The following is a 72089-nucleotide window of genomic DNA, read 5'->3' as shown; positions in this document are numbered from 1 at the left end:
AATGTTGTTTATCTACAGAGGCTGTGGTTTGAACTTTACTGTAATAACTAAACAGATTTCCTATCTCTACCAAGTACCAAGCTATGTTAGAGCAAGCTCAATAAGCTTTGTCTGATAGACAAGCCATAAACACAAAGCCGATGAGGATGAGGTCTTGACAGCCGATGAAGCTGAAAGAATATTCTCTGACGCCCACCTTTGACCAGGGTTGACTGCGGGCAGTCAGCTTCTAGAAGACTCTGCGGGAGCCCGATCCGATGCAGAACCAACTACATCAAATAAGGAAAAGCGTGGAGATTTATTTTTAGTAGATTTTAAAATTATTTTAATAGTTTGTGCCATAATCAACTAGGACTTTAGCTCTCCTGGCTATAAATATAAGCCTTAGAGCCTTATAACAAACAATGATCAATCAATACAAGCTTTCGACGCACGCCGTCAAAATCTTAGGAGGAGTAAAGTAGAATCGAACGAGTTTCTTCTTGCATGCAGGACTGCATCGGCTTTGATCTCAGGCGAGCTTATAAGTACCTTCAGCCTGTCATTACGATCCCTATCAGAACTTTCTAAGTTAAAGTCTAATATTCTGACATTTGGTCGTGTGGCTAGTTATCGAGTTAACTTAGATTACAAGTAGAACTTTCTAGGCTTTGTCCAATATTCTATTTGTTATCGACGTTGCTCAAGTTATCGTGTTTGCTTATATCTAATTAAGTTGTCTTTTATGGGCTTCCCTAGTCGGTGTAAGTGCTCACACCTATCGAACAACTTAGATCTGATCAGGTTGTCTTTATCGGCTTCTTTAGTCTCTTTTAAGCGTTCACCAGTTATCTGATTGTATCGACTGGTTAAATCTTGCAAGCTTTACATGTTTATATATGCTAGGTCCGATAGATCTCTACCCCTACCCCTCGTATTGCTACCCAATGGATCCTTAACGTCATAACGCTGCGATGGATAGCCGATGCACCGGCTAGATCTTATCCATCTTTCCTGGTAGCGCGATGGTGTCATTGAGCCGATGGTGATGCATCCGAGGCCTTGTTACCACAAATTAGTCTATTTAATTAATGGGTTGAAGTTAATACCCTCTCTCAGTCATCATGCGTTGGTTATCCAATTGACTTCTCATGGCATTAATTAGATCTATTAACTTAATCAGTTTGTAAGTGGTAGGCAGGAGGTTCTTACTAGTCATATTCTAGGCTTCTAGATTAACAGAAGCCGTTTTGTCTTGGTGATCCAATCTACTTCTCATGGCATTAATTAGATCTGTCGGTTTATTTTGCCATGCATATGGTTAGTAAGAACTACTCTTTATGGCTGTTGTTTTATATTAATTCTATCTTAGTCCGTCGGCTCATATAGCCGATGGCATATGCCATTATTGCTATTATTTATTTACACAACATGATTACATTGAATATCTATTTTTGGTGTTTATTCAAAGAATACCTACCCATGAGTTTGAAAGGTTTCACTGACCGGCTTAGGAATTTAACCTTTACCTTGTTAATTTTCAGGTCAAATTGACTAGCATGCCTTGTATCTTTGCGAGCCGATTTGGAGCCTGTATTGGAGTTAAACAGATCTTCCAAGTCCTTCGTGTTGTTCAACGCAGAAGCCTGAAGCCTAGATTCTGCGCCAACACCTACAAATCATCTATTCAATAAGCTTGTCTCATCGCACATTTCAATATTAATTTTTAAATTTGAATGGAACCCACCTCGTCGCTATCAACGTCATTACCCATCCATAGGTGGTGGTGGTGGGATGGGAGCATGTGGTGGTGGCGCGCCCCATAGTTTTAGGAGGCGTTTGGTTCCCTTTGCTTATTTTTAGCATGTGTCACATCAAATATTTAGATACTAATTAGGAGTATTAAACATAGACTATTTACAAAACCCATTACATAAGTGGAGGCTAAACGGCGAGACGAATCTATTAAGCCTAATTAAGTCTAATTAATCCATCATTAGTAAATATTTACTGTAGCAACATATTGTCAAATCATGGACTAATTAGGCTTAATAGATTCGTCTCGCCGTTTAGCCTCCACTTATGTAATGAGTTTTGTAAATAGTCTATATTTAATACTTCTAATTAGTATCTAAACATTCGATGTGACGAGTGCTAAAAATAAGCAGGAGAAATCAAACCACGCCTTAGGGAGCTGTGCTAGCGCTTGACGCTCTTTGCTGCAACAAGCTCGTTCTCTCTCCTAATTTCTCTCTCCGCCACATCTGTATTTGCTAACGTGTCTTGGCGATTCAACTGTTGATGTGCCCTTATTGGGCTTGCTCCTAGAGCAACTCCAACAGGACTCTCTAAGTTAAAATTTGATGAGTTAATAAGAAAATCGTGATCCCATAAAGTTACTATCCGGCTCTCCATCCCATTCGACTTGCTAAATTTTCCCTCACACTTGCCAAACTTGACAAGCCAATTTACCTCGCCAAAGTGTGGATCCCACGTGTACTAATTGCCAAAATGGAAAGTGCAAAATGGAGAGGCTGTTGGAGTAGATGGACAGTGTATATTTTTTGAAAGGAAATTAGTTGTCAAGATTTGGAGAGTTGGAAATGGATAGTCTGTTCGAATGAACAACTCAATATGGAGAGAAATATTTTTGCCAACTTAGATAGAGAGTCAAATGGAAACAAAAATGGGTAGTGTGTTGGAGAGAAAGATAGGAAATTAGTATATTTGGGCAGTACCAGCCACTAGAGCAGCCAATAGAGCGGCCAACCGGAGAGTTACGCGAAGCTTCCGTGGTTGCCGGTGACGCGTTGGTGGGGCTGCCTGAGTTCTCGGCGTCTGGCGTGGTGGTGACCCACGGCTGCGAAGCTGATGCATCCAGCATGGTAGTAGGCTTCCCGTCTTCCCCTGTTCCTATTGTATCAGTTAGGCTAATTCTGCTATTAATGGGGAAATATGCCCAGTCTATTTAAGTAAAGGAGGATTAGATTGAAATTCTTACAACATGATACAAATTTGAATTGAGTCATAAAAACTCTACTAGCCAAACAGACCTGGACTCATTTAAAGATAATACTGCATTTTTTATGTGAAGCAAATTTTGTGCAGCCAAAGGAGCAAATATTTGAACCGGAAGATTTTTATAATTAACAATTACTTCGAAGAGTTTAGATAGAACAACATAAAACCTAAATGATTATATTATTTAAGAGGTAGGGATAATTATTTTTCTTGAATTCAAAGTTGTTTTTTGGAAGAACATACCAATTGGTGCCAATTATACTTAGATCAGTCTTTAGTGCATAGTTTCATGGTATAGTTACCAAGACTGAGAACTTGGTAACTATGCACGCTAGTTTTCATGGTGATGAAATTCCTCTCACATATGATGAAACTCCCTCTCATGTCTCCTTATAATGATCTTGCCATATCAGCAAAATTGATGACGTGACCTGTTATTTAATGGTCATGAAACTCTCGTGAAACCTCCACTGAGACTGGCCTTAAAACCACGTAGGATCTATCAAATCGAAAAAGACATTGAACTTCTAGCTTTCATTTTCTTCCCCTATCCTTCTAGAAGCGTTGATCGAAAATCCTATCACATACTTAGACTCTGATTGGCACATGGTTTATCTTATCAGGGCTAAAGGCATATAGTAGATGTGATAAAAGCACAGGTGGAAAACGCGGCATTAGTCCCGGTCAAAGCTTCGAAAAATTCATCCGGGATTAAATTTTCGAGATGAAAGGGTGTTCTTTAGTCCTGTTTGGTTTTACCAACCGGGAACTAAAAATTTCCAAAAAAAAGAGGCCGGCGCTTGCCTGCCGCCCGCGCCGCCACTCGCACGCCATTGCTCTCCAGGAGAAAGGCCTGCGTGCGGAGGAGATTGGAATTAGAAGAGAGAAAGGCTTGCTCGAGGAGAAGGAGAGAAGATAGGAATTAGAAGAGAAAGGCTACGCTAGGAGAAGATAAGGGGACGGCATGTCGGTGTTTAAACTTGGTAACCTACCAAGAGGAGTACCAGTTTTGGTTGGTGGGTGTTGCCGAAATTAGGAACTCGATGGTGTACGTAGGCACGTGATTTAGACAGGTTCGGACCGCTAGATCACGTAATACCCTACGTCCTGTGTGTTGTTTGCTCATATTCAATTGAACTTGTTTGGAGGAGGTCCCTACCCGTCCTTATATATCGGAGGAGCAGTGTTACAGGTTGGTTGCTTTACAAGAGTGCTAGTCGGATTCGACTATAGAGTCCTACTCTAACTACTACGAGTAGTTTTTGAGTCCTCAGCTAGTTTCTATCCTCCACATGGACTACACCATCCTGCACTGTAGTCCCAATGTCTGACACGTCTCGGTGTACATCCCTGTGTATGGATCTATCCAAACCTTATGGGAGGCCCATAGATCCATGTACGACAAGCCCCTGAGTACGTTTTAGTCAAATGCAGCAGTCCCGAGTACCTTTACAAGCTTCACCCGACTAGTTTTTGGTGCTTTTCTGAGTACTTCGTCGAAGTTGAGCCTTCAAGTAACTCAAGTACTACCATGCAGCTAGAATGTGCTCAAGCACATCTGACGCTGTATTGAATATTTGTCCTTGAATTTATATATGGAAGTGCGATGAAAATCACACTCCATATGGAGTAGCCCTCGAGCCTTAGGTTGAATCGAAGAATCAGGCTGAGGGTCAATATGCATTTGCGTTGTCTTCACCTTAAACTGCAGCGAAAAAACTTTTTAGCCGACGGGCATGTGGCACACAGCCCCCGAGCTATTACCCGACTAATTTTAGGAGGTATAAGGGTCAACCACCAGTCATCGTGACCATCGCCAACAGTAACCTTATCTCTTGCGGTGACTTCAGAAACTAACGGCCAGATGCGAAATTAATGGCCAGAGGTGAAAGCATCGGGGCCATTTCCTCCATTTCCTCTACTTTTGTTATAAATAGATGAGGGAAGTTACCCCCATTTACTCTGCCATTGCCATCTACTATTTGCACTTGAAAAAACCCTACTGCCCAGAGCCGCCGCAATCCGATTTGAGAGTGCCGACACCACCTCCCTTCATGAGCCCCTGAGCGTATGTGCAAGAAGACGCTCGTGACAATCAAGATGGGAAGAAAAGCATCTGCTTCTAGGGGCGCTAAGGGTTCTAGTAAGAAATCTAGAAAAGGGAAGGAGCCACAACTGCCTCCACCCAAGTTTGGGTGGACGAACTAGACCGTGCCACCAACAGTGATTCCCTAGTTCCCCTTCCATTTCATATGCTTCCCCTCCCTATGCGTGAGAAGGTCGTCTTCTTCTTAGCAAAATGCCCGGGGGCTATCTTACCCCCCACGGGTTGAGTTTTTTTTATTTTTGTGGTCTTAGCCCCCACGGGTCGAGTTTTTTTTTATTTTTGTGGTTAGTAGTGTCTAGTAATCCTTGAAGGTACTCTACAATTGGCTCCTGCATGTATTGCTAGAAATGCCACATTTGACTTTGTGTTGACTATAGAGTAAGTGCCAAATTAACAACCTCCAGTGATCCCTAAAGGTTCTATATATATGATTGAACTGTACATAATATTACAACCTCCAGTGATCCCTAAAGGCAGCTTCTTTAGAGTACATAATATTACATGACACTACTCGTCATCGCTATCTACCTCAACAGGGGCAGCTTCTTCTTCACTCCAGTACTCCATCAGTGTGTCATCCTCTTCCACATCTCCCTCTTCACCTCCACTATTAGTATTTGATTGATTTTCCTTAGTAAGCATTGCAACCTCAGCAGCATCAACAACAAGGCCATCTTCATCATCTCGTTTTAAAGGTATGTCAGGTAAAATCTCAGATACCTCTTGTCTTCTGCCATTGTCCACAACACATGTCAATTCTTGATAGGGTGCAGCAGTGGATACAACACCATCTATTTTAGACACATTGTACAAATGACGATGCTTAAACGTTTGGACAACCCGCCAATTCATTCTGTGCTTATTCGGCAAATAAAAAACCTGTGTCGCTTGAGTTGTCAGAATAAAGCAATCCTTCTTGTACCACAAGCTGCTAATATTGATACTTTTGAAGAACCCACCATCCTTTACTGCAGTGTGCTTACCATCCAATTTGTACCAGTCACATCTAAAAACAACAATCGATCGTTTTGTATCATCATCCTTGTTAGTGTACTGTAACTCAATAATCTCTTTCAATGTACCATAATAATCAATAATCTCATTTTTGTAAGCGCCTGTATAGGTCAAACTAGAGTTTTGTGTCTTCTTATTTTTGTCACGCTCGACGGTGTTGTACCTAACACCATTGACAACACATGTGGAGTATGATCTTACTCTCATGTCAGGGCCACAGGCTAAGGCAAATAAATCATCATCTACCTCCTCAGATGCATTCAACTTCCACATCTACAAAGAGAATATCTTAGCGCCTAATAGTAAAACACATCATGACAGAAAACTAGTATAAGATTAAAAGAGTAAGATAATTCCTGAACCAATGCACAAAACCATGTAGAGTCCTTCTATCAAGATCCGCAGCAGCCACCCCTGATGCTGTTAAATCATCTTGAAACATTCTACAACTCAAAAAAATTCAGTAAGTTGGTGGCCTGAAAATAAAAAAAGAACAAATGAAATATACACAGATAGAGAATTCAGAACATATTTTACGTATTCCTCGACCTGATCACAATTATGGAGAACATACCAAACCAACTGAACTATTTCCTCAGAGTAGTAAAGATCACATGCACCAATAAGATTAACACCATGCCCGAAAACATCAACAATATAGGGTGATTGATCTGAAAATCCAACATTTCTTGGGAGTTGATTAAACCTTGTCTCTACATCTTCCATATATCTAGAGCAAAATGTGAGGGCTTCATCTGCCACATATGCCTCTGCAATTGAGCCTTCTGCACATGCCTTGTTCCTAACAGACTTCTTCAAAGTATACAAGCACCATTCAATTGGGTACATCCAACCAAATTGCACAAGTCCCCGAAGGATGGCCTCATCAGGTAAATGGACAGCAAGGTGAACCATTACATCAAAAAAAGCAGGGGGGAAGATTTTCTCAAGCTTACACAATGTGATAGGTAATTCTGTCTTCATTTGAGCCAACAAATCTTTATTCAGTCTTTGGCTGCACAATTCCTTGAAAAATTTGTCAAACTTAGGAATTGTTTGATAGATATCATCGTCCAACAACCCTCTCAGCCCAGCAGGCATAACCCTTTACAACAAATTGTGGCGGTCATGAGTTTTCAGGCCTTGCCACTTGACTGCATCACCAGTTAAGCATCTCTGTATATTTGAAGCATACCCGTCTGGAAACTTGGCCTCCTTCAAGAAATTAAGAAATTCATTCTTCTATGACTTACAATGTATATCGAGCTTTAGGCATGTAATATGAATCTCCACTCTACTGTAATTGCAACTCCTTTCTAATTTTCAGACAACAAGATCTAACCTTGCATTAACTGTGTCTTTTGACTTCCCTTTTATGTCGAGAATGGTACCAAGGAGTCTTTCACACACATTTTTTTTCCAATGTGCATGACATCAAGATTGTGTCTAAGCTTCAGAGATGGCCAATATGTTTAGTCCCACAAACAAACCCTTCTACCCCAAATTGGCACATGATTCCCCGAACGCTTCCTTTTTTTGTCCAACTCTAACATCTTTAACCTTTTCTAATTCTTCTAGCAGCTCTTCTCTTGTGAAAGTACCTGGCTTTGCACTAGTATCATGGAGAGAGACAAAATCACTAGCCTTGTGCAAACGATGACTTCTCGAAAGGAAACGACAGTGCCCAATATAACATAGCTTGCTCCTTATGGCATAGGACAGAGAAATTTTGTCACAATGGAGACAAGCAAAGTAACCACTTGTGGTACGCCCTGATAGAGTACTCAATGCTGGATAGTCATGAATGCACCACAACACTGTAGCACGAAGCTTAAAATCTTTCCCGGTGATAGCATCAAGAGTATCCACACCAGGCCATAGCTCAAGTAAATCTTCTACAAGAGGCTGCAAGAAAACATCAAAGGCCTTCCTTGGTGAATGAGGACTGGGAATCAACAAAGCCATCATGAAATTAGATTCTTGCATGCATAACCAAGGTGGTAAGTTATATGGAATCACAAAAACAGGCCACATGCTATAAGATGAACTCATGTTGCTAAAAGGATTGAAACCATCTGTGGCAAGTCCAAGTCTTAGGTTTCGTGCATCTTCAGCAAAATCAGGCTAGCACTTGTCAAAATCTTCACATGCCTTTCCATCTGCAGGATGGGTCATGTCCTTTTCATTGTATTTCCTCTTCAACTTATGCCACTGTGCTTCCTCAGATGATTTCTTGGAAACAAACAACCTTTGTAGCCTAGGGATCAACGGAAAATGCCGCAATACTTTTGAAAGAACCTTCTTCTTCTCAGGATCTTTCCATCTTGATGCATCACAAACTGGACAATTATCCAATGATGCATATGTCTTTCTAAATAGCATACAAATGTTTGGGCAAACGTGAATTGATATATAACCAAGTCCTAATTCACGGAGCATTTTCTTTGCTTCATCATATGATTTTGGGATAGTATTGAACTGTGGGAAAGCTTCAGACAAGATCTTCAAAAGTGCAAAAAATGCTGAGTTAGTGATCCTATAGTATGACTTCACATGGAGCAACTTGATTACAAATGTGAACCTTGAAAAATTAGTGCAACTAGAATATAGCTCACGCTTAGCCTCTTCAATCAAATGTTTGAAATGTGATGCAGTGTCATTGGATGGGTTTCCATCTTCATGTCCACCATCATTTACATGTTTACAGCTGACGAGGTCATTTAACATCCCTTCAAGTCCACCATCATTAGTGTACTTAGATACCAAAGAATTAGCATTTCCATCCTGATGTACTGGTCCCTCCAAAACATGAACATCACTGGCCTCTCCATGGTTTATCCACCTTGTATATGTACTGGACATGCCATTGAGCAGTAGGTGCCTCTTCACGTCATTTTGCTGCAGGTATTGATGGTTCATACACTGACTACATGGGCACAAAATTTGTTCAGCCTCACTATACCTCTCTCTGATGAAATTCATGAAAGACTTGACACCGGAAATATATTTAGGCGTAAACAGCACACCATGCGCCCAACGTCTTTCCATCTAGATAAAAAATTGCAGAAAATGCATCTCAGCTCCGTTATGACCACTACATCGACTAACAAACTACAAAACTGAATTAAATTGCATATCAAAATTCATACCAATCGAAATGAGGTGGGGTGAGGGCTGCAGCTGCTTGCTGGATGAGATCTCTGGTGGTTAGCAATGGAGCCCGTGGAGGGGAAGCCTTGACGGAGGTGTGCAGTCCACAGATCGGCGTCCCCTTAGTGTCCCCTCGCCGAGCCCTACACCTCTGCCATCGCCACCCCCTATGCCGCCTCCACCTCTAACGCCATCGCCAACACCTCCTACGACGATGCTAGCGCCTCCTATGCACCTAGCCAATGCCTCCTACTAGCCGTAGCCTATGACGCTGCCATGGACTCTGATGCCACCGTGGACGCTGCAAATCGAATGGCCGGCGCAGACAACTCTGCTGTGCATCTCCAGAACCGCCTACGCCACAGCCAATGCCTCTACCAGCCAATGCGTACGCCACTGCCATGACCTCCTACGCCGCCAGCCCGCCGCGGACGCCGCTAATCGAATGGCTGCCGCCGTGGACAACTCTGCTGTGCAGACAGGGGCGGCCTGCTGTGCGGTAATAGGGGTGGCCGGCATGGATAAGTCTGGTGCCTGGACAAGTCAAATGCCTCCTTAATCTCAATGGAATATAATTTGGTACAAATACGAAACCAAATAGACCAAATTCGAAAACAAATCAGCAACTCAGTGGTAAGTTTCATCCTATGGAGTTGAGAGGTCCAAGGTTCGATTCCCCGGATAGCAACAGTTTATTTTTGCACATTTTAACCTCGCCGACAGGACTGACAGGTGGCTCCCACTTTTCCTATTTACAAGGGAATATTTATTCATGGCCATGTAGGATCGACCTGGACGTCCACATCAGCGCCTTGTTGGATTCTTCATCCGTGACCAAAACAACTTATCCGTCGTAGATTGTTGCCATAATGGTCTATGACGTCCAACAATGATGAAAACTAAACTAGCCATCACAGATGTATCGCCTCCTAATCAAGCATAAGCATATCATCAAGCATCACGTCATCATCTTCTTTTCTATGGGTTCAGTCCATGTTTTTCCAATAACATGATGATCTGCTAAATGCATGTAGATCAACACCTAGTTACATTCGGTTTGTACAAGTGGAATGCATATTGCTCAGTTTTCAGCTTTTCGCTTCTCATAATCTGGTAAATCTTTATTTTACCTCTTGGTTGTACTTGTGGATATACTCCCTCCATCTAAAAATAAGTTATTTTAACTTTGTACTAAGATAATTTTTTTTAAGTTTGACCAATTTTATAGAAAAATATTAATATTCATGACACTAAATAGATATATTATGAAAATAAATTTTGTGATGACTCTACTAATGCATATTTGATATCATAAATATTAATATTTTTATATAAACTTGGTTAAATTTAAAATAGAATGGTTTATTTTTTAGGATGGAGGGAATAAGCATAATCGGGTGCTGTTGTGTTGAAGTTAGTAACCCTAACTGTCGGTGTTTTAGACCAGCAACCCACCTAAGGGGTACCCTAGGTGGTCTTTTATGCGGCAAGGATCGTCGAGAATCAAGGAATCAATGGTGACACAAGGAACACGATTTAGACAGGTTCGGGCCGCTAGATCGTGTAATACCCTACATCCTGTGTGTTGGTTTGTATTGATCTTGGATGAACTAGAGTTGTTCTGTTTGAGGGGGGTCCCTGCCCGCCCTTATATACACGGGAGGGCAGGGTTACAAGTCTGAGTCCTAGTCGAGTACTATTACAGAGTTCTACTCGGTATGGCCCGAGTAGTTTTCCATACACACACTTGACTATTCCGAGTGGGATACGACTATCCCTTGTCCTGGTTACATCCGAGTACGTCCCTTAGTGGGCCATCCAAGGTCTACTCGTGGGCCTCGGGTGCATGCCCGACAAGCCCCCGAGTACTTTGTAGTCGTGCACCACAGTCTCGAGTACTGTGGGCACTATGTGAGGAGTCATAGAGGTTTGAAGTGTCCGAAGTACTCGAATACTGTCGCGTGGCTGGAAGGTACTCTTTTTGTTCCTTTGAGCAGCTTCTTGTCCTGAGAGTTTTTATATGGTAGTGCGATGTCAATCGCACTCCATATGGAGTAGCCCCCGAGCCTTAGGTTGAGTCGGAGAGTCAAGCTTAGGGTCAATCTTGTCTTTTGACTGTTGTACCCGCAGCCCCCGAGCACTTAGGTGATTTCTGTCGTTGAAGTGGTCAGCAACCCGTTGAAAAGAGTAGCCATTGGGTGTTTAAGGCAATTAATCTGCTTAAAATCCGTCCGTTGCATAACTGACGGTTGGAATCTGGAGGTGGCGGAAATAAAACTGGAGGGCCCCCTTTCGGTTAGGTTTATGCCCTACTGTAATCAGATCTGTTTTTCTTCCTCCCCTGTGCATCTGCTCCACATTTGCGTCGTCGCATTTGCCAAGTGCTGCCGCCACCATTGCCACTCCTTGAGAGAGATCCGAGGGTGAGTGCATTTTGCGGAGGTTGAAACCGGCGGATACGCACCAAGAAGATGGGCAAGAAACCCGAGAAGATCCAGGGCAAAGCTCCAGCGACGGGCAAGGTGAAGTCCAAGAAAGGGAAGGAACTGGTGCTGCCGGCGCCGAAGGTGGGGCCGACGAACCAGACTGCGCCGCCGCCGCCTGGAGCAACGTGACAACATTCAGTGATGAAGAAGGAAGCCGTGCAAGCGCTAGTCGATGCCAAGATTCTGCAGACGAAGGAGGTACTCGAGTGGCGTCCAACTTTTGTGAATGCCTGGCAATTTGAAGAACACCCTGGTGAGACGGTGATGCTTGCATACTTCGTGGAGAGAGGGTTGGCAGTTCCCACCTCCAACTTCTTCAGAGGTATCCTCGAGTACTACAAGCTCCAACTTGTTCATTTGAACCCCAATGGTGTATTGCACATGTCCATTTTCGTACACCTCTACGAAGTTTACTTGGGAGTTCCTCCAAGCCTTGAGTTGTTTAGGAAGTTGTTCCGCTGTAAACCTTAGCAAAGTGCACATAGGATAGAAGTCTTCGGAGGCGCTGGGTTCCAACTCAGGAACTTGGGCACATATATTGAGTACAACTTGACTGACTCTCATGGGGAGTGGTAGAAAAGGTGGTTCTACATTGGGAACCATGATCCTCGGTTGCATGTGGTTACTGGCCACGCACCGAAGCATGTAGAGAACTGGGTGAGCGAACCCGAAGGTACCCCGGAGCTTGACCACTTGATGCAGCAGATTACCGAGTTGAAGGCACTTGGTCTTACTGGGATTAATGTGGCCGCCAGTTTTCTGAAGAGAAGAGTCCAGCCGCTTCAGAAACGTGCTCACTCAGGGAGTGAGTACACAGGTCTTAATGATCCGTCGCGTATGTCCGATGAGGATATCTCCGATGATGATGTAGAGGCACTGCAGGCCAAGTTCTTCAGGAACTACTAGGGAGTACCAGTGATCCCTGCAGCTCTTCGGCAGTATGATGCCTGGTATGAGCCAGAAGTGGTATGTTCTGGCGCTTGACTTGTACTTCTTGACTTGTGTGATATTTGTTGTTAATATCGACTTGTTTTTTTTAGTCTCGAGTTCTTGCCGGCTACTTGGCGCAGTTGGAAGAAGAAGAGGAAACTGTTGTTGAGGAGTTAGAGGACGAGCCCTCCGCTCCTGTGAAGAAACGCAGAGTAGTCCGCAAAATGTTTGCGGCTAAGTCTGCTTCAACTCCTGAGAAGTCTCGGGGTGCCAAGGTATGTAGTCGTGTACTCACTTGTAGCTGATGAATTTTAACTTGCAATCTTTTGTGACTACTTTGTCTTGTTCAAAAGGCTGTTGATACGGCACTTGGTGATGACGAGGCTGCTTCTGGAGAAGTAGTCGTGACCGACCCGGGCGTCGGTATTGCATCTGTTGATGAGGTACCAGAGAGAGTGCCGTCACGGATGCTGGAGTAGCTCCCGAGCTGACCGCATAAGCTTCGTCGGCTACCACACTGCCAGTTACTGACCAGGCAGTCCTGGGGTTGCCCGCCGGAGTAGCGGGTGTTGAGAAGGAGGTGTTGCCAGTAGTCGCTACTGGTTCCTTGTTGTCCAGTGTAATCGCCAGTGGTAAGCTTTCTGTCCCGACTAGTTTCGTTTGTCTGAGTTGTATTGTAGTCTTGACTTCTGTTTCCCAAGTCTTGGTGAGAAGACAGCGCCAGCAGCTGTTCCTGCGGTGCCGAGTACTCGACCACCTATTGCCGAGAAGAAACGTGTACGATTTCCACCACGCTCAACTCGGTGAGCTTGTTTGTCCCTGGTGTATGTCTTTAAGTTTTCTTGAATGGCGTATAATGATGTGTTTTGATGCAGGGATGCGGAGGAAACTATCCCTGTAGAGACAGGGGTAGAGTCGGATCCCCTGACTACTTTATCTGCTCCCTTAGAAGATTTGATTGTTGATGAAATACCCGAAGTTGACACTGGTCGCCTTGGAGCTACCATGTCTATGCTTCAAGAAGTGATTCGTTCGGTGGAGGCTCCCTCCACTGCTTCGGGTTCTGGTAATGCTCCTTTGTCGACATCCACGGTGGAGTTTTGCTGTAGTGGAAGTAGAAAAATCCAAAGAATCAATTGCTCCAGGTATATACCAGTAGGCTTGGTATTGTAGTCATAGTAGTCAGGTGACTGATGATGATCTCGTTTGTTCTTTTTAGGCGTTGCTTTGCGTGCAACTCCTCAGCTTGCGAAGAGTACCCAAAGTCCAATACTCATCCTTCCATCTGAGGCAGAGTTCCAGAGAGCTATTGATGTGTTTCGTAGCTTCCAGGTGAATTTCTTTTGCTTTGTCACATCAAGTAGTTGTAAGGCTTTTAACTGATCACATTGCTTTGCACACTCGGACCCTTCAGGAACAAAGTCATCAACTGGAGCAGGAATGTGCCCGACTTACAGAAGCTTTGAGGGTTCACGAGGTTGCAGTGAAGTCTTTTGCTATGGAACGATCAGATCATGAAGTCCTGCAACAAAAACTGGAGAGCCGCCACAAGTCTTTGAACAAAAAGTATCAAGGTGAGTACTTTGCATATTCCGAGTATGTCCAATTGTAGTCGGCTGTGTTTGAACTTGGCTATTTTGCAGAGCTCAAAAGGCAAGAGGCCGCTGCGAGGAGCCAAGTCCTCGACTGGAGAAATGCACACGATCGAGTGGGAGATGAAGCCAAACGTCTTCGAGCCGCGCTGGCAGAAGCACAGGCTGCTTGCGAGCATCAGCAAGATAGGAAGATCCAAAATGGAGTGATGCTTGCTATGGCCATGGTGGCATGCAGAGATCATACCCAGACCATGGGAAGACTCCGAGGCGAACTCCAAGAGTTAACTGAGGTAGCTCAAGATTTGGTGAACGCCATAGCCCGCGTGGAAGAGGGCGCAGGACCTCAATCGCTAGTCGAGCGATTGAAGGCTGCCCTGGGTAAAGTTGCAGGTCTCTGCAAAGCTGTTTGCAAACAGGTCCTTGCTGTTGTGAAGTCATACTACCCGAGGGCGGACTTGGCGGCAGCTAGTGACGGCGTGGCTCGCAACTGCACAGAAGAAGCATATGCACATTACCTCGAGGAGGCGGAGCCCATTGAGTCAAAGATGTCTAAGTTTGTCTCTCCGGAGGAGCCTTGAACTTTATGTACTATTATAGTTATTTTCGAGTACTTTGGATGATACCTTGATAAAGGAATGCTGGTTCTTTCTTTACTTGAAGTAGTTGCCTTGATGTGATTGAGGAGTAGTTTACTTCATCTCGCCCGTCCCAAGGTCCCGGGGTCGGCTAAACCTGACCCCTTGAGGGAAAATCTCCGCCTCGCTCGACCTTGAGTCCCAGGGTCGGGTGCGCCCAACCCCTGGGCAGAGCTTCGTATCGCCCGATCCCTGAGCAGAGGGTCGAACCCTTCCAAGCCCCTGAGACAATGATTTGAGCGCAGACCATGCTTGGCTAGGGTAGTTGAGTTTCGAGTAGTCGCGATGCTATCGAGTACTCTGCTTTTTGAGGGTGCACGGGTGTACTGTACTTTTTTGTCCCTTGTAGCGTGAATGCTTTCACATGGGCAGAGTCAGAGATCGTCAGACTCACGGGCACATAGTAACTCCTGGGTGGGTGGTAGTTGTAGCGCTTGACTATAAATAGATCCCCTAGAGGTCGACCCGAATCAAGTTTCTGAGTAGCCATGGATTGCCTTCGGTTGTTGTTGTTTGAGTGTAGAGAGCCGTCAAAGAATGCACCGGTGCTAGAAGATTTCTCGTAGATTGAGACCACCTTCCCTCCATAGACTCCTGCGCTCGTAGGGATAGCCGCGATGCTAGAAGAATCATCGTAGGAGGTTTCATCGCGTGCCTCATCTTGCAGCTCGTGATCCAGTGGAGTACGCGCTAGAACTCGCGGGTGATGGGTGATGAGTGTCGCGGTCTTTACCCCGCTCTCTTAGAGGTGGAGGTGTGGCCGTAGGGTGGGTTGGCTCGGCAAGGCTAGCAAAAGAGCAGCCTTGGTTCCCTCTAGGCGCGACGCGCGGGATTCATCGTTGCCGCTGTCAAGGCAGTGGTGATGCAGGAGTTCCTGGCATTGCCTTGGGTAGAGGACCTAGATATGGCTGCGTTTTGCGCAGCTTCCTTGCGTGTAGGCCCTTCCCATTGTAGTCGACAGACCTGAGTGGCGTTGTGATATTGTAAAAGCCTGAGGCTTAAATGCAGCCCACAAGTAGGTAGTTGCTTGTAGTCTTTTTGTATTTCGAGTACTATTACACGTATGTAACTTGCTAATGTATCTTCAGTCTTGAGTAAAGAGTTACTTTACCACTAAAACTTTGTATCAGGGCAATGATGCCTGTTGAGATGGTAGTCAAGAGTAGTGTATCTTGAAGTCGGTAGTCGAGCTATTAGCTCAAGTAATCAACATGAGTTTTTGCCTTGAAATGATTACTCGGGTACTGCTATGGGTAGTAGCGACAAAGGTGTTCTATATTCCAAGAGTTTGGTACTTGTTCTCCTGAGAGCTCTTGCAGTCTGGAAGATCCGGGTCCCGTAACTTTTGATATGATGTAAGGACCTTCCCATGGTGAATTGAGTTTGGGCAACCCTGTTGTGTCTTGGATTTGCTTGAGGACCATATCGCCCAAGTTGAAAGATCGTTCCTTGACATTACAGTCGTGGTAACGCCTTAAACCGTTAAGGTATCTGTCATATTGCACTAGTGTTGCGCATCTTGCTTCTTCTAGACTGTCTATATCTGTTCGCCTTGTTTCTTCTGCTAGCTCGTCGTCGTATTGTTCGATAGAGGGTGATTGCCACATGATGTCAGCATGTAGTATGGCTTCTGAGCCATACACAAGAAAATAGGGTGAGAACCCAGTAGTCTTGCATGGTTGGGTACGTAGTCCCCATAGAGCATTGGGTAACTCTCTCTGCCATTTGGCGCCTTTGGTGTTGCCGACATCATGTAGTCTTTTCTTGAGGGCGTCGAGTATCATGCCATTGGCACACTTGACTTGTCCATTGGCCCGCGGGTGAGCGACCGAGACGTAGCGAACGTCGATTCAGATATTCTTGCAGTATTCCCAGAAGTCGTGATTGTTGAAGTTTGACCCTAGGTCTGTTATGTTGGGAAAACCATATCGGTGTACAATGTCATCCAAGAAGTCGAGGACTCGGTCTGCCCTGGGCCAAGTGACTGGTTTGACCTCGATCCACTTGGTGAATTTGTCGATTGCCACGAGTACTCGGTTGAATCCTCCTAGCGCAGTTGGTAATGGCCCTATCATGTCGAGCCCCCAGCAGGCGAACGGCCATGTTGGAGGTATAGTGACTAACTTGTAGGCCGGTACATGTTGATGTTTGGTAAAGAATTGGCAACCTTTGCACTTTTGGACTAGTTGTTTAGCATCGGCCAGAGCCATTGGCCAGTAGAAGCCTGCTCTGAAAGCCTTGCCAACTATTGTCCATGAAGAGGCGTGGTTCCCACAAATTCCCTTGTGGATTTCTTCTAAGATTTCTTGGCTGTCTTCACGGGTAACACACTTCATGAGTACCCCGGATGATGCACTTTTCCTGTAGAGTTTGTCCCCGACTAGAACGTAATTTTTTACTTGATGGGAGATTTGTTCAGCCTGATTTTTGTCAGATGGTAGTTTGTGATCTTTGATGTAGTCAATGAGGGGTGTGCGCCAGTTGACCTCTATCATCATGACTTCTCGAGTGACGTCAGTAGTCTAGACCACTGGCGGTGTAACTTGTTCAGGTATGGACGGCTTGTGCAGTTCGTGTACGAAAATTCCTGCTGGAACCTCTACACGAGTTGAGCCCATTTTTGATAAGACGTCGGCGGCTACGTTGTTGTCGTGGACGATCTGATGAAACTCCAAGCCTGAGAACTTGTATTCCAGTTTGCAGACTTCTTTGCAGTAAGCGTCCATATTGTCCTTGTTTCGATCCCATTCGTCATTGACTTGGTTTATAACGACTAGTGAGTCGCCGTACACCAATAGTCTTTTGATGCCGAGGGAGATTGCAAGGCGAAGGCCGTGTAGCAGTGCTTCGTACTCGGCTTCATTGTTAGATGCCTCCTAGAAAATTTGCAGTACATATTTGAGCTGGTCTCTCTTTGGGAAGATGAGTAATACGCCTGCACCGGCCCCTTCCAGTTTGAGGGACCCGTCGAAGTACATTACTGTTGGCGCTAGAAATCGGCTGATCAAATTCCCAGCGTCGGACACACGACCCGGGAGAATCTGCTTCGCTCCTGTTTGGGTGATCGCCCTAGTACGGTTCGCGCGGCGTGCCAGCCAATCTGATCTGTTGATTGGCAAGGAAAGAAAACGTGTCAGTTCCCAGAGGTTGCGATCGGATAAAGTTCCGATCTCGAGAAAGCTTATCAGCGGATCGGCCGATTTGTCGTAATAAAGAAATCGGCTATGATGCGGCCGATTACCGAGCAACGTTAATAAAGAAAACTGCTAGAGTAATCTAAACAGCGCTACGGTAGCAACACTAGGAACAGATCTAATCGGCTATGCATGAAATAAATAGATTAAACAACGAAGTACAAGAAAAGCCGAAATTACCGATTTCTAGCTGGATAACTGGTGATAAAACTAGAACAACAGGTAACACCTAGAATTCTAGTAAATATCAATAAATGATGAATAAATCTAAACGAAACGACAGCGATAAGCCCGAAGTTAAAGCTTAGAATTTACTCGATAAGCGGAACTTACAAGATCGGCCGGAGGTCAAGTTGATGCAGCCCCGCCAACCCGTACGAACTCGTGAAAAGAAGAAAAGTGTTGGCGAAATTGCCTGCTTGAAAGTAAGTACAAGGAAATAGTAGTCTGTTGTATTGAGTTGATGATTACAGATCTACAAGGGTGGCTATTTATAGCCCCGTACAAACGACTTCTTATCCGACTAGAACTCTATCCCTAAATTTAAACAGAAAACAAATATTTACAAGTACGATTCGTACTAGGTCGATTATCACGCGCTTCATGGGCTGATTCTCTCTTCATCTTCATAATCCTTTTTAAGCCCACACCGGCCCAACTATTCCAACCTCCTAATCGGCCGATCACCTCATCGGCAAGGGGTAACCGATTAGGACCCTCATGTCGAGGGCTCAGACTTACTCCGACCCTGGAAACTAAGGTCGAGCGAGGCGGAGATCCTCCTTTGGAGGGTCGGGCGCGTCCGATTCCAAACCTCAGGGGTCGGGTGAGGCGGAGATCCTCCTTTGGAGGGTCGGGCGCGTCCGATCTCAAACCTCTGGGGTCGGGCGAGGCGGAACTCCAAGGATCAATCGGCCGATCCTCGACTGTAGCATCAATCAACCGATCCTTGACTGTAGCACCAATCGGCCAATTTCCAATCGTCGCCCTTGTATCTCGCCGCATCTTCTAATTTCTCTTCCTCTCCTAACGTCGATTTTACTCGTGTCGAAATCTAGCGTCAACACATGCCCCCTAGTTTCGGAGTAAAACATAGTTTTTACTTCGAAATTCTTTTCAACTTCCCGTCCGAAACAGACGCAATGAAAATATCCTTCCGTTTCGCGGTCTCCAACCTGATGATTGCAATCTTTTTGAAATGGGCGCCCACGACAACCACTACTCCCGAAAAACTCGAAACGCCGGCGCGGTAAAAATTCCACTTTTACCCCTTCTCAGACCTCCTTTAAATATCAGCACATCCCGTACTTCCCTTACGAGCTCACGTCCTTCTTCCTCAGCGCACAGGGTTTCTTCTCCCTCCAACACTTTCCTTAATCCTCCAATTCTCCAGCGCCTCCTTCCTTTCACTTCCCTCCTACTTCTCCAATGGTGGCACCTTTAGGCACCTCACCAACACGGGAAGCTCCAGAAATGGTGCCTTCGGCGGAGGTTCTAGTAGCAACAGCGGCGGCTCCATCGACGTAAGAAGGAGCTCCATCGGCAAAAGTTGAAGCTTCATCCGAGATCCCATTGGTAGCTTCATCGTCTGCAGCTGCACCGGTGATTCCGCCGATTACGAGGAGCTTCATCCCGGAGGTCATTACCGAAACTTTCCCTTATCAGTAATGCATTTACTTTAGATCTATTTCTTACCCTCGCACCCCCTTTTCCTTTTTAGGCGGTTAGGCATCGCATCACCATTCGTCTCACAGAAAACCCCAGCCTTATCTGCCTTGGACTCATGGGAAACCTAGATCCAACCGACTTAATCCATTTGGAAACCCATAGGATCCCCTTCAAAGAATCAACTATGGACCTAGATCACTGGTTGGGTACCTTTAGGTCTTGGCCGAATGAAACTCCCGGCTGGAGAGAATGGTACCAGCGGATAGCCGCTTCTAAGAAAGTCCAATGGGACGAGCTCAAAATCGGCCAATGCATCGATCTATCCCTGTCCCAAATGGAACGGAATGAGCCATTAGTGATGACAGCTTCTTACTTCTAGTCCGACGCTCTCAATGCATTCCTGTTTGAGCACGGACCCATAACCCCCACACTGGCCGATGTAGTCTTACTGACCGGCCTGGACATTTCTTCCCCGGACACCCCTTTCTGCCTTATAGCCACAACATCCCATCGGCTGGACACAAGGGGAATCGGTGGGTGGAAAGGTTTCATCAGATGCAACAAAAGGGCCGGATCTGTCGAGAACAGAGAGCACACGGCCTTCCTGATGATGTGGCTAGAGAAGCACTTCTTCTGTGGGAGAGCAGCTGGTCCATCTACCAATACCCAAGCTCTGGCCGAAGCATTATCGATAGGGACTTCTGTTCCTCTTGGAAAGCACTTATTGGGAGCAGCCTACCACATGCTTCACCAAATCGGCATCAAGCTATCCCAAGGGGAGCCGATTGGAAACCCAGGTGGACCCTGGTGGTTCATTAACCTATGGCTGAACCTGTACATGAGCAAGATTTCTCAGCAGCGAGTGGAACACATGACATTCCCCAGCGTCGAATCGGCAGAGAATCCCACCGTCCGACGCCGGTGTACGTCTTTCGGCGAAGCGGCATCGGCCTTCTCCGGTTGCTCGTACTTTGCTACCAAGGTGGCCGAATACTTCCAGTGTTTTTATAACGGCTTTAATGAAGATGCAACCGTCTGGTTCCCTTATCGGAGAGATGACCCAATCTTTGAACTCCCTTCTTGCTTCGACTCAACTACCGGCCGATTCGACGAAGATCTCACAGATGAACTAATTAAACTGGGAATCTTACCAGCCAACTTCTTCTCGGGAAAGGATGCTCCTACGTATGAGTTCTACAACCCCTCCGTTGCAGCACGGCAATTCGGCATGGGTCAACTGCCGATTCAGGCATACTTCGTCGGTCGAGCAAAATTCAGAGATGAGTTCACCAAGGGCCTTGACTATAGTCGGCTGCGAGATCGGATCCCAGACTCCAGTACCATAGACCTGAATGACTAGATAGTAGCCCCCTTTGCTATCCAACCATTCAAATTGTGGTGGGCCGAATGGAAGCAGTACCTGCTCTGCACCTCCGCATCGACATACTGCAATCTCCTGGATCCAGCCAACATCGACCGAATGCCGAGGTATTTTTCCCTAGCCGATTTTCATTCCTTCATTAATGTGGTTAAATGCGTACACTAACATCTCGCTGTTGTTTCAGTCTGAAAACCGCGTTCCCCCGACACGCAGCCGGAGTGGCCGGCCGATAGAGGACCATCATCCATACACCATCTTCCCCCTTATCGGCTACAATGCCCCTTCCATGGATGTGATCGCCGGCCGATCGAAGCAGGCGCAGAAGAAGGTTATCAAGAAGACCAGTCACCGAGTACGAGCTCGTATAGAATCGGCTGACCCTCCTATGATCACATCGGCAGAAACTTCGGCCGCATTGCCCCTTCCACCCGCTGGAGAAATAGATACTCAAGTCATCACGCAAGCTGGGGCGGCCGCTGCATCATTATTGGTGGAGGCCATGCAGGTAAACTTGTTGTCCGATCCTACCGATTGCCATCTCTATACTGACTCATCTTATTTTAGACTGCACAAATTACTTCTGTGGACCCACAACAATTGGCAGCAACCCAATCGGCCATCGACACGCCCACGCTCCCATCTGCCGAGGTATACTACTCTTCAACCGATTCTCCTAGTATTTGGATGATGTTCTTATTCAATCTTTTGACACAGGTCACCGGTACGCTAAGCGCCCCACCTAATCAACCAATGGTCATCTTTCGGGAAGCTGGCCCGAGCAAAGCACCAATCATTGTGGAGTCTTCTTCTTCTGACGAACCAATGGCACCAGCCCCTGAATCAAGGATAACGGCCTCTCAAACGCAGTTCGAAGAAATCCGTTTCAAGGAGGTAAGAGACTTCTCACCCTTACTCTGCCGATTTGCTATTACCATCGGCTGATTTGTTTTTCTTCTTGACTTACTATTTTCCAGGAACAGGACACCCCCAACAACAGTCTTTTCTCGTTTGCGGTCGCACTCTCCGATGACGAGGAAGTCGCCTCTCGTCAGGTTACTTTAAGCTCCGTCCCCGATGATGTTCGTGCCAAACTTGCAAGCATCCGATCCCTTCTTCAAGAGGACATCGGCCGATTGGTAGAAGATGCCTCGCCGATTCGGCAACTTTTTGGTGACGTCAGTGGGCGAGTACCAGAAGAAGCGGAAGAGGCCTTGGCGCCGGCCACATATATCGAGTCAATGAGGATTCCGGTCTTTAGGGCCCTGCGCCACATGGCCGATCGCGCCAAGTTGACCAAGACTCGTGAAGAAGAAGACACGTACAAGCGTCAAGCTCAACAGGTGCATCAACGGATTCAATTTCTGGAAGACTCTCGCCCGGGGATCGTCAGCACGATAGATCGCCTCAAGCGCCGAAGAGCATAGCTTGCCAAGGAGATGGAGCAGGTGACCAAAGCAATAGACGCCGAAGAGAAGAGGCTTCAGGAACTTCCTTCCGTCATCGCCGATCTGAAACGGGAGAGGCAGCACCTGGCTCACGAAGCCCTCAAACTCCACCGCCATATGTCAGAAGTCCTCGGATTGGCAGAGGATGACCAACGGGTCCTGGACTCTGCCGATCAGATCCGGCGCCGAGCGATCGCAGCTATCAACGCCCTTCTGGGTGACCTGTAAAAGTACTGGCAATTCTTGTACGAACATTAATAACCCCTTTGACCGTCCTTCGCGGCGCCCCCTTATTTATTACCTTTTTCACTTCCGATAGGACGCGTCTTACCAAACATCCACGCCTTCCTTTCTTATAAATGCCGGCCTAGGTCCCCGTTCCGAGAGTACCTGTCTAGCTCGGCTTCATCTTCCCCGACTTGTTTTCGTCGGTGCGCTTTTCAGTCATGTCTTCTTCATCCTCTACCTCTTCCTCTGTTAATCAGGTAAAAGATTTGCCTTCATTCTCTTTCTTAGTTTAACTCTTCTCAAGGGAATCACCTTTTCGGCGGCTATATATATATTGTTGTTTTCCGCAGCCGCGGCGCCTTAGCCCTGAACTCGAACGAGCCATCGGACTCGTGCACTCCGACGAACCGTTGTCGCAAGAAGACAAGGACTTAATCAGGGCTCATCGCGACGAACTCCAAGAGCACGTCCCTGCTGACGTCCGACGGATCTGGGACTTTCTGGACGGCAACGACCACCGGCGACCTCAAGCCGACAGAAGTCATCTGCTTCCTCATCAAATCGTCCTTGAAGATGCAGCAGCAGAAACATCACGCCCAGCAATGGACCGGAGTCACCCTCTCCCCCGTCAAGTTGAAGCGGAGGCTGCGATGAAAGAGATAGAAGAACAGTACATCCATCTTCTGATAGAACTAGGTCGGGCTGAGAGAGAGCTTAAGAAAAAGCGTGATTAATTATTTTTTGTTCTAAGGGCGACTTGTACCGTGTTGGCCGTGTAACCCACCGTCCGTACCGAATAAAATATATCGGCCGATTTGGACGATTACGTTTTTTCTCTAGACGATTCTTTTTGTATCGGTTGTGTGTTGTTCATCATGGTTGATCCTTATGCTCCGACCCATATACTAGGGTAGTACCTTTTCAAGTATCTTCCGTTCAGAGCCCTAGTAAACTCTTCTCCTTCGATTGTTTCCAGAATATAAGCGTTTCCTGGAGCACATCTGCCGATTTTATACGGCCCTTCCCACGTAGGGGACCACTTACCGAATTTAGGATCTTTCGACCCGATCGGCAACACTAACTTCCATACCAGGTCCCCCGGAGAGAATTGTTTGACTTTGACCTTCTTATCATACCACCTGGCCACTTTCTTCTTGTTTTCTTCGATGCTTATCAAAGCTCTCAATCGTTGGCCAGCTGTAACACCCGCCATTTTAGTCATCAAAGTGACTTTGAAGGATTGAAAGCAATTCGAGAAGAAAAGAAAAAGAAATTGACCGAAAATCAAATTCGGGTCAAATTTGGCCGAAATTTGAATTTTGAATTTGAAATTCAGAAAAATTCGGCAAAAATATAGAATAGAAGTGTAAAGATGATTATAACTTAAGGGTCAAAAATTTGGAATAATATTTGATCCTAAACACTCAAAAGAAATCAGAGAAGGAAATGAAAAACTACATTTACTGTTCACCGTCCGAAAACAAGAAATCAGAAAAACAGCCTCAGAGTCCATTTTGGAAACTGAATTCTGATAAATTTCTCAAATAAGTAAATCAGGACAACTATACCATGTTGAAGTATGAACTTTGGACTCCAAAAATTGGGTGTTGTTGATCAGGAATAGCAGAGGGAACCATTTCAAATGGAGGCCTAAAGTTGGCACTTTGTCACAATAGGCGGCTTTGTTGGAATTTGGTTAAGTCTGAAAATGGTATTGAGTACATGACTTTAGAACCAATTTCTGGAGAAATTTCCTTAAAAGTGAGCAGATGTTTTTGGACATTAGTGAAATATGGACTATGAAGAAGGTAAATGAAATGTTGTCGTTCAGAGAATGTGGAAGATTTGAATTCAAATTGGAGCCAATAGTCAGCAAATGAGCAGATTTCGAACTCCTTGCCGAAATAATTCTAAGTCTGGAAAACAGCCTTGGTTAGCAATGTTTGGAGCCAATTTCAGAAAAATTTGGTGTAGACGTTATATGGTTTTTGGTGCAAAATGGAATCCTTATTAGTTGTAGAACACAAGTGGTGAGTGGTTGGCCTATATAGAATACATTTGGGCTACTGAAATTGGTGCCAAAGAAGGGTAAATGACCACATGTGAAGACTGTCGAAACTGAATCGTCAAAGTTCAGTTACAGGAGGTCCTGGCCGAACTTCGAGCTTCAAAATCTAGGAGTTAGGGTGCTCATCTCGGGTAGAGGCCCATCTATCAATTGAAGTGCTCGGATTAATCTACAAGATTGCTTAAGGAATGTTCGAGAGATTGGGTTCGGATTTGCCAATTTTGAGGCCTGAATATGTAGATTGAGAAGAGATAAAGGAAAGAAAAACAGCAGGAACAGAGGCGACAGGAAGAGCCGTGCCGCCGCCGGCTCTCGCGCATGCCGGCCAGCGCGACGGCCACGTTCGCGCCACGCCGCCTACCATGAGCTAAGCTGGATGTCATGCACGGTAATATTGCGTCGCTATCACCTCGCCCTCATCCAGTTAACCGCCGCCCTGGGTTTTACTGCCGTGCGAGCCGAGCTTGAGCAATCAGTACCGCCGCCGGCCAAATTCACCCACGCCGCCGCCCCTCTTTGCAATTCCACCCACCCAAGGTTCCGTCAGCTCCTCCTCAACGCCCCACGCTGCTCCGTTCAGTAGTTCCTCGCCGTCGAAGCTCCGAATCACCGCCGTACCGGTCCGCCTGCCACCACCACCGTCCTCTCGGTGAGCTCTTCGTGCCGGCCCTTTTCCTTTCAATCGTCGATCCTCGTAGAGTATCTAGGTTGTGTAGATGCCGTAGGTCGCGCCGGAGACCTTTTTTGTGCCGCCATCGGGCCTTGCGCCGGCCGGCCGCCGGTCATGGTGCCGCCGCTCGTGAGGAGCCCGACACAGGCCACCTCCAGGAGGGCCGCCACCGCCTGTGGGGAAGCCTCGGCTTGGGGATGCCCCCAGCCCGGCCACACCGCCGGGGAGGCGCCGCCGGCGAGCCCCCGCCCCCTGCGGTTGGTGCCCCTGTTTTGGCGCAGGGAGGAAGAAGCCATGCGCCAGGGAGGTTGTAAGGAGAAAGGGGGGGGGGGGGAAGCAGGCCGGTCAGTGTTGCTTGGGCCGGGATGCCGAGTTGCGGTAGGAGAGGCCCAGGTGGAGTAGAAAAGAAAAAGGGGGCCGGCGAATGAAAGATAGGCCATGGGCCGGATTAGCAGGCCGGTCGTTGGAAAAAGAAAAGAGAAGGTGGGCCGATCGCGGTTGAGAAAGAGAGGAGAAAAGGGAAGCCGGCCCAAGCAAGCCTGCCGCAAAGAGGCCCATGCGCCACAGATTAAGAACCGACGGGCCACTTTTCGGCCTGAGGAAAGTGCCGGCCGTGGGCCCCACTCGTTAGTGAAGAAGAGAGGGAGGAAGTAGGAGGCCGGGTGGGCCCTAGGTGGAAGTGATAGTGGGTAGAAGAAGGTTGGGTAAGAAAAGTTTTAACCATGGTTTTGTGAATAAACCTTAGGTTTTTCTTTTATTAGATAAATAGATTAAATACGGTTTTCACCATTTAATTCACAGGAAATTCTAGAAGTGCCCAAAATTAGTGAAGCCAATTTTATTAGGATTGTTTTATTTTCCTTTATGCATTAAAATTCTTAAACCCTAGGAAAAATAATAAAAATTTAGGTATTTATTTAATGCCTTTTTATTTAAGGTATTTAAATAAATGCTTAAACTTTATTAAATGTATAAAACTTGAAAAATGCTTTATTATCCACAAATCATTATTAAGTCATAGGAAATAAGTTTTTGAGATTAGAAAATTATTATAATGCTTTTAAAAAGTAAAGAAAAAGGTCTAAGATAGGATTAGTAAAGGAAATAAAAATGGTAGGTTAATCTTTTCGAGTTTTTGTGTGTTGGCTTGCAACTTTATCATGATAAATTGTATAGTCCTTGTTGGCTTGCAACTTTATCATGAAGGAAAGTTGTATAGTCTTGTATTCAAAAAGTTTTGCATCTCTAACTCTTGCATATACTGAATCGTAGACGTCACAACTCCTGAAGTGGAATTCATGGATTTCAGTTGGAGATGGACATCATTCGCGAAATGTGGAGTGCCTCTTTTGGTAAAGAAGTTTTCTGAAGAACTAACCTTTGTTGATCCCAGGCAAGCCCCGGTGCATTTATACCTATCTATATTGGAGTCGTTATTTCATGTGACTAATTATCGGTTATTTGCTATATGTATGCACTAAGTCTAGGAGTTGCGTGAAACCTATTCTTGTGTATAATCATACCTTGCTTTAAGGACATCTTTGCCACTTGTTCAAACCTTAGAAGATAACCCAAGTCTAGAAATGCTTAGTTGCTTAAATGCTTGGTTTACCAACCTTAAGGAAAAACTTTGAGTCATACATGTGATATATGGAAGGTTAACTTGGAATTGAGAAGCGGACAGAAGCTAGAGATGTAGTTATGTCTGCTAGTCAAATTGGTTAAGGCCCGATTCGTTGTCTTAACCTTTGATCAAGTGATAAGCATCTGATCACTTACTGGGTATGGGACCAGTAAAGCCCAGTAGGTTAGTAAACTCTCTGATCGGGAATACTTCGTACCCGTGCTTGACGTGCTGGAGATTGGCAGGGGCGTAGCCTGAAACTCACATGGTGATCAGGCCAGACTTGGGGTCCCATGTGGGGGTGCGTCCCTGGGTCCGGGTAGTCTTATTCCCAATCATTGGATTTGCTGATCGAAAAGTCGTTACGTACGACCTGTACAGTCGTATATAGCTGGTGATCAGGGTACTCTCCTGCAGGATGTAAATGGATCCGGATCGCCGCAATTCTCGGTTATGAATGCACTTGATCACTGTTGAGCATCGTAGTGTAAATTCATGAATGTTATTCCTTTAAATGAGTGATGTATGGCTTAAAATACCTTATTGCTGTATTTACTCTTTTCTCATCATCTAGAATGGTTAGGTAATAACTTAACCAAATAAAAGATAAAACTAAGGCATTACTTGTAGTAAGTTTTTCAGCAAAAAGTGTATTAGCCAAGTACACCAAAAAGCTAGCATACACCTCCAAAGAAAGCTATTATATTGGTTAGTCGGGTAAGACTTGCTGAGTACATCGTACTCAGGGGATCCCTTGTTGTTATCTTCAGAAAACCAGCAGGGACCCACCGAAGAGGAAGCTCCGAAGATCTAGGGTATCTTATGAGTCTCATGATACTCTAGAATAAAACTTAAATGTTTATTTTTCTTCCGGACTGGTTCATGTTTTAAATTTCTAGAACCACGCTAACCTGCACTGTTTAGTTTTTCTTCAATCTATGGTTGTAATATATCGTACCTTTGATATGTCTTTAAAAATTTAATATTTGTTGATATTATCCCATCGCGGATATTATCCTGATGTATGGCTATGAGACAAGTCGTGGATCCTTCGAGGAGTCCTAGGGACACTCGACGGACTACCGGACTTATGCTGTTTTAGGTGCGTTTCGGATAATTGTTGTTCCGACAGCGATTAGCCGCACTTAAACCAGCTTAAGTTGGGCGGTTCCGCCACACCAGCCAAGTCATCAAGTTCCCTTTTCATGAGTGAGGAGTAGTCGTCGGCCGCCAACTGGTCCTGGAGCGAAGTGCGTCTCGACCCTGCCCTCAATTCCCATGGTAGTACCGCCTCATGACTGTACACCAACTGATAAGGGGACATCTTGGTGGCCCCATGGCAAGCCATCCTGTATGCCCATAGGGCTTCAGTCAGACATAGATGCCATTTTTTCGGCTGCTCCTCTATCTTCCTCTTAATTAACTTAATTATCCCTTTGTTGGAAGATTCGGCCTGGCCATTAGCTTGGGCATAATACGGAGACGAGTTTAACAATTTTATTCCCATGTCGGCCGTGAACTCGAATTCTCCTGATGTAAACATCGTCCCTTGATCGGTTGTGATAGTCTGGGGAATGCCGAAGCGGTAGACGATATGGTCCCTTACGAAGTCAACTATAGCAGCCGATGTTACGGCCTTTAACGGAATCGCCTCCACCCATTTGGTGAAATAATCAGTGGCCACCAGAATGAACTTGTGCCCTTTGCTTGACGGAGGATAGATTTGACCGATGAGGTCTATTCCTCAACCTCTGAACGGCCATGGTTTGATAATGGGATTCATGGTCGATGCGGGCGCACGTTGGACATTCCTGTACTTCTGACAATCCTGGCATCCTTTATAATATTTGAAGCAATCTTCGAGGATCGTCGGCCAGTAATACCCATTATTCCTAATCATCCATTTCATCTTATGTGTCGACTGGTGGGCTCCACACACTCCTTCATGGATTTCTCCCATCAGAGTCTTAGCCTCCTCCGTTCCTAGACACTTGAGTAGGACGCCATCAATTGTTCGGTAGAACAAGTCGTCTTCCAGTAACACATATTTGGTAGCATGAAAACGTACCCGCCGATCCACTTTCTTAGATGGATCTTTCAGGTAATCGGCAATCTCCTTTCGCCAGTCATTGGCCGCGAGCTCTAGAGCCATGGCGCCTTGAATCGACCGATACCCAGATGCGTGTTGGGCGAGCTTGTTGGCATCCTCGTTGTGATTCCTTGGGATGTGCTCGATAACTGCCGACTTGAATTCTCTCAGAAGCAGCAGGCAATCTTCGCAATAAATTCTCAACACACCGTCCTTGCACTCGGACTTCCCTGTTAATTGATCCACGATAAGCATGGAATCTCCAAAAATTTTGACAGAATTAGCTTTGACTTCCCTTAGCAATTGTAATCCCTTCAGTACAGCTCGGTACTCTGCTTGATTGTTAGTGGCGGATGCTTCTATTGGCAGAGAGAAATCATAGCTTGCCCCCCGAGGCGATATGAGGACGATGCCGATTCCTGATCCGGCCCCACATGATGATCCATCAAAGTATAAGGTCCAAGGTATTGGTTCTACGAAGGTAGCCTCTGGCCCGCAGTGCTGGGCAACGAAATCGGCCATGACCCGACCCTTAACGGCTTTTGCCGATTCATATCGAAGGTCAAACTCCGACAAAGCCAAGATCCATTTTCCGATCCGTCCTTTTAAAATCGGCAATGACAGCATGTATTTTACCACGTCATCCTTGCATACGACCACACATTCCACTGATAGCAAATAGTGCCTGAGTTTGGTACATGAGAAGTAAAGGCATAGGCACAACCGCTCCACTGGAGGATACCTTGTTTCGGCGTCGAGAAGTCTTCTACTGACATAATAAATTACCCATTCCTTTCCCTCGAACTCCTGGACCAGAGCCGACCCGATAGCTCGTTCATCGGCTGATAAATATAGTTTAAACGGCTTACCAGTTTGAGGGGGGACCAATACCGGTGGTGAGACCAAGTACTGCTTGATATCTTCCAATGCCTTGCGTTGCTCTTCCCCCCATATGAACTCCTGGTCGAGCTTCAACTTTAATAATGGTGTGAAGGCTTGGATTCGCCCAGACAGATTAGATATGAATCTTCTGATGAAATTCACCTTGCCGATTAGAGATTGTAACTCAGTTTTATTCTGCGGGGCCATGACTTTGTTGATAGCCGCTATGGTTTTTCGATTGATTTCTATTCCCCGCTCATGCACCATGAATCCTAAGAATTGTCCGGCGGATACGCCGAAGGCACACTTATTTGGGTTCATTTTCAGCCCATGTTTCTTAGTGCATTCCAATACCTGTCGTAAATCAGCCAGATGCTCCTGATGTCCTTTTGATTTGACTACGACGTCATCGATGTAGATTTCTACTAGTATGCCGATAAGTTTGTGAAATATGTAATTCATGGCTCTCTGATACGTAGCGCCGGTATTTTTCAAGCCGAAAGTCATTATCACCCACTCAAATAGACCAAGGTGACCCGGGCATCTTAAAGCCATTTTGGAAATGTCCTCTTCGGCCATTAGTATCTGATTGTACCCAGCGTTTCCATCCATGAAACTAATAACCTTGTGTCCTGCGGCGGCATCTATCAGCACATCGGCCGTCGGCATGGGGTATCCGTCCATTGGTGTGGCCTGATTGAGATTCCTGAAATCGACGCATACGCGTAGCTTTCCATTCTTCTTGTATACTGGTACAATGTTGGAGATCCATTCGGCATAATAGCATTGCCGAATAAATTTTGCTTCGATTAGCCACGTTATTTCGGCCTTTATGTCTGGTAGGATTTTAGGATTACACCGCCATGCAGGCTGTTGATACGGCCGATACCCTGGCTTTATGGGTAACCGATGCTCAACGATAGATCGGTCTAATCCGGGCATCTCATGATATTCCCAAACAAACCTTAAATTCTCTTAACAAACTTGTCAATTTACATTTGTATTCCGGATCCAAATCTGCACTAATATATGTCGGCCTTGGTTTGGTGCCATCGCCTAAGTCTATCATTTCTAATGAATCGGCCGACGTGAACCTATGTCCCAGCTTTCCATCTTCTCGGGCGAACTGATCCATTTAGTCTGAGTCTTCGGAGCCGACTGCTCGGATCGGCTGTAGGCCAAAATCGGACACCTTCAAGAAGTCAGTGTCCCATATTTTCCCGGATATGCATTTGACGGTTTCGCAGCTCCACTGCTGCGTGTCAGCTGCCGCGATGCTGTATGCGGAATCGGCGGTGACCACCTCGATGCTGTCGCCGACCCATTGTATGAGGCATTAATGCATTGTAGACGGGATACAGCAATTTGCATGTATCCAGTCTCGGCCGAGTAACATGTTGTAGGACCCCTTGCCATTAATGATAAAGAAAGTAGTAGGAAGGGTCTTACTGCTGATAGTGAGGTCGACGCAGAGAGCGCCGCGAGCGGGCGATACGTTGCCTTCGAAATCCTTGAGCATCATATCTGTCCTGGTGAGGTCGTTATCGCTCTTCCCTAGCTTCCGGAACATGGCGTACGGCATGATGTTAACTGCAGTTCCCCCGTCTACCAGTAATCTGGTGATGGGTCGGCCGTTGACATGCCCTTTAAGAAACAATGCCTTCAGGTGTTGTCGTTTGTCATCTTCAGGCTTCTTGAATGTGGCTTTCATTGGCTCCAAAGCCAATTGTGCCATCTGCTCTTCTATTGCCGACATGTCCTATCGGTCGGCAGGAGTCATGAATTCCAACGGCAGTATGAAAACCATGTCGATGTCAGCTGCCGATTCGTCGCCTCCTCTGTCGTTTCTTTTGGGGCGCCATACCTGAGACCTGTCGTTCTTCTCGCCTGCCGTATGCCCTTGCTCTTCCTCCTGTTGTTCCCACTGGCGGAGATATTGGATTCTCCGTTTTTGAGACTTGGTCAATCCATCGGGGCACCATCTGGGGTTCACCGGTTTGGTTCGTGGTCTAGCACGTTCCCATTCCGGTTCGCGTCCTAAAGAGTTCTCGTCTGACACCCGAGCATCGGCCATCTCTTCAAGTCGACTGTGGACGCTAACCTTGTTTTCTAGCCGGTCATGTCGATCAAATCTGCCCCCCGGCCCATCATCGCGCCTGCCTTCCGACCGGTCATACCGGTCACTTCTGCCCCCGAGCCAATCACGTACTGGAGGGCGCCGGTCGTCTTGTCGCGCCAGTTCCTACTAATCGGCTCTGATTTCCCATCTCTGGAGCGAGACCTGCTGAACGACCGATTGTTACGATACGGGCTGTTGCACTCGGGGCAATTATCGGCCGAAGGCAACCTGAGGTTGCTTTCCCAATAGTGAATGAAGAACGGACATCGCCAGTGATCTTCATGTCACCGCATTGCTTCTTCCCGGGATCTTGAGCGTTCATGTTGCCGTTGATACTTATTGAGCAGAAATTGGGAAGTAATGGGCCTTCGTGATTCTCCCATCCCGTCGTCATCATCTTCCATCCGTCGTTTTCCTTTGACGTCTTCGGGTGTTGCTTGATTCCTGGGATCCACGACACCGCTTTGCTTAGCCGATTCGGACGTCAGCACCTTGGTTTGGAGCGAATTTCTCCCCGTGTCAACCATGTTGGTAGGGAAGGGGTGCTGGTCGATCTTCATCGGCTTGGCCGATTTTGTTGGAACTTCAAATTTAAGTCTGCCTTGCTCGATGGCCGACTGTATCTGCTGCCGGAAGATTTTGCATTCGTTTGTATCATGGGAGGTAGCGTTATGCCACTTGCAATATTTCATCTTTTTCAGCTGTTCGGCAGAAGGAATCGTATGGTATGGTGAGAGCTTGATCTGTCCTTCCTGGAGGAGTAGGTCGAAGATTTTGTCGGCCTTTTATGTGTCGAATCCGAACGTTTCCGGCTCCTTCATTTGGAACGGACACGATATCGGCTTCTTCCCTTTAACCCATTCCGCAAGGCCGATTTCTGCGTCTTCCTCGGTTTCAACCTCTTCTAAGAATGCCACCATCTTCTAAAAGTTCCTCCGTGGATCGAAAGTACGTACTTCTTGTAGGGATACGAGGTAGGCTACGCTAGCGCAAATCAAAATTTCTACCGCGTATAACCAGGAAGAACTGCCGTATAAGGATCACGGGATTACCACTCGACGCACTACTGGTGCGGAAGATGTAGATATGCGTCGGTGCAGTGAAGACGATCACGTAGTCGTACGTAGTCGATCAACGTAGTTGTACGTAGTCGATCACGTCCAGCAGCTCCTCAGCAGCTCGTCCACGTGCACAGCAAGATCGCCTCCGGTGCCGCGGCTCGTCGTCGGCTCGTCGTGGCTCGTCGGCGGCTCGTCGATGGCTCGTCCAAGTGCTGCAGGCGCAACACCTCCAAGGTATCCACACGTGCAGGGAGGAAGCGTCGCAAGCCGGACTGCTAGATCCACGAGTTGCAACAGGCGAGGGCGTGGGAGGCGCGGCAAGTGTGTTCAGCCAAAAGGTGTCAACCCTAGGGCGCCCCCACCCCTCTATTTATAGGGGTTCCTGATGGGCCTCTGGATCCGAGGCCCATTAGCACTCCTAAACCTAATCCAACTCGGATCAAATCCGAATTGGGCTTCCAACCCCTTAAGTGTGTGACCCTATGGGTTCGGATACGTATAGACATGGCCCGAGTACTCCTACTCGGCCCAATAGTCGGTAGCGGCCTCTAGCAAGACGTGCCAACTCCTATACGCATACGAGATCATATCAGACGAACCATCACAACATAATATACATGCTATTCCCTTTGCCTCACGATATTTGGTCTAGCTTCAAGCCGACCGCTCTTTCTCGATCCTGTGATTCGGAATCCCTTTGTAGGTTAACTCTTAACCGTACGTAGCATGGCCATGCATTTTCGGATCCGATCACTCGAGGGGCCCAGAGATATCACTCTCAATCAGAGAGGGGCAAATCCCATCTTGATTGACCATGTCTCATAGCATGCTTCTTGACAAACCCGAAAGCTACCTTTATAACTACCATGTTACGGCGTAGCGTTTGATAGCCCCTAAGTAGGTCGATCCACATCTAGAATACATGCGACAATCTCAGGTCTAAGGACAAAGCGTATATGTTGTTTAAAGAGAGAACTACTTCTCGTGTTGGGTCAGTCCTAACACATGTCTCCACATGTGTCCACATTATTAGTTCAACATCTTCATGTCCATGACTTGTGAAACATAGTCATCAACTAATACATGTGCTAGTCTAATATTCATGTGTGTCCTCACATGAACTCCGACTAGGGACAACTTTAGAATAACCATACAAGTAAAGAGTTTCACATACAATTCACATAATTGCAAATCAATTCAAGTAGCCTTTAATGGATATTTAATGAACACAATATACAAATCATGGATACAAATGGAATATCATCATCTCTATGATTGCCTCTAGGGCATACCTCCAACAGTCTCCCACTTGCACTAGAGACAATCTAGAATGTACCTAATACCCATAGCTCTTACATGCGCATCATGCTTAGCCTGCGGGAGTGGTTTTGTCAACGGATCAGAAATGTTCAGATCCGTGTGTATTTTGCATATCTTGATCTCACCCCGGTTAACGAAGTCTCGAATGAGATGAAATCGCCGCATTACGTGTTTGTTCTTCTGGTGGTTCCTTGGCTCCTTTCCTTGCGCAATTGCCCCATTATTATCACAGTAGAGATTCAATGGGCTGGACGCATTCGGGAACACACCAAGCTCAATGAGGAAATTCCTTATCCAAACACCTTCCTTCGCGGCTTCCGAAGCCGCGATGTACTCGGCTTCTGTCGTAGAATTGGCCACCGTCTCCTGCTTGGAACTCTTCCAACTAACAGCACCACCATTTAACGTGAACACAAATCCTGATTGTGACTTTGAATCGTCTCTGTCGGTTTGGAAACTAGCATCGGTGTAACCTGTTACAACGAGCTCCTCCTGACCTCCATAGACGAGGAACATATCTTTAGTCCTTCTCAAGTACTTAAGAATGTTTTTCACCGCTGTCCAGTGACTCTCACCTGGATCAGATTGGTGTCTACTTGTCATACTTAGCGCATATGAAACATCTGGGCGAGTACTTATCATTGCATACATGATAGATCCAATAGCCGAGGCATATGGCACTCTACTCATGCGATCCCGCTCATCAGCAGTCGAAGGACACTGAGTCTTGCTGAGATGTATGCCATGTGACATAGGCAAGAACCCTTTCTTTGCCTCTTCCATGCTGAACCGCTTCAACACTTTGTCAATATAAGTATCTTGGCTCAAACCTATAAGCCTTCTCGATCTATCTCTATAGATCTTAATACCCAGAATATATGCCGCTTCCCCTAAGTCCTTCATCGAAAAACTATTTTTCAGTGACGTCTTTACGGATTCAAGCATAGGAATATTATTTCCAATCAGTAATATGTCATCCACATATAAGATTAGAAATACTACAGAGCTCCCACTAACCTTCTTGTAAACATAAGACTCTTCTTCGTTCTTGGTGAAGTCAAACCCTTTGACCACTTCATCAAAACGAATGTTCCAACTCCTAGATGCTTGCTTCAATCCATAAATGGATCTCTGAAGCTTGCATACCTTTCCAGCATTTTTCGGATCGACAAAACCCTCGGGCTGTATCATATACACGTCCTCAGCTAGGTTTCCATTCAGGAAAGCTGTCTTGACATCCATCTGCCATATCTCATAATCGAAATATGCAGCTATAGCTAGAATAATCCGAATGGACTTAAGCATCACTACGGGCGAGAAGGTCTCGTCGTAGTCAACTCCTTGAACTTGTCGAAAACCTTTTGCGACAAGTCGTGCTTTGTAGATGTGAACATTTCCATCCATGTCCTTTTTCTTCTTATAGATCCACTTGCACTCTATGGCTTTAACACCATCAGGCGGGTCAACCAAGTTCCAAACTTGATTGTCTCCCATGGACTCTATTTCGGATTGCATGGCACTCTGCCATTTTTTGGAGTCTAGGTCCATCATTGCTTCTGCATATGTCGCAGGCTCATCATTGTCCAACAATAATATTTCTCGCATTTCGCGGAGCCTTGCTGACCTTCGTGGTTGCGGCGGTGCTTCTCTTGCCATGGGTATCTCAACTTGTTCTGTTACGTTAGCATCACTCATTGATTCTTGCCCGATTGGCTCATCTTAAACTTCTTCAAGATGCACTGTCTTTCCACTCTTTTCTCCTTTGAGAAACTCTTTCTCTAGGAAAACCCCGTTCCGAGCGACAAACACTTTGCCTTCTGATCGGTTGTAGAAATAATATCCCAAAGTTTCCTTTGGATATCCCACGAAAATGCACTTATCCGACTTGGGTGTGATCTTGTCCGACTGAAGTCGCTTGACAAACACTTCACATCCCCAAATCTTTAGAAAAGACAAACTAGGAACCTTTCCAGTCCATATCTCATATGGTGTCTTAACTACGGATTTAGATGGTACCCTATTAAGTGTGAAAGCTGCTGTTTCTAGAGCGTATCCCCAAAATGACAACGGTAGGTCCGACTGGCTCATCATTGATCGAACCATGTCTAACAAAGTTCGATTACGTCGCTCGGACACACCGTTTCTCTGAGGTGTTCCAGGCGGCGTAAGTTGTGGAACAATTCCGCAACTCTTTAGATGATTGCTAAACTCGTGGCTCAAATACTCGCCTCCACGATCAGATCGTAAGGCCTTAATTTTCTTGCCACGCTGATTTTCAACTTCATTCTGAAATTCCTTGAACTTTTCAAAGGTTTCAGACTTGGGCGGTGGGTTTGGCTTGGACGTTCCAGCCTTGCCCTTCTTCTTCCAAGAATTGCCCTTCTTCTTAAAGCTGGGCTTGTTCTGTATCGCCATCACATGGCTGGTACTAGCGCTTTTCTTTATGTCAGCCTCTGCTGTTTTAAGCATGCCACACAGCTCATTCAGACCCTTCTCCGTCCCATGCATATGGTAGTTCGAGATGAAGTTCCCATAGCTAGCCGGAAGAGACGAAAGAATGAAATCAGTGGCCAACTCTTGGCCCAGTGGGAAGCCTAGCTTCTCCAACCGTTGAGTGTAACCAACCATCTTGATTACGTGTGGTCCTACTGCTGCGCCTTCTGCTAGCTTGCTCTCAACAAAGGCTTTAGACACATTGAACCTTTCAGTCCTGGCCTGTGTTTGGAACATGTCTCTAAGCGCCACGATCATATCGTGCGCCTCATGGTTTGTTTCGAACTGCATCTGCAGCTCGGGTTCCATGCAAGCAAGCATAAGGCAGCTTACTTCGAGGTTAGCATCACATGCTTTCTTGTAAGCATTCTTAGCAGCAGCGGGTGCATCCTCAGCAGGTTCTTCTGGTAGTGGGTTGTCTAGAACATCTTCCTTTTTCTCAGCCCTGAGAACAATTCTCAGGTTGCGGATCCAATCCGAGTAGTTTGTTCCATTCAACTTGTCCTTCTCAAGGACCGAACGCAAAGCAAACGATGTGGTGGTGTTGCTAGGTGCCATTTAATCTACAACAAAAGTAATGCAAAATACACTAAGACAAACGTATCCATGATAGAGCAAATTACATTAAACTATTTTAACAGAATCTACTCCCACTAAAATCAATATCCCTCTATTGAAACTTAGTGATTCAGGATCCACAACTAACAAGTCTACTAGTGAGCTTTAGCATCACAGCTAGCAAACGAGGCAGATCGGTAAGCAACTTTTGCTAATCATATCACATATGACTCCTGTTGTTGGGTGACATCTCTATGTCTCGGCGCCCAACCTTTATGCCCCAAGGTCCTTAACCGTTAAGATGACCTTGTTAAGCAAACCAACCCTTATGCGTGTAAGTGTCCGACACAAACCCGTCTAGTCAAGGAAAACTAGTGGCACTCTAATTTCATAGACCCACCACTAATTGTACAAGACATGGGACGGTGCAAGTTTTAGTTGGGAGGGCATACTAACTTAAACTTTGTGAGGGATCGTTCTACTTCTAACATCACAGCATGCAGAAAGTAAAACATAAACAGAATAGCATTCACACAGTTGTGACACAGTATGGCCCGTTTTTCATATGGTGATCTCCATCTCCATAGAACCTGTTCACCATGGTGATCTCCATCTCCATGTTCCATGTGCGCCATCCTCCTGGTGATGAGTCCTCCAAGAACTAGAGCATGCTATTACGCCTAATAGCTAGTAAAGAATCTAGTAATGAAGATTACATAGTTGCTTGGATCATCACAGATTGGTACGCAGACCATTAAATACAATAAAGTGACAACACATATGGCTCCTGCCGTGTTGCCGTACGCGCGACACGCAGGTCACGAATGAGTTACACACATGCATCACATACACAAGGGGCCATACTGATCACAAGATACATACATCCTGCAAAAGAGAGTTAGGCGTCCTAACGTTCCAAACTTCGGAGGCCCGAAACTCCATCTTCCAAGCCGAATTTGGGAAATCTAATTTCGCAGAAAACGGCAAAGCCGTTGAATTTCATGTGTAACTTTTTCTGTAGATCAATTTTCGTATAGAAATCGCCTCGATCCGAGATCGTACCGAAAAGTTACGGCTGATTTACCGAAGCATGCGCATACGGCAAAATCCCGACCCCGGCAGTAGATCACATCTACTATTGCACATCTAATGCGCCTGGCGTATGACCCTGGATCTCGATTTGACCAATCATATTGATCTTCCCTCACTGCAACTGGATTTACGTGTATCACTTAACTCCGATGGCGGAAACCGACCGGTAGGAGTATGTCGTTACACTACCATTGCAGCAAGGGCACGAAATCAGGACATAGATCAAACAGAGAACTCGCATATCTCCATATGCACATATCCCGAATCCAAAACTAAGCAGCTACGGCTCTGATACCACTGTAGGGATACGAGGTAGGCTACGCTAGCGCAAATCAAAATTTCTACCGCGTATAACCAGGAAGAACTGCCGTATAAGGATCACGGGATTACCACTCGACGCACTACTGGTGCGGAAGATGTAGATATGCGTCGGTGCAGTGAAGACGATCACGTAGTCGTACGTAGTCGATCAACGTAGTTGTACGTAGTCGATCACGTCCAGCAGCTCCTCAGCAGGTCGTCCACGTGCAGCAAGATCACCTCCGGTGCCGCGGCTCGTCGTTGGCTCGTCGTGGCTCGTCGGCGGCTCATCGGCGGCTCGTCCAAGTGCTGCAGGCGCAACACCTCCAAGGTATCCACACGTGCAGGGAGGAAGCGTCGCAAGCCGGACTGCTAGATCCGCGAGTTGCAACAGGCGAGGGCGTGGGAGGCGCGGCAAGTGTGTTCAGCCAAAAGGTGTCAACCCTAGGGCGCCCCCACCCCTCTATTTATAGGGGTTCCTGACAGGCCTCTGGGTCCGAGGCCCATTGGTACTCCTAAACCTAATCCAACTCGAATCAGATCCGAATTGGGCTTCCAGCCCCTTAAGTGTGTGACCCTATGGGTTCGGATACGTATAGACATGGCCCGAGTACTCCTACTCGGCCCAATAGTCGGTAGCGGCCTCTAGCAAGACGTGCCAACTCCTATACGCATACGAAGATCATATCAGACGAACCATCACAACATAATATACATGCTATTCCCTTTGCCTCACGATATTTGGTCTAGCTTCAAGCCGACCGCTCTTTCTCGATCCTGTGATTCGGAATCCCTTTGTAGGTTAACTCTTAACCGTACGTAGCATGGCCATGCATTTTCGGATCCGATCACTCGAGGGGCCCAGAGATATCACTCTCAATCAGAGAGGGGCAAATCCCATCTTGATTGATCATGTCTCATAGCATGCTTCTTGACAAACCCGAAAGCTACCTTTATAACTACCCTGTTACGGCGTAGCGTTTGATAGCCCCTAAGTAGGTCGATCCACATCTAGAATACATGCGACAATCTCAGGTCTAAGGACAAAGCGTATATGTTGTTTAAAGAGAGAACTACTTCTCGTGTTGGGTCAGTCCTAACACATGTCTCCACATGTGTCCACATTATTAGTTCAACATCTCCATGTCCATGACTTGTGAAACATAGTCATCAACTAATACATGTGCTAGTCTAATATTCATGTGTGTCCTCACATGAACTCCGACTAGGGACAACTTTAGAATAACCATACAAGTAAAGAGTTTCACATACAATTCACATAATTGCAAATCAATTCAAGTAGCCTTTAATGGATATTCAATGAACACAATATACAAATCATGGATACAAATGGAATATCATCATCTCTATGATTGCCTCTAGGGCATACCTCCAACAAATCAGTGGTTCTATGTGAAGGACGATTTGGCTTAAGCTCTCAAACTCCTGTGAGGCATATTTTTCTTTGATATGAGGTAGGAGGCCTTGGAAGGCTATATCGGCCAACTGTGCATCAGTCAGGGCTAGAGAATAGCATTTGTTCCTGATCTCCCTGAACCTTTGCACATATGAGGAAATTGGCTCGTCGCTTCTCTGTCTGAGGCTGGTTAAATCGGACAACTTCATTTCATGTATTCCGACGTAGAAGTATTTATGAAATTGCCTTTACAGATCGGCCCATGTAATTATCGAGTTGGGCGGTAACGTGGTGAACCACTAGAAGGCCGACCCAGACAGGGATGACGAAAAAAAGGCGCACCTATAGAGCATCCTGCGCCGCTGCTTCCCCGCATTGGATGATGAATCTGTTCACGTGTTCCACGGTTGAGGTGTCGTCCAGTCCCGAAAACTTGGTGAAATCAGGAACTTTATACCAATGGGGAAACGGCAGTAAGTCGTATGTAGGCGGGTACGGTGTCCTGTATGTGTAGGTCTGCACCTTCGGTTTCAAGCCGAATTGTTCCTGAATCACCTCTGCTATGTGTGACGACCAGTCCGGCTATTGCTGGTATACCGTCGGCTGAGGGACTGGTACGTGCTGGTATATTGGCGGCGGGATGACTTGATGATGAGTGAAAGCGTGTGGCATCTGATGTGTCATAGCCGGCTGCGTAGTCAGGGTCGGCTGTTTGAATGAGCCGTCCCTTTTGTGTTGGGATACGAGGTAGGCTACGCTAGCGCAAATCAAAATTTCTACCGCGTATAACCAGGAAGAACTGCCGTATAAGGATCACGGGATTACCACTCGACGCACTACTGGTGCGGAAGATGTAGATATGCGTCGGTGCAGTGAAGACGATCACGTAGTCGTACGTAGTCGATCAACGTAGTTGTACGTAGTCGATCACGTCCAGCAGCTCCTCAGCAGCTCGTCCACGTGCACAGCAAGATCGCCTCCGGTGCCGCGGCTCGTCGTCGGCTCGTCGTGGCTCGTCGGCGGCTCGTCGATGGCTCGTCCAAGTGCTGCAGGCGCAACACCTCCAAGGTATCCACACGTGCAGGGAGGAAGCGTCGCAAGCCGAACTGCTAGATCCACGAGTTGCAACAGGCGAGGGCGTGGGAGGCGCGGCAAGTGTGTTCAGCCAAAAGGTGTCAACCCTAGGGCGCCCCCACCCCTCTATTTATAGGGGTTCCTGACGGGCCTCTGGGTCCGAGGCCCATTAGTACTCCTAAACCTAATCCAACTCGGATCAGATCCGAATTGGGCTTCCAGCCCCTTAAGTGTGTGACCCTATGGGTTCGGATACGTATAGACATGGCCCGAGTACTCCTACTCGGCCCAATAGTCGGTAGCGGCCTCTAGCAAGACGTGCCAACTCCTATACGCATACGAGATCATATCAGACGAACCATCACAACATAATATACATGCTATTCCCTTTGCCTCACGATATTTGGTCTAGCTTCAAGCCGACCGCTCTTTCTCGATCCTGTGATTCGGAATCCCTTTGTAGGTTAACTCTTAACCGTACGTAGCATGGCCATGCATTTTCGGATCCGATCACTCGAGGGGCCCAGAGATATCACTCTCAATCAGAGAGGGGCAAATCCCATCTTGATTGACCATGTCTCATAGCATGCTTCTTGACAAACCCGAAAGCTACCTTTATAACTACCCTGTTACGGCGTAGCGTTTGATAGCCCCTAAGTAGGTCGATCCACATCTAGAATACATGCGACAATCTCAGGTCTAAGGACAAAGCGTATATGTTGTTTAAAGAGAGAACTACTTCTCGTGTTGGGTCAGTCCTAACACATGTCTCCACATGTGTCCACATTATTAGTTCAACATCTCCATGTCTATGACTTGTGAAACATAGTCATCAACTAATACATGTGCTAGTCTAATATTCATGCGTGTCCTCACATGAACTCCGACTAGGGACAACTTTAGAATAACCATACAAGTAAAGAGTTTCACATACAATTCACATAATTGCAAATCAATTCAAGTAGCCTTTAATGGATATTCAATGAACACAATATACAAATCATGGATACAAATGGAATATCATCATCTCTATGATTGCCTCTAGGGCATACCTCCAACATTTTGTTATATAGTACGAGCGGCGCAACGCCCCGGAGTACTTCCGTTGATTCTGCTGCTCTGCTTATCTCTGGTGCGACAGGCTGGTACTGCGGCATGGTTGGTCGAGCGGCCGCCTGGAAAGACGCCTGGAGTTGGGGACTTCCTTGGTTGGCCGGTTGATCCTGGACGGCCGTCACTGATGGTGCCCCCCAAGGCGCTGGATTTAACGGAGGAAACTGCACGGAGGACAATTGAATGGGATGTGGCTGGAGGTATTGCGCGCCATTAAACCCCATAGGGATCCATGATGAGGAAGCACCAGAACCCCCAACTGGAATTTGGGTCGGCTGAGAAGCCGAATAAGGTGTATTCTTGTTTGGAGCCGTAATCGGCGGAGCATATGCTAGCCCCTGGTACCCTTGAGATATACCGCTAGCTAAGGAGCTGATGACGGCATTGTATACCGTATTAGAAAGCACCGGGGACTGATCGATGAAAGCTTGATAAACGGATTGTTGAACCATCTCGGACATCTTGTCCGAGTCCTCGGTGATTGTGATCTGGTGGGGAGTTGGAAACGGAGTCTTTTTGACAGTCTCCCCGCTCCTGGTGCGACTGAAGGACTGCAGACATGTCTTCCGGTAGTATGCCTTCTGCTTCTCTAGTTCTTCCCTCTGGTCATCCCTGAGATCTTCCTCTGTCACTTCGATGACGTTATCTTCGAAGACTTCAGCAGCTTTCGATATGGTGGCGGTTGTTTTGGTCCCACCGGGCGTGCCAAAAGTGTGTTGGTGCTAGAAATCGGCTGATCGAATTCCCAGCGTCGGACACACGACCCGGGAGAATCTGCTTTGCTCCTGTTCGGGTGATCGCCCTAGAACAGTTCGCGCGGCGTGCCAGCCAATCTGACCTATTGATTGGCAAGGAAAGAAAACGTGTCACTTCCCAGAGGTTGCGATCGGCTAAAGTTCCGATCTCGAGAAAGCTTATCAGCGGATCGGCCAATTTGCCATAATAAAGAAATCGGCTATGATGCGGCCGATTACCGAGCAACGTTAATGAAGAAAACTGCTACAGTAATCTAAACAGCGCTACGGTAGCAACACTAGGAACAGATCTAATCGACTATGCATGAAATAAATAGATTAAACAACGAAGTACAAGAAAAGCCGAAATTACCGATTCCTAGCTGGATAACTGGTGATAAAACTAGAACAACAGGTAACACCTAGAATTCTAGTAAAAATATCGATAACTGATGAATAAATCTAAATGAAACGACAGCGATGTGCCCGAAGTTAAAGCTTAGAATTTACTCGATAAGCGGAACTTACAAGATCGCCCGGAGGTCAAGTTGATGCAGCCCCACCAACCCGTACGAACTCGTGAAAAGAACAAAAGTGTTGGCGAAATCGCCTGCTTGAAAGTAAGTACGAGGAAATAGTAGTTATTTGTATTGAGTTGATGATGATTACAGATCTACAAGGGTGGATATTTATAGCCCCGTACAAACAACTTCTTATCCGACTAGAACTCTATCCCTAAATTTAAACAAAAAACGAATATTTACAAGTACAATTCGTACTAGGTCGATTATCACGCACTTCATGGGCTGATTCCCTCTTCATCTTCATAATCCTTTTTAAGCCCACACCAGCCCAACTATTCCAACCTCCTAATCGGCCGATCACCTCATCGGCAAGGGGTAACCGATTAGGACCCTCATGTCGAGGGCTCAGACTTACTCCGACCCTGGAAACTAAAGTCGGGCGAGGCGGAGATCCTCCTTTGGAGGGTCGGGCGCGTCCGATCCCAAACCTCAGGGGTCGGGTGAGGCGGAGATCCTCCTTTGGAGGGTCGGGCACGTCCGATCCCAAACCTCTGGGGTCGGGCGAGGCGGAACTCCAAGGGTCAATCGGCCGATCCTCGACTGTAGCATCAATCAACCGATCCTTGACTGTATCACCAATCGGCCGATTTCCAATCGTCGCCCTTGTATCTCGCCGCATCTTCTAATTTCTCTTCCTCTCCTAACGCCGATTTTACTCGTGTCGAAATCTAGCGTCAACAATTACCCAGTGTTCTGGCCGTTCGACTGGTGTTGGTACTTGATTTTCAGTCCATTCAGCTACGAAGTCGACCAAAGCTTGGGATTTGATAGCTGTCCTTGGCTTGAAGTCCAAGGTGAGAGCTCCGAGTTCAACTACCCATTTGGAGATTCTATCCGTGGCGTCTCTGTTGTGAAGAATTTCACCGAGCGGGAAGTCAGAGATGACTGTGATGTTGTGCTCCTGGAAATAATGGCGCAGTTTCTGGGAGGTGGGCAGGATTGCGTATAAGAGCTTTTGTATCGGTGAAAACCGAGTTTTGGAGTCCGAGAGTACTTCGCTGACGAAGGAGACAGGTCGTTGGACCTTGTAAGCGTGGCCCGGTTCAGACCGTTCGACTACTATTGCCGTGCTGACGACATGAGTAGTAGCTGATATGTATAGGAGCAAGTCTTCGTTCGGAGAAGGAGCGGTGAGTACATGAGGCTTTGACAGAAAGTCTTTGAGTTGTGTTAGTGTCTTGTCTGCCTCTTCCGTCCATTTGAACTTGTCTTGACATTTGAGAAGCTTGAAGAAGGGTAGTCCTTGTTCTCCAAGTCTTGAGATGAACAAGTTGAGAGCGGCCATGCAGCCTGTGAGTTTCTGCACATCCTTGATGTTAGCTGGTGCTTGCATGTTTGTGGTGGCAGATATTTTTTCCGGGTTGGCCTCAATGCCGTGATGGCTAATGATGAACCCGAGTAGCTTGTCAGAAGGTACTCCGAAGACACACTTAGTAGGATTGAGTTTCCATCGGAAAGCTCGCAGACTAGAGAAAGTTTCCTCCAGGTCATCGATGAGTTCCTCTTGGTTTCTTGTTTTGACGACTACATCGTCGACGTAAGCTTCGACATTGCGGTGAAGCTGCTTTTCGAAGCACATCTAAATAGCTCGTTGATAAGTTGCCCCTGCATTTTTTGTCCGAAGGACATTATTTTGTAGCAGAAAGCTCTGAAAGGTGTGATGAAAGTTGTTTTGGCTTGATCTTCTTCCTTGAGGCTTATCTGATGATAGCCGGAGTAGCAGTCGAGAAAGCATAGTAAAGCGCACCCAGCGGTGGAGTCAACCACTTGGTCGATCCTGGGTAGTTCGAAAGGGTCTTTTGGGCAGTGCTTGTTAAGGTCGGTGTAGTCGACGCACATTCTCCACTTGTTATTTTTCTTATGAATGAGCACGGGGTTGGCGAGCCAGTCAGGGTGAAAGATTTCTTTGATGAACCCTGCCGCGAGTAGCTTGGCTAACTCTTTTTTGATTGCTTCTCGTCTGTCTTGAGCGAACCGGTGAAGTCGTTGCCGTTTTAGAGTAGCTTTGGGATCAACATTTAGAGAGTGCTCGATCAGCTCCTTGGGCACACCTGGCATGTCAGCCGATTTCCAAGCGAAGATATCATGGTTAGCCTGAAGGAAACTGACGAGCGCGGATTGCTATTTAGGATCTAGCCCTGTTCCGATCAGGACTGTCTTGGAAGGGTTGCCCGTCTGGAGGTCGACTGGTTTGAAGTCTTGCTCGCTGGCGGGTTTCACCTTTGTGGACCCCGACTTGTTTTTTGGGATCTCAAGTTCGGTTGGATGGAGCTTTTTTGAAGCTGTGACTAGGTGCTTGAGAAGTCGCAGCAATTTTCACGGCTTCGGTGTCGCATTCGTAGGATCGCCGTAGATATCCTCGTAGCGTTAGTTCTCCCTTGGGGCCTGGCATTTTGAGTACCAAGTAAACATAGTGTGGTATGGCCATGAACTTGGCAAGTGTTGGCCTTCCGAGTATGGCGTGGTAAGATGTTTCGAAGTCGGCGACTTCAAATCTGATGTACTCGGTACGATAGTGTTCTTTAGTTTCAAAGGTAACTGGGAGGACGACTTGTCCTAGTGGTATAGCTGCATTTCCAGGTATGAGACCATAGAAGGGTGAATCCGTTGGAGTAAGCATTTCAGTAACGTCGAGGCACATCTTCCTCAATGTTTTGGCGAAAATGACATTGAGTCCACTTCCATTGTCGATGAGTACTTTGGTTAACTTTGAGCCTGCCACAACCGGATCGAGTACTAGGGGGAACCGACCTGGTTCTGAGAACTTAGTCCATTGGTTCTTTCTACTGAAGGATATGAGCACTTCTGACCACTTTAGCGATGTTGGATCCATTAGTTCAATGGCCATGATCTCCCTGAGTACGAGTTTGTTGGCTCGCTTGGATGCGGTGCCTAGGATTCCGCCAAAGATGACGTTGACTGTTTTGGAGGCGGTCTGGAAATCGGCCTCTTCTTCTTCGTCACTGTGGACTTTGTTCTTGCCCTTATCTTTTTTCTTGGTGTACTCTTCAGGGGGTGGTGGCGTGGGTAAGTCTTGCATTACTTGACATATGCTGTAGCAGTCTATTGCCGAGTGCTTGCTAGTCGGGTGCCATGGGCACTGCTTTTTGAGTAGTTCGGTGAAGGTCGGCCCATCATCATTTTTGCGGGATCCCTTTTTCCCGGAGTTGGTCATGGCAGCAACAGTGTTGTCGGGCTTCCTTTTGCGGTTATGATTACTCGAAAAGTTATTTCGAGTATCATTGTGCCGAGTTCTATCTTGGTCATTGTGGTTGCTGTTGTCGCGCCCTTGGTTGTGGTGAGAACCAAATCGTTCCCGCTCTTTGTCTTCCTCATCTGCCCACTGCTGTACCATAACCTTAAGGTCTTTGACATTAGCTGGTCGGCGTCGACCAAAGTCTTGGTATGTTCGTCGATCGTAGAGTCCGTTCTGGAAGCACTCGATGACGCCGGTTTCTGAGATTTCAACTATTGTTGCCTTTTTTTCGAAGAATCGACGCAAGTAGTCGCGTAAGGTCTCGCCTCTTTTTTCTTAATTTGGCTCAAGTCGATTTTGTTGCCTGGTCTAGCCATGGAGTCGGCGAAATTGTTGGTGAAAGCCTTTGTCAAATCTTCCCAAGAGTCAATTGATTTGGGTTTCAGTGACTCAAGCCAGGTCAGTGGTGCGGGTTCCATGCATACCGGGAAGTGGATGACTTTGGTGTCGTTATTGCCCCCGGCTGCTTGGACTGCTAGCGAGTAGCATCGTAGCTATTGAATTGGGTCTTGTTTGCCATCATACTTGGTGATTCCTGTCGGCTTAAACTTCTCGGGTAGTTTTGTCTTCATTACCCGATTTGTGAAAGCAGGAAAGTGGTTGTAGTTGTCTACTTCTCGTTCGCACCGACTGTTGAGGATTTCTCGCAGATCACTAAAGTTTGACACTTCGTGATTCTTCCGAGTAGGGCGAATACTTTTTACCGAGTTGGTGCAGCTGGCCTCTTCAACATCCTTATAGCGTGCTGGGGCCTTGTGTTTGCTTGGGCCTTGGCTGTGCTGCCGGGGCTGGTTGGCGACTTCATTATCGTTTCTTGGAACGTCGCTGTTGGCTGCAGCTCCTCTGCTGCCTTCTTGGTGAGCTGTGATGTGAGGAATAGAAGGAATTGGTGATTCTTTGTCAAGTAGTTTGTAGGCTTTGCTCCGCGAGTTGTGTGATTAGTCCGTTGCCACGCTGCACGAGCTGAGCTGTGACTTCGTTGCGCATGTCTTGAGGCATCAACGTTGTTAAAAGATTGATTGAGGCGATTGCCACAAGTGGAGTATTGTGCTCTTAAGCCTGTACTGTATCAAAAGCTCTTTCCAGATTTGTGATAGGAATATTTACGACCATGGATTGCCGTCGCTCGGCTCGAGTAGTTTTGTCTTCGTAATCACAACGCTATATAACTGCTATATAACTTCTGAAAGTCATATAAGCAGTCTAAATTTAAAAGTCCATTAAAGTCCAACTAACATCCGCGCGCGGTAGATTATTGTTCTATTCGATTTCACCGTTCTCACGCGTGCTGGCTTTTCCGTGTTTCCAAGCTCTTTTCACTGACACACCTTTTCAAATTCTATTCAACGTTCCATTTCAAATGGTGAAATGCATTTTTATATGCATTCAACATTTGCAAATACATGATTCAACATTTCATCCAAGCTAGTTGGACATTTTAGAAAAACTAGTTCAACATTTTATATAAATTGTTGAAATATAGTGTAATTAAATTGTTGAAATAGTAAATTTAAATTGTTGAAATTGTTTGTTGAGAAAATTTTGGTGGCACGTAGGAGGCGGAGGTGACGTGCGGGCGGTAGCAGGGCTGGCGGGCGAAGTACTGGGCCAACCGAGAAGGGAAGAGAAGAGAGCCTGGCTGAGGCTCATGAACGCGTCCACCAGGCCCCGATCGCCTCTCCGCGCGTCCGCCAGGCCCATGAACGCGTCGGGACTCCAGAGCCTTCCGAATCCTTCGTCTCATTGCATATTCGCATCTCTTCTCCTCCGAATCCACGTCTCGCATCCATCCGCCTGAAATAGGAAACCCCACGCGATGGCAACGCGATCCCCTCCGCTGCCTATTCGCCGTCGCCAAGGAGAGTCTCCAACTCCAATCCATCCGTCTCCGCCGAATCGCCGAGTCCCCAACTGCAGGAAAGCCCGAAACCCTAACCTCGACGAGTGATTTGTATTTTGTTAGGGTTTCGATTCTTTTGCTGCTTTGATTTCAACCGTCCTACGGCGCGAAGATGAAGAGGCGGCGGCGCTCCAAGAACCGCAAATCTTCTGGACCCGCGGCTCCCGCCGCCTCTTCTCGGTCAGGAGAACCCACCTATCCTCATAGATCTGGAGAAGGTATTGTGCCAGCATCCTTAAGGAAGGCTGAGGTAGAAAGCTGGCTACATGATGATTCCACCAGCAGCAGCAGCCGGTCAGGAGTTGCACAAGAAGAAGCCCCATTTAATGAGGAGGAAACAAGCTTGCTTCTTAAGATGGACAAGAAGCCGAAATCAACTTGTTCTAGGGCACGTGGCAAGATTGCACATGATGAACATGAGAAGCCGAAATCAACTTGTTCTAGGGCACGTGGCAAGATTGCACATGATGAACATGAAGATGGACAGTCTGACAAAAAACCTTGTTCTGCAGTTGAAGATGAACAGCATTCAGGCAAGATTGGTGTCCATGCCATTGAAGAGCACAAACAAGAACAAGGGAGTGCAAGAGGAGATGTGCAGGCCCTCCTCGACATGGATGATGAAACCATCCAGGAAAAGATTTTGTGTTTAAGCAAACGCCTAAGCCTAAAATTTGTTGATCCTGAGTTTTGTGGTTATGGTCCTGAATACGAGCCAGAGCAGCTCAGGGAGTTGTACGAGCAGTTAGCCTTGTACCGCATCAGAGCTTATGAGGTATCTTTAAAAGTCACATGAATAGAAGACTTAGCAATTTACTCTTTGTGCGTATCTAAACGATGTTGTCTGGTACCTTGTACTCTAGTTTTCTGCATCTGCTTTGCATCCGTTTTTAATTACTTTATGATTGTCTTCTGCAGTTAACAGTGGATAGGAAGCTGACTGAACTGGATGATGTGAATCTGAAACTGCATTACCCTCCGTCCAAACTTTATAATAACAGTTTTTTCGAGTACTATGAGGACAGCCTTGAATGGTACTTCGATCTTGAGCGCTGCAGGAACGCTCAGTATGATAACTACCAGCGGCTAGTGCTTCGCGCTGTAAGTATGAACACCTGAATTCTCCATGCCACTTAGCTTAATTCTAATTCTCATTCTTGTTATCACTAAGTACATGTTGCTATACCCATCCGCGTTAAATGTTACTTTGATTGGTTTTGAAGCCTTTTGTATTCCTTAATAGCTTAATTCAAGAAAATGTTGGAAGAGTAAGCTTAGCTTAATTATCTGCTACAACCTTCTATAATATGCTGCAAACATTTAGTTTTGTTGAAGCTAATACTATGTTTTTATTTTGAATTTGTTGTTCTGGGCATCAACAAGGTCTGCAACATGTGTGATTAACATTATTGTTTTGTTGTAATTAATGTTCTCAAGCGTATTAAAAATACTAATGACAGTCTGACTATAACTTGCTGGACCAGTGAAACAGCAGTAAATTTTGTGTTGAGTTTGTTGCGAGGATCCATCTGCCACTTGCCAACGATCATAATCAACTTGGCAGTCTTTGCTTTTCTTGAAGGAAGCAAAAAAAACTATTGTATTTTTGCAACTATCCATTGGGGGATGGCCATGATACATACAACTTTTAGTTAAGAAAACCAATAGAATATAAGTTCCTTGCATTTCACTCCACACCACTTCGACTGTGGATGATTAATCGATAGCAGAAAAGGTGCACATGAAATTCTTATCTTACGTAGGCATGCACTGCTCTATTTTTATTACATCTAGTGATCTGGTGAGGGAGCTGAGTTTAGCTGTCTTGGTTTTATGGCTATGACTGTTATCTTTTTATAATTATGGACAATGCACTGTCCTTTGGTACTTAAGACCCACACAATAGGATTTTCATATGACTGCATGGTTTTGTCATAGTATCAACAAATTCTAGCTTGCTGGTTCAAATCATATTAGGCTTCTTTTGGAAATCCACATTTTCAAGTTTGCATTCTGAGACAGTCAGCTAGCGCACATATTTCCGCACTTGAAATATTCTTGTACATAGTAGATGTTACTTTGCTTTTAATAGACAACATATTCTTTTGTGCAGCCTGGATATTTAGATTGGGATTTCTACCACAAAATTATTCACACTTACGAACAAGACCAAGCATATGTACAGTACTTTGAAGAGGTAGCGAACCGGACCAAGGTATGATTGATTCGATCGAAGTGTAAACTACTGGTCACATTATCTTTGGTCTAATAGCCTTCTTTTCATATGACAGTGGGTTGAAGATTATCTGGGAGACAGCACAATTCAGGTAAGCATTCCCAAAAAGCCTTTAGTGCTTAATAAACTGTTGTGCAATGTAAATTGATGTTGTAGTGACACATCGTGCATGGGAACTTTTTTGTTGTTCAGTGGGAAAGAGTTAGAGGTCTGGCTTACATGCAAGCACTGGAGGTTGCAGCAGGCTTTCCCGATGTTTCCCCATTTTTAGTTTCCTACGGTTTCCCGGTAATACCACCTTGCTTACTTGTTAATTTTGTTGTTGAGAAGTGTTTGATATATTGGAATTTGACATTCTATTCTTTAATGCAGGAGTATATCTGTAGCATTAGGTCTGATTCTTCTTACAAGAGATTAGATGGTCTCTATTTTGAGATTTGGAAGCGGGTTGCTAAAGGAAAAGTTAGTACCTCAGTATGCACAACTAAGGAACCCACATTGCTCTCCATTTCTGTTGGTGTATCGCTTTGCATTCTTATACATATGCTTGCTTGCTAAGGGACATATTTCTTGACCTCAATTTCTTTCAGATGAGTTTCGAAGAAGCCTTGTTGGAAATACATAGCAAAGACATGTTTCCCTTGCGCAGTTCTTATATTAAACATGAGCTTGAAAACACTCCAGGCAGATTCCCAATAAAAGATTATGCAAGTTCCTTCTCCTCTTATTAGCATTTCCCTAATTCTTTGGTGTATATTTTTTTTCAATTAGCAGTTCATCTAGATGCTTATTTTGTCCTGTTCCTTTTTCCAGTATGATGCCCATGTGGCTGGCATTGACAAAATGGTAAGCTGGTCTGCTTGGGATCCTTGCCCTACTGCTACTGGAAATAAATTCTTTACACTGATGGAACTTCTGTCTTTTCAGGCCGCAGATGATAAAGCTCGGCAGTTGATAAGAGAGGCTGTTGTAAAAATAGTAAGTTAATTGATTTCCGTGGCAAGCAATTGTACTGTAGCTATATATTTTTACTAGTTGATTATGGCTTTTAATGCTGTCTGGAAATTGGCTTTATTTTGCTAAAGCGGAGGCTGAATTTTATCTTCAGGCTTCACCTTTGAAACGAAAGTTCTATTTGGATTATGCCAGGAAAAAGTTGGAAATTGCAAGAGATATTGATTTGATTCCCAAAGGTACGCAGACTTTCAACAGGCACACACCTTTTAGGTCTCAATAATAAATATGAGTTTCTGAATTACTATTGTGATTTACTAGGAAGGAGAGGTTCTGAATCACTATGGTAAGAGGAAGGGTCCCTCCACAGGGCAAGGGAGACGATGGCGAAACAAAGGTGGTGGTGTGGCTGTCAGAAAGAAATTGTGGCTTTATTTAGTCTTATGGGTTTTGAGATTGTTTTTATGTAGTATAATAGTTTAATTGTTCTGAGATATCTACTATCCAGCATATCCTTGGCAGCCGATATAATATAACCTACACTGAGATTGATGTATCAGCCAAGGGCGTAGTACTTCAACCCTCAGTTGTTGAAAGTGTTTTCAGATCAACCATTTGTGACTCGATAACAGTTAAACATGCGTTTACGAGCTTATCAAATTTGATTTTAACCTTTGGGTCTTGATTTGGACTATAAATTGTTGTAACATGTACTTCCTCCATCCACAACAAATGTAAGGACTGTTTTAACCCTGTTATACTCCTTCCACAACAAATATAAGCACAGCCGGTGAACGTGCTTGAAAGCTTGATTAGCAGCCACGTGATGATTGGTTTCCTAGTATATAGACAAAATTTAAGCCTCGGAATCTCTTATTTGCGGACGGCGTGAGTAATGTTGTTTATCTACAGAGGCTGTGGTTTGAACTTTACTGTAATAACTAAACAGATTTCCTATCTCTACCAAGTACCAAGCTATGTTAGAGCAAGCTCAATAAGCTTTGTCTGATAGACAAGCCATAAACACAAAGCCGATGAGGATGAGGTCTTGACAGCCGATGAAGCTGAAAGAATATTCTCTGACGCCCACCTTTGACCAGGGTTGACTGCGGGCAGTCAGCTTCTAGAAGACTCTGCGGGAGCCCGATCCGATGCAGAACCAACTACATCAAATAAGGAAAAGCGTGGAGATTTATTTTTAGTAGATTTTAAAATTATTTTAATAGTTTGTGCCATAATCAACTAGGACTTTAGCTCTCCTGGCTATAAATATAAGCCTTAGAGCCTTATAACAAACAATGATCAATCAATACAAGCTTTCGACGCACGCCGTCAAAATCTTAGGAGGAGTAAAGTAGAATCGAACGAGTTTCTTCTTGCATGCAGGACTGCATCGGCTTTGATCTCAGGCGAGCTTATAAGTACCTTCAGCCTGTCATTACGATCCCTATCAGAACTTTCTAAGTTAAAGTCTAATATTCTGACATTTGGTCGTGTGGCTAGTTATCGAGTTAACTTAGATTACAAGTAGAACTTTCTAGGCTTTGTCCAATATTCTATTTGTTATCGACGTTGCTCAAGTTATCGTGTTTGCTTATATCTAATTAAGTTGTCTTTTATGGGCTTCCCTAGTCGGTGTAAGTGCTCACACCTATCGAACAACTTAGATCTGATCAGGTTGTCTTTATCGGCTTCTTTAGTCTCTTTTAAGCGTTCACCAGTTATCTGATTGTATCGACTGGTTAAATCTTGCAAGCTTTACATGTTTATATATGCTAGGTCCGATAGATCTCTACCCCTACCCCTCGTATTGCTACCCAATGGATCCTTAACGTCATAACGCTGCGATGGATAGCCGATGCACCGGCTAGATCTTATCCATCTTTCCTGGTAGCGCGATGGTGTCATTGAGCCGATGGTGATGCATCCGAGGCCTTGCTACCACAAATTAGTCTATTTAATTAATGGGTTGAAGTTAATACCCTCTCTCAGTCGTCATGCGTTGGTTATCCAATTGACTTCTCATGGCATTAATTAGATCTATTAACTTAATCAGTTTGTAAGTGGTAGGCAGGAGGTTCTTACTAGTCATATTCTAGGCTTCTAGATTAACAGATTAAGGTTAATGTCCTCTCAGCCGTTTTATCTTGGTGATCCAATCTACTTCTCATGGCATTAATTAGATCTGTCGGTTTATTTTGCCATGCATATGGTTAGTAAGAACTACTCTTTATGGCTGTTGTTTTATATTGATTCTATCTTAGTCCGTCGGCTCATATAGCCGATGGCATATGCCATTATTGCTATTATTTATTTACACAACATGATTACATTGAATATCTATTTTTGGTGTTTATTCAAAGAATACCTACCCATGAGTTTGAAAGGTTTCACTGACCGGCTTAGGAATTTAACCTTTACCTTGTTAATTTTCAGGTCAAATTGACTAGCATGCCTTGCATCTTTGCGAGCCGTTTGGAGCCTCTATTGGAGTTAAACAGATCTCCTAAGTCCTTCGTGTTATTCAACGCAGAAGACTGAAGTCTAGATTCTGCGCCAACACCTACAAACCATCTATTCAATAAGCTTGTCTCATCGCACATTTCAATATTAATTTTTAAATTTGAATGGAACCCACCTCGTCGCTATCAACGTCATTACCCATCCATAGGTGGTGGTGGTGGGATGGGAGCATGTGGTGGTGGCGCGCCCCATAGTTTTAGGGGGCGTTTGGTTCCCTTTGCTTATTTTTAGCATGTGTCACATCTTTGTATACTCCCTAGCCATCTTTGTATACTCGCTGACGCGATTGTGTATGCTAGAATGGCTGTACGCCTCGGACGGGTCGTCTGGGTTGAAATCGATATCGGCCGTCGCCTTGCCCTTTTTGGAGAGGACCCCTGCCTTGAGCTGGGAGCAAGGTCGGCCATCATGTGACGCCGACTGCGGCAAAAAATACAAAATGATTAGGAATTATGTAGAATTGAACGTTAGAATAAAGAATTGGAGTTGCGTACCCATTTTTCTCTATATTCATCAAGGCTTAGGCTGCCTTGATGGTGTGGTGCAGTCGGCATCTGCAAACGCCGCTTCCGGCAAGCAAGGTGGTTCTCCAACCACCCGGGCTCCAACCACACGTCGACCATCTTCTCCTAGCACTGGATATGCGCACGACACCACCACGGAGGCACCTACATCATCAAGCGTGTGACATATGAAAAAGAAATTGAGCCTAATTAATCTTAAATAGTAAGTATCAACGTTCTTTACTTACCCTCATGAATTGGTCCTTGGTCAGATTCATTGTTCTTGCCTCCTCTTTTCTAACCTTCATCCATCTGTATTGAGCGTGGAATTCGATGATGGCGCGCCTCGTAATGCATGTCCTTCACGAGCTTCTTGGCGGCTACATCACAGACGGCCTTCGCCTTGGCCTCGAATCCCTCCTGGCATCTATAGAAATCCTGCATATAGACGCGTATACAGTTATTATTTCAAGAATGTCGAACGTAGGTGATGTATTGAGCAATTTAGTGCGAGGAGTACTTACCCACAGCTCGGCCTTGACCCGCTCTGCTATGTTGGGGAATCTCCTCTGTTGACAATTAGGAATGTCGGGGGTGGCGACGTAGTGGTCCCACGTGTAGGCCGGCTGCTGCTGTCCGACGTACACCACCAAGCCAGGGAAGTGAACCCTGCACAAAAGACCAAGGATCCCGTTGGCCTTACGGTTGTGGTCACCCCCACTGAGCTTAATCCAACTCCTGCACAAGTCATTAATATAAATTATTAGTTTTTGTAACTTTCAACATAAGAACATTATTAAGAATATTTAAAGTTACTTACTTGGTCCCAACCGGTTTAATCAGCGGGCGTAAATGCTCAGGTATCGGACGCTTCGGGAGGGATAAGGGACCTCGCAACCATACCTTGGACTGAGCATCCCCTGCCTCCCCGTACCCTCCTGCTCCTGCTGCTCCTCCTCCTCCGCCTCCTCCTGCTCGTCGTCCCCAGAGGCGTGTGCAGAAGGTAGCTCCACCTCCTCCTCCTCCTTCACCTCAGGTTCAGGCGACGGGGGCCTCGCCGCTTTACCGTTCCCTCGAGGCCTCTGGACCACCTCCTCCTCCTCCTCAACCCTACGTTGAGGCCTGCCTCGACGCGTCCCTTGACCGCTCTCTGAACGTGACCCTGACCCTGAACCAGTCCCTGACGCGGCTAGTCTCTCGCAAATCGACGTGAGCTTCCTCATACCGCCCACCATTGCTCAATGACCTGCAATTAAAAAGAGTAAACCAGTCAGCATAGATAAACAAAACATAATTACAAGGATATGCAAATTATAAATAAATTATAACTAAATCAGTACGACTCATACATGTATTAGAAATAATCATCATGATCGGGATTAGCTGGATCATAAGTCTCATCATCACTATCACGCGTGTCGATATAGTCAAGCCCGTGCTCCGAAGGAGGAATGTCGTCATCACTATCATTAGCTAATTGTAATCGTTGAAGTAATTCTAAGTCCTTCACATTCTGAACCTCGTCTCCACCATCCTCTGCAGCAACCCTTTTGTTGTCTACTTCTATTCCGATCGCTTCGGTTAAATCTATCACAAAACTCCCTTCAAGCCCATCTTCTTGGAATAACTCTCCTTCGTACGTGTTGGGGTCTATATTATAATCTTCATTGTTTGGTACAGGTAGTTTACCGTGTGTCGATACCTTGTACACAACATCCCAACCCTTAAGACAGCTGTCGGTTTGGCACCGGTATGACAAATAATAAACTTGTGTGGCCTGTTGAGCCACAATATAGATATCGTCTCCTGGTAACATGGATGACTGTCGAATTTCGACTAGCCCAAGATTAGGGGGGCGTCTTACGATAGATGGATCAAACCAATGGCATTTGAATATAATTGGATTAAGAGGTTTGCACCCATGAAAAGTTAGTTCGTATATTTCTTCAATTCTTCCGTAGTACTTGACCCCATCAGAGCCTGGTGTGAAAACTCCGGTATTTGTGGTTCTTCGATTGGGCCGACTCTGCTCGTGCCTTGTTGTGTGAAAACGATATCCGTTGACGTCATAACCGGCAAACGACATGACCCTATAGTCACAGCCATCGGCAACCTGTCTCAACTCGATATTCATAGACGCATCGGTTTGGCCCTGCAAGTTCAAACAGGGTGGTTCGTTATATTAATCGTATGTACGAGAATGTCCAAAGAAATTGGATTGTACCTTCTGTTTGAACCAAGAAATGAAATCGGGCATTCCATTTCCCGCACCCTCTTTGAGAAGAGTCTCAGCTTCGTGCAGGTACGGTTGCCTTGATTTACGCCAGAATTGACGATGAAATTGCCTGTAGCAACGAGAAATATACATTTAGGCAAGAGAATGGTGACTACATCGAAACAAGTTTGTTGAGAACTTACATCATGTATGACCCCACCTCAGATAGGTTGGTCAACACATACAGCATGATAGAGCGCCACTCTTCATGGTTCAAGGTCTTGCGGGTCGCACCACTTGCACTTCCGAGTTGCCCTCGGAAAATGCTAAGGCTCAATTCATCTTCGCTAGCATTGTAACGAGGAGGTGGATTATGCACGCTAGGAAGGTTGTCAGCGTAGTATTTTGATGTGAAGTTTGACACCTCCTCCAGAATGTATGCCTCTGCAATGGATGCTTCAATTTTGCACTTATTCTTACATTTAGTTCGAAGAACCTTTTGACATCTCTCAATTGAATAGCACCAACGACCCTGCACAGGCCCCCCCATTCGTGCTTCATACGGAAGGTGTAGAATCATATGCTGCATTAGATTAAAGGAGCCTGGTGGAAAGATCTTCTCCAACTTACAGAGCAACACAGGCGCTATTGTTTCCATTTCTGCAACCACGGTACGAGATAACTCCTTCACACAAAGCCGGCGGAAGAAATTGCTCAACTCTACTAGCACCTGCCACACATGCTTAGGAACATAGCCTCGAACCATCACCGGAAGTAGGCGCTCAAGCCATATATGGTAATCATGACTCTTGAGCCCGTTGATTCGCATAGTTGCTAAATTCACTCCCCTCTTCAAGTTCGCTGCATAGCCATCAGGGAACATTAACGTTTGGAACCATTCTAGAACCTCCCTCTTTTGGGCCCTCGTCAGAACGAAATCGGCCTTAGGCTTCCTCCACGACTTGCCGGCTCTGGAAGGCGCCATGTCTAGCTTTGGTCTGTTGATAACCTTGCTTGATCCACTCTATCCTTAATGTTATCATTTGTCTTGTCAGGAATGTCCATAATTGTACCAAAAATTGCCTCGGCGATGTTCTTTTCAGTGTGCATAACATCAATGTTATGTGGGAGAAAAAGATCACAAAATAGGTGAGGTTCCACAAGCACGACTTCTGCGTCCAAGCATGTTGCTCGCCATATCCCAAAAAACCACCTTCTTCATTATTGACCTCGAGAGCGTCTAACTGAGCACGAACTGCGGCCCATGTCATCATCAGCGGTGTGGGGTCTGTAACTACGACATATTTAGTAAAGTTCTTGATGTCTCGTCTGAATGGATGGTCAGGAGGGAGGAATTGTCAATGTTTGTTGAACGAAGAATATTTGCCACCTTTCGACAACCAAATGAACTTCAAAGATGCTTTACATACTGGGCATGGGAACTTCCCGTGAACACACCATCCGCAGAAAATCCCATATGCCGTCAAGTCATGCAGGGAGTACTGGTACCAAACATGCATCTTGAAGTTTGTCTTTGTGGATCGGTCATATGTCCATACCCCTTCCTCCCAAGCACGGAGCAAATCATCAATCAGAGGCTCCATGTACACACTCATATTATTCCCCAGATACTCTGGAATTATCAACGACAAGAATATATTATGTCATTGAAAGAGGACGCCAGGGGGGAGATTCAGGGGGATAACGAAAATGGGCCAACAGGTGTACGGGGCGGCCGCCATTCCATAAGGATTGAACCCATCTGTTGCCAACGCAACGCGTACGTTACGGGCCTCTAGAGCTTTTGCAGGATAAATCGCATCAAAGCTTTTCCAGGCTTCAGCATCGGATGGGTGTACCAGCTTCTTAGGATTATATCGACAACCGTTTTTGTGTCATGTCATCTGTTTCGCGGATTCTTCAGTCATGAAAAGCCGTTGGATCCTCGGTATGAAAGGAAGATACTGTAGAACCTTCACAGGAATTGCGAGCTGCTTTTTCTGACCGTCACCACAGTCTACCTCCAGAAACATAGACGATTCGCACTTCACACAGTATTTTGCTTCCGCATACTCTTTCCTAAATAAGATGCATCCCTTCGGGCAAGCATGTATATGCTCGTATGGTATCTTAAGTGCACGAAGGAGTTTCTGTGCCTCATACATGCTCTTTGGCAAGATGTGACCAACCAGGAGCAGGCTTACAAAAACTGTCAACATAATATCAAACGCGTCTCGACTCAAACTAAACTGAGACTTCACATCCATTAGGCGTTCAATGGCATCTAGTTGAGAAACCTTGGTATGGCTATGAAGGGGTTGCTGTGCCGCAGACAACATTTCCTCCCTACGTGCTTTTTCAAAGTGTGCTTCATGATAGTCATTTAACATGTCTCCCACCCCGGCATCATCATCAAATTCCTCGATGCATTGTCTCAAGACCTCCTCTCTCCCACGGTCAGATTCATCATGATAGATCTACCTGGTGTAGTCTGATGTAAATCCGTTCTTTACCAGATGTTTGCCCATGTCTAGCTTGGTTTGCCGACGCATGTTTCCACATTTTCTACATGGACACCAAGTCGATCGAGCTCCTTTGACACTTGCAAACGCCCATTCCAAGAAAGCATCCATCTTGTCAATCCATTCATTGGTCAACGTATTCTGACTAGTGTGACCCGTGTACATCCACTAACGATCCTCCATCCTCTAGCATATAAGCGAGTAATACAAAATTCACATTGCATATACACGTTCCTATATTGTCTATTAGGTAAAGATAGGTCCTATTCCCACCCGAGGATATGTAGGTGGGTTTAGTATCCATGGGCTACTCCGACCTGAGATAAAATTTCGGCAGCACCTCCCCGCTGTTCTCCAAATACACGTCATTGATAGAAGATTGTGTATCTTAAGAACAACAAGGAGGTGCTGCCGAAACTCTATCTCGGACCGGAATAGATCATGGATACTAAACCCACCTACACATCCTCGGGCTGTCCAAAAAATGTGGACAATTCGAAACAGATACGGTTATAGATATGCAAAGATCTGCATATTTCCAACCGTATCTCTTTCGAATAGGAGACGCCTAACTAGGTTACGTGATATACGAACATCAAACGGAAAGAGATGTGTAAGATGCCTCACCTTGCTATCCTGCAAAGTGACGAGTCGAGGACGGTCCTTGTGAGCCTCTCCTGCAAGAAAAGAAACATAGCACTGTTTAAGTCACAATTTCGGCAGCAACTCCCCTGCACGGGAAGGTTTCCAAAACTTGCAACAAATTAAACAGCACGATAGCCGACAACCACATTCTCACCAAAGAAACCGCACGATGGCCAACAACCACAATCTCACCAAAGAGATGGCACGATGGCCGACAAATACATCCACACCAAAGAATTTTCACAAGCAAATAGACATCCTAGTTTTCTAATTTATGAAAAAAATCCTACCACCTCTCTAGACATCCTACCACACCTCTATTCTTTTCAACATTTTCTAATTTCTAATTTTATTCTTCTCTAATTTCTATTTTCTAATTTTCTAATTTCATGCCTCTAATTTCTAAAAAAAATCCTACCACATCCTACCACCTCTCTATTCTTTTCAATATTTTCTAATTGCTAATTTCATACCTACTCTAATTTATAATTTGTAGCGGCATAGAAACTTAACGAAGGGGCGACGGCCACGGACAGGGGAGCGGGGCCGGCCGGGGGCCGGCGCGGGGCGGGCCACCGGCGGCGCGGAGGCGGCGCGTCGGGTGGCGGGGGCCGGCGCGGCGGCGTGAGCGGCACGGGGCGGCGGCGCGGGCGGGCGGCGCGTGCGGTGCGTGTGTGTGTGTGTGCCTGTGCGTGTGCGGGTGTGTGTGCGCGTGCGGGACTTAGGGCCAGCTTAATGTTCCGTCTTTGCCGAGTGCCCCTGATCTAGCACTCGGCAAAGGTATTTTTTAATTTTTTTTCGGAGTTTTCAACCTTTGCCGAGTGCTAGATCAGAGGCACTCAGCAAAGGATTTTTTTCCCCCGGATTTTGGACTGGCGCTGACACATGGACCCGCGGCGAGCTTTGCCGAGTGTCCGAGGGATGACACTCGGCAAACATATTCTTTGCCGAGTGCCTCATTGTGACACTCGGCAAATAAGTACTTATATTGCATGTGCAAAGTAGTTTTAGTAATTAAAAGTATGTAAACTTTGCAAAAACCTAGTCAAATTCACTAAACATTGCGTATTTCATTTTTTAAGTAATATTATTCCATTATTTCATGGATTTATAGCTCATATTGAATTTATATCTATTAAATTCATATACTTGCAATTAATAAATAAAAATTATCAAACGAATCCAAAAAATTACCAAAATTTGACATGAACCAATCTATGTTCTCTATGGCCTATAAAAATAAATTTGAACTCAATGACAAATTCAAGTATCGATTCGACTCAAAATCTTACCGGATCCTTCCAACTTCTACGAATCCTCTCTGGAGATGCTTCGAATTCTAAGCATCATATGTCAAAATTTGTGCGAAATCTTCTCAATTTTTTACCACAGCCTCTGCATATGAAATCATAGCATCTTGGAAAATCTCGTGATTTTCAAACTTCGTTTGTATTTTTGAGAATTAAAAAATCATTCAGCCACACGTTCGTAGTCGTGTTTCCTTAACAAAATGTTGGAAATTTCTTTTCATTTTCCGGATGAGACCTCAATTTGGACTCACTAACATGAATATGATTTTCCCACTCATATTATTCCATTATTCCGCAGTTCAAATTTGACTTAAATCAACAAATTACTCTAAATGAAATTAATTCATTAAATATAGCAAACAGGTCAATAAATAGTCCACCTTCTACCATGCAGTGCCAAATATCATACATGGGGAGTATAAAAAGTTTGGGGGCTGGAGGAGGGAAAAAATGTTTCAGTTTTGCCGAGTGTGTCAAAAAACACTCGGCAAACATACTCGGCAAACATTGATGTTTGCCAAGTGTGGCACCTAACACTCGGCACACCTTGAGCTTTGCCGAGTGTCAACGGGGGACATTCGACAAACGGCTAACGTCCGTCACCTCCCCTACCGGACGCCGCACGTGCTGCTCACGTGCTTAAGGATTTGCCGAGTGTATTTTATTTACCGAGTGTCCCCCGTGAGTTTACCGAGTGTTTTTTTTTGGCACTCGGCAAACCTTATTTTCGTCGAGGGTAATATTTTTGCCGAGTGTTGTTAGGGATACACTCGGCAAACAAGGCCTTCGCCGAGTGCCCGCAATAATACACTCGGCGAACAAATTACACTCGGCAACTTTAGTGTTTCCCGTAGTGGGGCTAAAATGGGTGGACTAAACTTTAGTCTATGGTAACCAAACAGGCCCGGTGAATAGGGGGCTCGGTGTCTGCTACAACAAGGTGAAGCGATAATGACCATGTATTAGTATTTAGTAATACCTGATAACGCAACAAATTGATAGCAGAAATGATAATCTAACAACATCAGAAGTGACCCAACTTTGATTCACCTTGTGATGATGATTCAGTTTCTGAATCACTTGAAGATACAGAAGACTTTTGATTCGTATATGGGCTCTTCTGACTTCCTCTACCTTTTTGTTGGCAAGGGGGCATAAGCAGAAGATCAGTACATTCTCATGCAGCATATCCACGTAGCTGAACAAAAGGGGGTGGAAGGGGTACTCTGCAGAAGATTAGTACATTCTCATTTAATACATTTATATTAAAAAGATTCCCAGCATAATAAGCGCCAGTACGCTTTCCTTTATTTAGTGCTCCACCAGCTAACCCCCCAAAATTAACTAAGACGCATTCGTTATTAGACCCTAGGATACTTTGGTTATAGAAGGAAAGGGGGGTGAATATACTTGAAAAAGCTAAAGCTAGCATTGGGCGGCGTCCACACTATGTCAACCATCCACATTGATAGCAGAAAAAAAAATGATAGTGGAACTACTGATCAACATGCTACGCATTATTCTTATTCGCAAATTAAAGTAATTTGCAGGCCTTCTTCCTCCCAACCAGCAAAGGGAATTCCATCCTATCGCCCGTTGTGTTTTCATTTCACACCACATTTGTTAAACCAGCTTATCAGGCATTAATTGTTCTCTAGTTCTTCGCTTGTGGTACACTGACTCAAATTAGTACGTACGGGTATAGGACTATAGGTTAAGCAGCAGCAACATGGAAACACCCTAGCTCATACGGGATATAGAAAGAGTATATAGCAAGAGTATGACCGAGCGTAGCTCAACTGAAGCCGTGTATCAGGATTCGAGTCATCGACTCGCTCGGTGGTGATCGCATTGTTTTGAGATGTGCCTGTAATTTTATCGATCTGAAAATCTGCGGCTCAATCTCTTGAAGTGTTCCCGAAACATAATAGTAAAACATGTGCTTTTTGGCTGCTGCAACTAACATGTGCTTGCTTGCTCACCAGGTGTGTCGTCACCACGCCTCCAACGTACCCCCACAAAGCCCTGTCGGGAGAAAACAAATGAAAGCAGCACTGCAGCACGTTTGCACTTTTCCATTGACCTACGAAGCCCTCGGGGTCATCGCCTCGTCGGCCTCCCGCGCAATTTTTTTTATTTTTAACCCTTTTTTTTATTTATTTTTAAAAATAACCTCAGCGGGGGTTTATTTGCGCGGCCTAACCCTTTTGGCCGCGCCAGACCGCCTGGCGCGGCAGGAACATGCTGCCGCGCCACATGCACTGGCGCGGCAGCCCCCTGCCACGCTGGCGCGTCGACCCGCGGCGCCAGGCGGGCGCTGACGTGGGCCGCGCTTTCGCCGCGCCAGCCCGCCTGGCGCGGCAGGGCCAACACTTAGGCCACGCGCCGGCTCCCTTCCTCCTCCCTCCCTCCTTTCTTCCTCCTCCAGAAACGCCCGAGGCCGAGCTTCCAACGCCGCCCCCCGCCGCCCCACCCCCAAATCCACCCAAAATCCGGCGTTTTCGGTGGGGGAAAGTAGTGGGAATCGATCCCTGCTTCGTGTGGAAGGTATTCCCCTACTTATTCTCGTGTTTTACCGTTGCATTTGGTAGATCGGAGGATGTTTAGGTGACTTAGGGTTAGGTTAGTGATTTGAAATTTCAATGAAATGCAATGATGTTTTGTGTTAGATGATACGTAGTTCATACGCAATTGAGTCTCTGCCCGCGATATTGACGTGTAGAACTTGTTGAATGCTTCGATTTAGGTATATATTCATCCAATTGTGTGCTTTACATGACATGTATTTTTTTTATATGTTCAATTAATTAGTCTCATTTTTGTTTCAGTGTTTGTATTTTGTAGATCGAGTGTTTACATTTTATCAAAATGATGTATATAGCTAGTATGGATTACGTGTGTAAAGTTTATTTGTGTATTAAATTTGTTGCACTTGATTTACAGGTGAGATGGCGTCGTTTGGTTCTGAATACAAACGGCGTAGGTGGTATGTGCGTTATGTGGGCGAGTCCAATGTTGCTGGTCCCGTACCTCCTGCTCTTCCGGTACCACTTTGTAGATGTGGCGCGCAAGCAGAGGTGAAACAATCAAGGCATCCAAAGACAGCCGGAAGAGCCTTCTATGTATGCAAATGGACTTTTGATCCATTGCCTGCCGCACCTTGCGATTTCTTTCAGTGGATCGATGGACCCGACAAATATGATCCTAGGATCCGCCTATTCCCATATCATAGCACAGAGCTTAAACCATACCATAAGTTTAGGCGTTGGGTTCCTCCTCCACCAAACCCACCTAGGATGACCGATGAGGAGAAGCAGGAGGCTGCTTGTAGGCGTGTGAGGGATCCTCCCATGTGCAAGTGTGGTGTTCCTGCTAAGCTTATGCGTCCTAACTTAGGGATCCACCTAAGTTTACTCCATTCTTTCGATGCTCCCTAAAGACTCATGTAAGTATATTACGAGAATATTAGTATGTCGTTGGTAGTTGGAGAAGCGTTTTGTAGTTACTTTACATCTGAGTAGTTCACGTCATGGGTTTTTTGCAGGATGGGTGGCCGTTGTGTGATTTCAATGAGTATATATACGGCCCAATGGCAATGTGGCCAACAGAGGAGGAAGTGCGGGAGTTTGAAAGTGAATACATATAAAATGCAACGTCAATATCGCGGGCAGAAACTCAATTGCGTATGAACTACGTATCATCTAACACAAAACATCATTGCATTTCATTGAAATTTCAAATCACTAACCTAACCCTAAGTCACCTAAACATCCTCCGATCTACCAAATGCAACGGTAAAACACGAGAATAAGTAGGGGAATACCTTCCACACGAAGCAGGGATCGATTCCCACTACTTTCCCCCACCAAAATCGCCGGATTTTTGGTGGATTTGGGGGTGGGGTGGCGGGAGCCGGCGCTGCAAGGTGCTGCTGTGTGGTGTGTCTGGAGGAGGAAGAAAGGAGGGAGGGAGGAGGAAGGGAGCCGGTGCGCGGCCTAAGTGTTGGCCCTGCCGCGCCAGGCGGGCTGGCGCGGCGAAAGCGCGGCCCACGTCAGCGCCCGCCTGGCGCCGCGGGTCGACGCGCTAGCGTGGCAGGGGGCTGCCGCGCCAGTGCATGTGGCGCGGCAGAATGTTCCTGCCGCGCCAGGCGGTCTGGCGCGGCCAAAAGGGTCAGGACGCGCAAATAAACCCCCGCTGAGGTTATTTTTAAAAATAAAGAAAAAAAAGGGTTAAAAATAAAAAAAACTTCGCCTCCCGCTCCCTCCCCGTTCGCTGTATAAAAAGCCGGCGTTCTGCTTGCTCTCTACCCGCGAGCATCGTGTCGCTGTCCCGGCGCACGGCTCGGAGCCCCAGCCTCGTCTACTGGAGCTTCCTCTGTAGTAAGCACCTTTCCTTCCCGATCTTTCACCGTACCGGGTTTAATTTACTCGATAGATTGGTCATCAGATCAGCTTCATATCCACTTTGTAGCACACAGTACCATCGAATCATTATACAGCAAAATTTTAACGCAACATTATACTTCGTAAAAGTACTTAGCATCTAAATGGATAAGTTTATCGAAAAAATGCTTATCTTTGCAAACAGTTATCTTTTATTCATTTCTAACATAATACTTATATAAAATACTTATAATGATCGATTTAATTACGGATTGCTATATATAAGTTTTCCATCCATATTCATAGTTTTCAAACTTTTGAATCGCTGTCTGCCTTCAATATGCATGCGTTTAGTTAAAAACTTAGATTCAAGGAATGCACCCCATGAGTCCAGATGTCATGGATCTAGATTTTAGCTTTCAAATTTTGATCTTATTAGTTGGTGCTTTCTTTTATCCACATGTTAAGTTCAAACGGGAGTGCTTATTGTACCTTTTATTTAAAACCCTCATTTTATATTATTATTATTTTTAAAAAATAGATTCTAGGTCCTAGACTGCACTCTTTAGTTACCACACTGGCGTAAACAATCATTTTTTTTTCTTGCACCACAACATCAAGATGATGTTGAATCTCCTGAGTCAAAGAATAATGTGTATATTAGTATTTTCATAAAAATATTATTTATAAATAAACTATCAACGTAGCTATGTCATAATGTTTTAGTCAAATGCGTAAATTTAAAGCAACTATCAACGTAGCTATTGCTCAACTTGCAAATAAGCCATCTCCTCCATAATTCATACACAAAGTACAAACGCACACATTCATATACACGCACAAACAATCGCACCTTTGGATGCACGTAGGCTCACACCCTATCCTTATTAGCACCTCTGAGAGACTGGATTGCTATTTTTATTAATGAAGCTACCACAAGCACCTCATTGTCGATAGTCATGTCGCCTCATTGTAAATGTGAGCACACGTTCATATACACACACAAACAATCGCACCTTTGGATGCACGTAGGCCCACACCCTATCCTTATTAGCACCTCTAAGAGACTGGATTGCTATTTTTATTGATGAAGCTACCACAAGCGCCTCATTGTCGATAGTCATGTCGCCTCATTGTAAATGGGAGCACAAATTCGAGAAAAAAAAGGTGGGACATATTTCACCATAATTGTTTTTCCTTAATAGTCTGTCAACCCGTGCCTTTGCATGTGCTAGTAATTTTGAGAGAGTAAGTATTTAAAATTCATGAAACAGTTAGATCGCATAGCTAATACTAATAAAAAATGCTTACCTTGTGTGTGATCTCTCTATCTCATTCATTAAATGTTCTAATAAAATACTCGTATAGGTACGATATATAAAAATCGGATAGACTCTAGTAAGTAATTACTATACTTTATTTCTACCATATTATAGATTTTTTCACTTTAAATGACACATTTATGTGTGTTTGACATGTGTTTAATTGAACTCTTTGTTTGAGCTATGCGTTCAACATGTATATTAGTATTCTCATATATAAATGGTCTACATGGTGACAACCAACATATGTATATACTTTAAGTTAGTATTTTTTATGTATTAAGAATAACAGAATAGGTAAATTTGGGATCATATATTTGTATACTTTGGAATTTTTTATAATGGTAGATATGGTAATCTAAATGCAGATCCAAAGGTTATTTAGGTTATTATTAATACGTGGATAGTTTATATGCAAATTTAGGAGGTTATTTAGATTATTTGTTATATGAAATATATGGATAATTTACATAAAGATTAGGAGGCTATTTTAGATTATACTTTATAATGGTAGGGTGGGTAAATTAATATGGAAATAGGGAGTTAATTTAGACTATTCTCATAATGGCAGGTGTGGGTGTTTTTCTTTAGAAAATATGATAGATACAATATCTATTATTTTTGTTTTGAAGTAATACAGTGTCTATTGTTATCAATAATCATTAGAGTCTACTGAATTGAAAAGTGCATTTTTTTCTAGAGTTTATAGGATTCAATTTTTTTAAGCCAGACTCATGAGGATTAACGTGGTGGCTAAAAAGGACTCTATAATCGAATTAGTAATCGTAAGATTGAAAAAAAACATATTCACTTCTATCTAATAATCTATACATATAATAACTTTATGCAAATTACATAGTCTGTGGCCTTAATTGATATATCTGCATCTTGAATCTCGGTTCTCTTTAGCGGTGTTTTTTTTTGTAAGGAATGAAGTGGACCGTCATGTTCTAACTTTTCATTATTTTTGTTCGATTTATGAAATGGAATGGGTTGCCACAAAAACATTCGTAGGGTGGATTACAGTTCCTCAAAACAAACACCCCTTTTGTCTAGTCTTATTATCGTGCACTACACGAGCAGTCATATCACATCTGACGCAGAGTAAAACTTGCCCTTTGTTTCGGTCAGTTCTTCTTCATTCAGGCACACGCACACGCGCATGGAAGGGGCGAGCAGCAAAGGGCGAAAGAGGAAAAGGTCCAAAGCATGGAACTATTTCACGGTCATACTCAATGAGGATGATGGGACAGAGAATGCGAGGTGCAATAGGTGCTGGGATAATCAGGTGGATTATCAGCTGCTCATCGGAAGCTATGGCACCACTTCCGACGAGCACCTCAAAAAAAAAAAAAGAAGCTATGGCACCACCAACTTGTGGGATCACCTCAAGGCAGGACACGGAATTGAGATGCCAGAATCTGAACGACGACGAAAGCAGCCGCCGCCCAGGGCTCTGTCAGATTCGGAAGAAGCCGGCTCGGAACTCGAGGCTTGCCTGGAAGACGACGATGTTGAATCTGAACGACGACGACAACTAAAGCAGTCGCCGGCCCGCGCTCGGTCATGTCCGGCTGAAAAAAAAGTCAAAGTCGAGCCTGAAGGAGCCGATTTGATCCGGCTCTCTAAACAAATCAAAGCCGAGCCTTGCCTGGAAGATGAATCCGGGGTCCCAGAAGTAGAAGTCAAACGCAAGACTGGCTTGGAGAAGGCAGCCAACGAAAAGCTGGCTCGCATGATCACGACGCATGGGTACGAGGTCGTGGAGGACTTCATGTGCTTCGTGAGATGCCTGGACCCTGATTTCAAGCTGCCCTCGCGCGAGGACATGGAGAAGATGTGGGATGGTATCCTTGACAAAGAAAGGACGCAGCTGCTCTCAACCCTAAAAGGGGGGGTGCCAAACCAGGCAGGGTCAGCTTCATATTGGGTACAGTTGCAACCATTGAGCCAGGCGGGGAAGCCACCCTCTACACGGCTTGTAACTTCATCGATGGTGATTGGAATCTGCACAGGGTCGTCGCCAATGCCTATATGGTGTCAGAACTCACTCGTGACGTGCCTGATATTCCAAATCATGGTTTTCTTGATAACATTCTCATGATGGTAGGTCATGAGGACGACGACATTCCCAGCAGCCTGACGGATCACTACGGCAAACTGCTGCCTGCCTGTCCACTGAACCGAAAGCTACTTCGTTCCACCACCTACATCTACATGGACCGTGTGCTTCACTCAGTTGCCCGATGCCTTCTGCCATGCGAAATGAGCATCCAGACGAATTTGTTGGGGTTATCAACTGGGCAAGAAGACCCGAGGGCGTACAATGAACAGTGGTACTCACTCTATTGTTTTCTGAAAATTCTTCAGGATGATCATTCTACTACTACAACCGAAGCCACAGAACTCATCGGACTGTTGTGCAGGCTTTGGGGGAGCATACATGAATCCATTCAAATGATTTCTGACTCCACCCGTCCCACTTCAAATCTTTGTCTTGCAGAGCTGCTTAACCTGAGGAAAAAATTCCAAGCTGAACTGACAAGCTCGCCTACCGAAGAATACACAGGCGTTTCCTACGATGGCAAAACTGTAAAAGATGTTCTCAGACAGGCACTGAAAATTATAGATAAGACTATTGATCATTCATACCTGGTCTGGTCTATACCATGCATACTCGACCCTCGGCGCAAGCTCAGGGGCATAAAAGATATGTTTAGAGAAGCATATGACAAGAAGGCTTCTGCCAAATACATTTGCAAGGTAGAAAAGACGATCAAGGAGCAGTTTACATTTTACAAAGTAAAGGACAGCAACTGGGAAATTTCACTTGACGATTATCTAGAACATGTAGAAGTTAATAACACCGGCGGCGACGATTTTGAGATCTTGAAATGGTGGAAGAAGGAGGAGCCCCGTAGTTCGCTTCGGACACTGGGTCGGATGGCGAGGGATTTTCTCGCAATGCCCACATGCAGTAAGCTATCTTCTAAACAAACCGCCCACGTCCGGAGCATCATTCGTGGCAAAAAAATCCATGGTTCAAGCATTGAAGAGCAACAGGAAGAAGAAGCGGAAACAGAAGCTGCGGTAGTAGGAAGAACAAGTGGAAGCAGCAGCAGCATGAAAAAGAAGAAGCAGCAGCAGCAGCGGCAGCTGCAGCAGCATCAAAAGAAGAGAAGATGATGGCAGACGCCATAATGTAGTAGCTCATACAAGGGGAAGGTGAGCTTCTTACCAGAATACATTATTCACAAGTTCTGTCCTCTCCTTTGCCATGGTTGTGTTGTTGTCTCTTTGTTTTGTGCTATTGAACGTTTGAAATGTATTCCACAAAATATGTATCGTTTGGCTGTTTTCTCGTGTCAAATATGCTTGTTCAGTGAGACACAAGTTAAGGGTTTGTACTTTTGTCACAATAAACCATGCATCGTGTGTGAAATGTACTCTCTTCGTTGAAATTGCAGGTTATTTTAATTTTTTTAGATATATAGTTTTTTATTATGTATCTAGATATAGTGTATATCTAAATTATTTTGATATTAAAAAACTATATTTATCTAGAAAAAGTTAATACAACTTATTCCCTCCGTCCCAAATTACTATTCATTTTTGCTTCTACAGGTACATAGCTTTTACTACATATCTCGACATAGTATATATCTAGGTGCATAGCAAAAGCTATGAATTTAGAAAAGCTAAAATGAATACTAATTTGAGACGAAGGGAGTACAATTTTAAACGGAGAGAGTACTTCCTAATACTACCGAGGATCACATGAGCCTGCTGCATCCAGGTCCAGGTGAGATATATAGTGAGGGTTAACTTCTTGCAGCGCCAATGGCCGCCGTTTTTGGTGATGGTAATCGGCGGCGGCGGCACCTTATCTGTGCCATCAACGATGCGATTGTGCTTTTGATAGGAGGTACTGGTAGTTCTCAGCTAGGTAATCCTTTATTACTACGTACAAACTAAAGTAGCTTTGCTACTCCCGCCATCCCAAATTACTATTCGTTTTGATTTTTCTCGATACATAATTTTTATTGTATATCTAGACATAATATATATATATATATATATATGCACTAGAAAAGTCAAAATGAATAGTAATTTGGGATAAAGGGAATATATATTAGTTTGGTAACGATTTGCTACTCGTTTTAGATAAAGAAGTGACTATAGGTTGCAAAACTTTTTACACGGTAGATCGGTCAAATTAGATGATAAACCTTAGTTCTAATTTTTTTTCTTAAGATCTCCGTAATTCCCTAATTATTTAGGAATATTTCT

The 72089-nt window shown here is 45.3% G+C and overlaps 1 protein-coding gene across 3 annotated transcripts; it reads left to right on the top strand.

The window, feature by feature from the left end:
* The first annotated feature begins 49054 nt into the window (after nucleotides 1-49054).
* On the top strand, nucleotides 49055-53059 carry LOC101774118. Of its 3 annotated transcripts, XM_022827397.1 has the most exons (12): nucleotides 49055-49594; nucleotides 49652-49962; nucleotides 50106-50288; nucleotides 51301-51402; nucleotides 51479-51514; nucleotides 51616-51711; nucleotides 51796-51897; nucleotides 52014-52130; nucleotides 52237-52269; nucleotides 52351-52401; nucleotides 52532-52616; nucleotides 52699-53059. In XM_022827397.1, exons 1-12 carry the CDS (start codon nucleotides 49300-49302, stop codon nucleotides 52725-52727), a joined length of 1440 nt encoding a protein of 479 aa, XP_022683132.1. In that variant the 5' UTR covers nucleotides 49055-49299; the 3' UTR covers nucleotides 52728-53059. The 3 variants fall into 3 exon arrangements, with proteins under 3 accessions (XP_022683132.1, XP_022683131.1, XP_022683130.1); XM_022827396.1 differs by having other exon boundaries at nucleotides 49055-49962; nucleotides 51796-51885; XM_022827395.1 differs by having other exon boundaries at nucleotides 49055-49962.
* The last annotated feature ends 19030 nt before the right edge of the window (nucleotides 53060-72089 follow it).

This window comes from Setaria italica, chromosome VI, assembly GCF_000263155.2.
Source record: "Setaria italica strain Yugu1 chromosome VI, Setaria_italica_v2.0, whole genome shotgun sequence".
NCBI classification, from domain to species: Eukaryota; Viridiplantae; Streptophyta; class Magnoliopsida; order Poales; family Poaceae; genus Setaria; species Setaria italica.
Note: the sequence above shows the minus strand (reverse complement) of the source record. Positions and strands in the feature narration are given on the sequence as shown.

Excerpts from the sequence above, each read along its gene's own strand:
- LOC101774118 (XM_022827395.1), top strand. The coding sequence starts at position 49,300 with ATGAAGAGGCGGCGGCGCTCCAAGAACCGCAAATCTTCTGGACCCGCG. Across the intron at positions 49,963-50,105 it reads ACCGCATCAGAGCTTATGAG|TTAACAGTGGATAGGAAGCT; the intron begins GTATCTTTAAAA and ends TGTCTTCTGCAG. Across the intron at positions 51,515-51,615 it reads TGGGAGACAGCACAATTCAG|TGGGAAAGAGTTAGAGGTCT; the intron begins GTAAGCATTCCC and ends TTTGTTGTTCAG.